General features: G+C 42.4%; 1 long non-coding RNA gene across 1 annotated transcript; it reads right to left on the reverse strand.

Annotated features, from left to right (window-relative positions):
- Positions 1-4,812: 4,812 nt before the first annotated feature.
- LOC138288553 (uncharacterized) lies at positions 4,813-52,096 on the reverse strand. Its single transcript, XR_011202453.1, has 4 exons — positions 51,887-52,096; positions 48,544-48,583; positions 47,714-47,772; positions 4,813-4,832 (listed from the first exon to the last, which is right to left on the reverse strand). It is a non-coding gene; the product is annotated as an uncharacterized lncRNA (long non-coding RNA).
- Positions 52,097-72,089: the final 19,993 nt, after the last annotated feature.

The raw sequence follows: 72,089 nt of genomic DNA on the forward strand, positions 1-72,089 counted from the left end.
ATCATGCACCATATTTGGACAATCCCGCTTCCAATGTCCCATGCCCCCGCACGCATGACATGGTGACATTCTCTTCACTATTTGCCCATCATTTTGAACGACAACATTATTCATGTCCAAACCGCGATTCACAAAACCTCGACCTCTACCTCTCGGCTGTACCTGAAACCCGCCGTTCATTTGCGGTTGCTGATGCATCATCTGCTGAACACCATTTCCCTGAATTCCAGCTTGTGCAGCTCTTATCTGCATCACCATCACTTTTTCTTTCAGCTTTTTCTGCTTTAACTCAATTTCATCACTACAGTATTTCGCATACTGCAATACCTCATCAATTGGTTTAGCTTGCCAACAAATCAAATGATTCTTAATCATCTGACCAACCTCTGGTCTCAACCCTTCAACAAATCTGAACACAAGATGATGTCTTTCGTCTCGATCGTCTCAGTACCACTGTAATGTTTGAATGCTTTTAACAATCTCTCATAATAGGCATGTATTGATTCCTTAACTTCTTGCGAAGTCCGGTCGATTTTCTGCCAATCGGTCACCTTCGGTGACACCTTTTGTTTAAAAAATTCAATGACTTTATGATAATATTTCATCACCTCTTCAGAAGGTGCTCCAGTCGCCTTATCCCTTGCCGGTTCCTTTGTGGGCCAATCTACCCCTCTCTTGCACTCAAGCCACAAATCCGGTGGAACAATAATCTCAAACAATGTATTTAAGTCTTCCCAAAGACATTTTGCAAGCTTCACAAATCTATCTGTCTGTTGATACCACTCGATCGGTTTTTCTCTCAACCTTGGGTAATCATTCGTAAAGGACAAAATATCTCCCCTGGACCAAGGCACATGGACTAAAACACCACCAGCCGTTTCTCTCATGGGCAGGATTTTTACTGAATCCAGATTGGGTGTAGTTATAGTTTCAATAGACCCTGGGCTATCCCTCTTCCCTTTGTCTCTTTTCTTTGCCCATCGGTTTTCCCACTTTTCTAATGCTCCCCAGATTTGCGCACTCTGCTGCAATTCTTTCAGGTGTGTCTTCATACCTGCGGATCTCATATGTTCAAAATCTTAAGTGTCAAAATCTAATCTGTAACTTCGTTTCAAATGTTTCGTGTTCCCAATGTCAATATTGTATTTGTCTGCCAAATTCGTTAATTTCTGGTGTATTTTCCCTACTTCTTTGGTAATCTTAGGGCATAAATATCTCAGTTCTGCCTCAGTGTAGGATTCCAACCTATTCACCCCCATTGTTCCTTCCACCAATTCAGCAGCTTCTGCTCCTAATCGTACTAGATTCAGGTACTCATCTTGTTTTTCCTTTTCGGGATAGGCTTCGGTTACTGTAGTCGCTGTAATCTTTTGTGATGTGCAAGTTTTCTCTAACCACTCATTTAACTGTTGTACTGTAAAACCTTGCAGTGAAATGTTCCCTGCATGTATCATTGGAGTATATGAGGTATTTGTACTCATAGTTTGGGGAGTCAGGACTCCCAACCCTGCTTGTCGCATTGCCTCAAGAGGTGCCCCTATTGGACTGAGGTCCATTAAGGGTCTTGATTGTTCGCAGACTTGTCCTGCCTGAGCCATTATTTGAGGAGTTCTACTAGGCCTTCCTCTTATCATTTCATTAGCCATAACTCCCTGTTCGCATGTCCCTGTTTTCTCCTGCGCATATAATGGTACTGGGGGACCAACAGTGATAGGTAGTGATATGGCGGCAGGTGTCTGATCTGATCCCAGACTTCTAGGAGCTGCAACACCATAAGTCTGCTCTAATAATCCTGGTGCAGGTTCTTTCAAAGGACCCGCTACTGGGTTATACCCCGGTATCAGTCGTGGTGGTTGTGACACTAACTGTGGGGTTGACTCAATCTCTATCAGCCTTGGCTTTGTATATGTCGGGTCTGGCGGCACCACCAAGTTCGTAGTAGTCTCGAGTACTGGAACATCGGGGTCAATTCTTTTTATCTGTGGTGGAGGTTGTAACTGTATCGGTACGTCTGGTGCAGTAGGTACACTGTCACCATTTTGTATCGAAGCTGTATTGCTAGTCTGTACCGTATCAGTAGCTCCCTTTTCCTGCGTCTGGTTCCCAGGATCCAAGCTAGTGCTCGGAACATCGTCGCTCACCGCATAGGGTGGTGGTCGATCATGCAGTAATCTATCCATAAACTCCTCATCCTCTGAATCATCCTCTTCTTCCCAAGCCCTTTTTTGTTCTTTTTCTTTGCCTGAGTCTTTGTTAGTTTTGCAAGAAGCTTTCTTTCCCTGTGTCTCTTCTCCCTGTGTTATCGCTGGAAACAGCTTTAACTCATCTACTATTCCCCGTTTCCACATCTTATTCTCGTTGTCCCACCTTGCTTCTGCATACGATTTTTCTGCCCTTGTCAACCTCCGGTGAAACCTTTCCTGCCTATGTTTAAGAGCCATCAGATCCCAGATCGCTAGAGCCTCGTATTGTGCCGGTCTCGGAGGTGGTTTCTGCGTACTTAACATCCACCTCAAATTTTCTAATACCTTTTGATTAAATGTCCTGTGTTCCGGAAACGCTAGACACCCTTCTTTTTCTGTCAATTTGTGCCATAGTTTTATCCATAAACAAGGTGCAACATCCTTTTCCTCCATAACTGTATAGGCTGGAGTACCCTCGGGTGGTGTAGGTTCCCCGTCGGTTGCAACAATGTACACATCTCCCCTTAAAGCGCTTTTGAATGCCTTAACAAAGTTCATTTTATTTTATATTTAATCAGAAAACGGATTAGTTCCCAGGACACTCTTCACCTGCCCTTTACTCACCTTATTGCCTCTCACGGACGGCAGCCAATCCGTGCGCGACCCCTCTTGACATCTGACCAATCCCATTGCGGCACCACTGACGTCACACCCATACACACTGCAGCTGACAAAGTCTTGCGGCTTGTCCACACCTTGCTAAATTCTTACAACTCATACAAACTAATGCGGTTTATTGCAGACAACACAAATCTGTCGATTTACTACAGGAACGGTAACACATTCGCTTCAGAACTTTACAGAGATTTCACTTGAAGCCTCGGCCGCTACTCTCTCCTTCTCAGATCCCACATGTGCAAGCAGAATTCGACCCGCAAATCCTACTCTCGACTTGTCAATGACTCCCTCTAGTGCACTTTAGAGTTTGTCAAATCTCCATCGAAGGTTTCATACATACGTTATGACTCAAACTTGACTTGTCAACCACGCCCGATTGACCTATTAAACCGCACAGATTACAACATAAACCAATTTAACATCATACTCCGGAGTCTTAGACCTCAATAGATCCGTATACCTTAACCAACCACGTGGATAATTTTGAACAATAAGCGCTGCATTTACATGAAGTACGCCGACTTCCCTACTCTCATACTGTGGAGTACGCCCACTCCTGCTAAACAACACTTAATTTTTGGCCTAAATACACACAATCTTCACAATCTCCTGCAAAATGCATAAGCTTTTAAGCAAGCGCAGGCCCTAATCACACATACTATGATGCCGAGAACATTCCCAACTCATCTAGACAGGCTCCGAGATCCCGGGGAAGCCCATGGTGAACCTAGCCACTCATCGTTTTGCCAAATTTCATTATCACAGAAAATAAAATTAAAAATGAAAACTCCGTCCTAGGGCCCCCAAGGGCCAAACCGTCGCTCTGCTACCAGAACTGCTAACGCGTCCGTCTATGTCAATTTATACACATCAGGACTCGTTTTAGGTCGATGAACCTTTTGACCCAGTGGTGAGTCTCCGTAAGACGAGATTACCAAGCATCAAATATATTTCACAAAACATTCAATGAACCTTCGGCGCATTCATTAGTTCTCAGACTCAAATAACCACACCTTGAAGGAAGATTTTGTGATTTTATTCCCTATTGATTACAATCTAATAATAAACGCGTTAATCTCAATACCAAGAAGCATAAGAGCATAATCACAACGTGGAAACTACTTTGAACATTCAACAATATCAGTTCAGCATAGCTACATGTCAGTCACGTCAGTTCCGTCCGTCAAATGAACACCTCATCTAACCTCAAATCAGCATTAGCATGTTGGGCTTCATGCAAAACAATTTAGAACATCAATTTGGAAGATATCTAACTAAGATACCTAATTTAACATACACAGCAGTTGGTACCTAGAAAGAAAAGGCAAATAGATTTTGTTAGCATCAATAATTACCCTCCTCGAGATAGGTCAGCATACAGGATCAGTCTTCGTCTTCAGGACATCAGTTAGTTCACCGTCAATCTAGCTAATTCAGAAGCAAGGGACACTCTCCTCTTAAGGAGAAAAGTGTAAAGGGCAATCTAGGGGATAGGATAATTTTCTAAGTCTCAAATCACCAAAAGGAGTGACAGAGTTTCTGGATGCAATCGATATCATTCCCTACCTAATGTGTCTTGTCTCTCGTGTCATGAGTTTTTATCCCCTTTTCCGTGATACATTCCCCCAAAATTCTATTGGTTAATAACTATACCCCACCGTTGGTAACCAATCATATTATACATTAAGTAATGCATTAGTCATTTCTTGATATTGAATCGCTTCCCAATTGGTCTTCATAATCAGCATTTTCGTAGGTGGTACGTCCGGGGTTACTTCACCATCTTGGCACACGTCTCAGGTTAAAAGTTCTCTTTCTCTCGTCTTGTTGTCCTTGTAAGTGTCCATTAATGTTTCAAGCACATAATCTTATACTAAAAGCTTCTAGCATGCGGATGGGAAAATTTCCTCATGTTACAAGCTAATACAGAGAGAACAATAGCTGGGTCATGGTTATTTGCAAGTCCGCACACTGGAGAAACAGAAAAAATACGGTTTTAAATGAGAGACACACAGCTAATTCGCGACTCATGCTAACTTAAGACATACGAGTTCTATTGAATACAATTTTGATCGTAATACTACATATAACTGAAGATTATTATTAATTTAGCATTAATGTTCATAAATGAGCAAATCTTATGCATTTATTAATACATTTTAATAGGGTTTTAGTCAAATGTAAGCGTTTCACGTCTATAATATCTAATATTAAAACTACGCTCTCTCACAAGCACAGCCCTCCACCCTTTCTAGGTCAGTAAATTGATGACTGTTAAGTTGCTAAATACCTGTTATTTACAGTGCTTGGGTGAAGTGTGGTTTCAATCACAGAGGGAAGGTCAGAAATCAAGTGAATGAGTGGGGCCCGCTTTTAATGTAATAGAAATAGTAGGAGTAGGTTTAAAAGGGAATTACAATTTCCTTGCCCTTGTATTACCCCCTCGGTTGTTGGCCTTGGTCCACTATATGGTGTTGGAACTCCTTGGTGACTTTCAATATCCTTGAAATGTACAATTGTGGGAACATAATTCTGTGTATATCATGGCACAATATAACCATTATTGCTAAAGTTACTTTGTTTTGTCCAATACGAAATCCAAAATTATGTTCTGCCATTACCTTTGTCACCAAATGTCAAAAGGAATACTGGAAATGAAATGTGGTTCCACATTTTAACTATAACCACATTTTTCAAGTATTTGATTTTATGCTTTAAAAAAGGTTTTTAGAGCCACCCCCGAGTTCCTGGTCAGACATTCATGGTTGACAATTTTTCTTAACCATTTCTTGCAGTTTCTGGAGAAGATTACAAAACATTTCAATTTCTCCACCAGCCATTACAATTATTTTTAGAAGCTGTACATTCTATCTGAACAGTAAGCATACCTTTTAGCTGTCATGACAAATACATAGTGTATTTTCTTGCTACAATATTTTGCATGAGAACATTCATGCAGAGCTTATCTTAATGAAATGTGTGCCTGGCATGAAGATATCGTTTAATTAGCTTCTAAAGTCGTCTCCTTCTGCCTTTCATCTCACTAAACCAACCTTTTCTCACTTTCTGCAACGGACCACGGACTAACCCTAGCTAGTCATTACTATGTGCATATGATCTGTTTCTTTCAGAACTTTCTATTTTGTTCACTGTGTTATATTTGCTTCTTAAGAAACACTTCTTTCCTGAATAGCTTATGCCTGCTCTTAACAAAATTAACAAAAAGGGTATTACAGAGCCTCTGCATACAAGTCACATTGCTCTGGCTATTCTGATCAGATCCAAAAGATGTCAAGCTTCTTCCTCAGAGGAAGGAGGGTTAGAAGAAAAGGAAAAAAATAAATATTTGTCCAGATGAAATGAAAAACCGATCGAAGCCCAGGACCCAGATATAATACAACCCTGTGCAGGAAGACTTTCAAAGAACAAGTCTAGGTTGGCAAAGAGGCCAATTCACAAACCATCTGGCTGAAGTGATAGGAAGTAAAACGGAGATGTCAAACATGTATTGTATACCTCCTCCAAAGATTGAAAGTTATAAGCTTCAAAGCTTTGAAAAACCAAGGAAGAGTCCAGACAGGGCCTATAGATATCACAAGAGTTATTTGGAAAGAAAGAACTTTTAAAAGCCTGTCATTCTCACCATCCATATTAGAAAGTGCCACCAGAAAGCATGCACAGCCTTTACTGCTGTCAATTGCAAAAAGTAAAATACAAAACATAATCAAACCCATCCCAGGCCCATCCTGAAGAAACTGTAAAACCATTACGGTTCACAATGACAAGTATCCAAATTGTGGGCCTAACGCTAGGGGAGAAAGACCGCCAGTAGTATAGAACTATCCAAAACAGTTGAAAGCCCTAACAGTTGAAAACTCCAACTTTCAGCCTCCAAAAGATAGGTGAAGTTGGTGATAGGATAGGAGAATAAGAAGAGGACTCAGCAGGATACAATGGTCCAATTGAAGGATCCATTTTTGGTGCACAGCCTGGTGCCTTGGAGTTGGAAACTGTGAGACCCCGATGGTAGCATTCATGATCACCTCTGCTCGCTTCTCTGCAAATTCGAGCCAGTATCGTAGCTGTGGTGGAAGGGAGGAAAATCCTGAAGTAGAAGATAAGGCCAGGGGAAACTAGAGGATCTACCTTCTGCAGACTGCCACCTTCAGAAACCCAGACAGGAAGCGAGACAACAGGTTATTCATGGAGGTTGCAAACAAATCCACCTGGGTAGCTCCATGTCCAAGACATGTCCTCATGAACACCAAGGTGCTCGAAGAAAGTCATGAGAAGAATGCAAAATTCTGCTCAGCTGATCTGCCAGTATACTGTCCATTCCCAAAATGTGAGGAGCTGATACTGTTTGAAAATATGAGTTCTGCCCAATAGCCAATATGTTATGGAACTGTTAACGCGTCCTTTTATGTTAATTTTTACACATTAGGACTCGTTTTAGGCCAATGAATCTTGTGACCCAGTGGAGAGACACCGTAGAACGAGATAACTGATCAATATGTCAAGCAATATATCAATAATGTCATCAATATTTACCACCACAATGCACTTTACTTTGGATAAAGACATTAATCCAATTGTCAGCGCAACCTTGACCTTTCAGCCATGAATAACCACACCTTTGATAGAATTTTATGAATTTTATTCCCTATTGATTACAATCTACGAGCAGAAGAGTTAATCTCAATACCAGGAAGCATAAGAGCATAGTCACAATATGGCAACTGTGATAAGATTTCATTAATGCAAGGATCACAAACATAAGAACATAGCACGGCGTGAACATAGATCAGAATACAGCAAATGCCATATACCTCTCAGTTCAGCATAGCGTAATGTCAGTCATTTGTCTATTTGCGTCAGTCTGAATGAACTTCTGTCCTGACCACAGATTAGCATCAGCATGTTGGGCTTCATGCAAAACAATTTAGAACACCAATTTGGAAAACATCTAACTATGGTCTCTATCAAAATGAGCAGTTGGTACCTAGAAAGAAAAAGCACACAGACAAATTACAAATTGCATTGTCATAATTACCCTCCAAGGATCAGATCAGCACACAGGATCAGTCTTCGTCTTCAGGACATTAGTCAAAACGCCATCAGTCTAAACTTTATCTAAAGGACAGGGAACACTTCCCTCATAAGGAGGAGAAGTGTAGAGGGGCAGTCTATGGGTGAGGATGGTTTTAATAAGTCACAAAGTCATCGAACAGAGTGACAGAGTTTCTGGATAAAATCAATAGCATTCCCTACCTAGTTCTCTCGACCCTTCTGTGACATGGGTTTTTATCCCTTTTTCATAATACCTTCCCCCAAAATTCTATTGGACATTTGCTATACCCCACTATCTTTGACCTATCAAATTATACATTAGGTAATCCTAATTGTCACCCCACATTTATTCACAACACTTTGATTGGTCTTCATAATTGACGTCTTCGGAGGTGGCACATCCGGAGGTTACTTCACAGCTTGGCACGCCTTCTCGGGTCATGAGTTCCTTTGTCCACGGTTTAAACGTACTTGTACATTACATTAATCTACATTTGTTTAAATTTTGTATACAAAACTTATACTAAAGCAGCAAGCATGCGGATGAGAACAGAATTGTATTGATACAATCATCTTCCAAGTTGAAGAAAAAGAACATTTGCAGGGTCATGGCCCTTTGCGAGTGAGCACACTGGAAAACAGAAAAAAACTTTTAATATGAGAGCCAGGCAGCTAAAACCCATAGCTCACACTAACTTAAGGCCTATAAGGTTTTCAATATAAATGTAATATCGTAATCGTTAATATAACTTGATTAACCATATCCTTAACAATTCTATTTATTAGTTCGCGTATACATTGGTTGCCACACACATTATAGTCATAATTCAAATGCACGTTTAAGCAAAATCACTATTATTGTCGTTTTCTATGCAACATCGTTAAGCATTGAAATGAGCATTTCATTTTAATATGTATTATTTAAACTACGCTCTCTCATTTTGATTGTAAAGCATATATCTTACTGGGACGAAATCCAGGCACTGGAAAGAAGGGCCTGGACTTGCTCTGACTGTGGCTTCTTGAAAGAGTCAAGTGTTAAACTTTTTTGTGAAATTCAAGGACTGAGCTGTTGGCTCTGATGAGTAGGGAGATGGTGTTCCAGGCTTTAGGAGCTAGGTATGAGAAAGTGCATATTCCAGCTCTGGCTCTTCATATGCAAGGGACGTGGACTAACAGGTGGCTGGCTGAATGGAAGTTTCTGGTTGGGGTATGAAAGCTGGTGTGGCTGTTGAGGTAAGTTGACTGGACGAACCTCTTTTAGTGTTTTTTTTATCGCTGAGAACATTCTTTTATTTTGCCTTTTAATCGTCTTCTCCAGTCTGCCGTCGGCTTCTACCATTTGAGACAGACTGGAGAAGACAATTAAAAGGCAAAATAAAGGAACGTATTCAGTGATAAAAAAACACTAAAGGAGGTTTGCCCAGTCAAAGAGGCTATAGGCTACCGATACCAGGAACTATATATAAAAGTGAAGAGACGTATTTTATGAATCGTTCATAAAGATACTTATGATAAAAATAATAGGTGTTTCCGGCTAGAAGAATTATTCAGTCCAGAGGATGACCCACCAATGATTTATGTCTTGATATAGGGTCGAAACGTTGACTACATTATATGTGGATTATGTATGAGCGACTTCAAGACACCTGGAATGAAGGGGTCTTATTGAAGTTTACTCTTTTTCTATATGTTTTTAACCACATTTGTATATATTGAATATAACACCTGGGCACGCATATCACTTTATCACTTTCACTGCGTCTTATAACATTGGGAGCACCTATTCTATAATGACGTTTTTATGATTAAAAGAGATATTTTTTCATTAGATTGAATAATAAACAGTGACAAAATTAATTTGGGGTAATCATATATATATATATTCTCTTAAAAGATGAAGGTGTTATTTTTTAGTATATTTTCTCAATTGCCATGGGTGTTTAGGCATATACCTCCCCCAAGTTGACCTAATTTGTGTTAATTAATATTGAAATTACCCAGGTCTAAGGGTTATATGGGTTTGCCTCATTTGTTATAATATATGTCTATAATACAGCCTGGGTGCAGAGCTAAAGGAATTCCCTCATTTGCGTGGGGTCACCCCACCATGCAAATGAGGGAACACCTTCTGGTGATAGCACAGTGCTGTATGTGCGCCATCGATATCTGTGTTACAGAAAGGACTACGCAAGTGTCTGTGGCCCTTTCTGTCATATTAAAGTGCCTAAGGGGCGGGAAAAGTGGGCGCACATGCCTGTTGCACCCCTAGGGCACATTCCATAAATTTAGCCCCCAGTGTCCCTTGCCTCATTATGCAAGAATTTTTTTTTTTTCGGGTTTAAAGAAGAGCTATACCTACAAATAAAAGATGTAGCAATGGGATGTATCTTCGCCCCAGAAGTTGCAAATCTGGATAAAAGGGAATGAAGGGAACATAGAAGTTAGCCTTTACACAACGCCAACTAACCGTAACACCCTTTTACACTTCTCCAGTGGACACTAAAAAACCCTGAAAGAAAACTTGCTGTATGGACAATTTCTCTGTATCTAGAACAAGTGTTCAAACAGAAATGATTACTTTGAGAATGCCAACACTTTAGTGAACATGTAAGTAACCAGAGGATAATCCACAAAATTAGTTAAGGCCACTTTAAAATGAGCTTGGCTTACACCTAGAGAGACACTGCTTGTCCCCAAAACACAAGATGATACGCCACTCACTTGCATTATCACCTATAACCCAAAAGTCAACAAAGTCAGGAACATAATAGAAAGAAATTCGAGGACGTTAGCCCCTTTAGAGATCCTGAAACCAATATTCTTGTTGAGAAAGGCTTGCACCTTACAAGATCGACTAGTTAAAGCTGCCCATCCAGGCGAGAGAAAGAAAGATTTCCAAGAGAGGTTAGAAGTGCTATCATTCACAGGACACTACAAATCTAATAATTGTACAGCCTGTCAGTTCACAAGAAATAATAAACCTATTAGTCTCAATGGCAATGTACTTCGCCAATTGATGTTCACCAACACGAAAATAGTGATATATTGTGTGAGGTGCCCATGCAGACTAGTGCACCTTGGCCAAACAATTCAGTATGTGAAAGCACACGTGTTACAACACAGATCATGAATCAGATGCTCAGTGCCAAGAACTCCCTTTGTAGATCACTACAACAATTTCAATCATACAGAAAACTACATCTTTTAGTCAGTGTTTTATGTTGTACAAAGAAACAACAGGTAAGGGCCCCTGGAGTCAATCCTAAATTGGACAGAAACTAAGATGATAGAGAAATTTGGGGAAGCCTCACATGGGCTTATCGACCTGAATGATATGTGTCCTTTAATTTAATTTAATTTAATTTAATTTAATTTAATTTAATTTAATGCGATAACATGAGCTAAAGGTGGAACAGAACGATGTAGGTACATTTTTATATGTAACCTAAACCAGTTTTACTATGTACTTGAAGGTACACATGTATGGTCAATCAGATACTTCAGTTTGTACGAGAACAATGTTTGTAGCCCTCTGTTATGTAATCTAATCTGGTTTTACTATGTATTTGTAGATTTACATGTATGGTCTATCTGATACTCCTTTTCTGATGTAGCTCATGACTGATATGTGTCCAGTTTCCTCAAGCCCTAATTGCGTATGTGCACATCATAGAAGGGCCAGAATCATTTGACCTGGTTCCAAAACATTCACATTGATTTATTGTCACCACCCTGATGCTCTGTATCATAACACACCAGTGCTTCTAATCTCATAGTTCAGTCAGTCTGATAGCCACAACTAAGACAGCCCCCACAGTCTCCAGCTTGAACCATTCTTTTGAGACATTCCAAGATGGCTGACAGTGTTGTATAGCTATTTTAGCCATATTTTAGGCACATTATTTTAGCAAATTAGACCTGGCACTGTGCACTTTAACCCAGTTACATTTTATTCAGCATTGCTTTATTTTTCTAGCAGCAGCCACATTTTGCGGTGCTGTTTTATTTTCTCTATCTCATTGTCCTTTCACCTAGGAAAGCATTACGTTCTTAAAAGGACATTTATTTCACTCTGTGCTTTCTCCAAGGCTACAGTCAGATATGGTTGTCTCCAACATTCACAGAAAAACACACACTCATACGTGGGGACCATTTCTTAGAATGTCAACAGTTTTATTATAAAAACACTCCTTTGTCCCAAACATGTTAGAGGAAGATTCCAGCCAGATGACCATGAATGTATGCTGATTGCCTCACTACAGCTGCTTGCTTAGACAGCTGAATCCCTGATCTACATGGGGACGGTGTCTCTCTAGACTGCAGGCTTCCTTATCCAGGTATTAGGGATGATGTTCCCCCATGGAGAAACCTGAAGGGTGGATTAGGTTTATTATGCTGTGCTCAAACACAGCATAGGTGGGAGAACCATATATCACTCTTAGTGGCAGTATGGTGGGAATCTTTTTGCGTTCCACTCTCCTCGTCACCTGCTTGCTTTTATTGTGTTTTGTCATCCTAATTATTGCAATACATGTATCTAAGATGCAGTTACTTCAATAAATCCTTATTGAACTATATTCTGCCTTTGTTGTCTTTGCCTGCATGAGACTTGGATAACTGAGAGAAAGGGATGAGATCTGATTGACCACGATTCACCTGAGGAGTCTTTCTCGTCATGCGCCCGGTTGCCACAATCATCCATGTTCTTGGACAGAGATAAGTCGCGGTTAGTTAGCCGGAAAACCCGCTTTAGGCTGAGAGGCATCATACGGTGTGAAATTGCACATAATACCCAAAATATCTGTGACGCTGCTACCCAAATCTAGTAGCCTCATTAGCATAATGAGAACTTACGCAACAACAATTTCCTCAATAAACCATGTGACCTGTATGGCACATTCTTAACTACGCCATGCTCGTGGGCATTCTACATCTGTTAGCGGCCGGAGACACGTCACAGTCGCTCCATTGAAGCTAATTGTAATGCTGCACATCACAGCAAGCCAGCTACTTTGAGACCAGTTTTAGCAGATATAGCTACTTGTCACCTCTGCAACCACGTAAGTCTATTTACTGCTGGTTCTTGTCTCATATGACACCCATTAGTACCTGTAACTGCTTACCATATAATACATTTGGCAGCCCTCAACCCTCCCTGGTACAGTTGGGTCTGGCATTTGCAGACTGAGCAATTTGTGGCTTTCATAGGTATCTTTGATTAATTATTGGAACTGCTGTGCACGTGAGTCTATGCACGCACTGAGTGGCACTTTTTATTTTTCCTTGATTCCACTTACATGCTGTCACAGGCTCAGTAAGGACACAGTCAGTGAGAGACTCTGTTCATCTTTTAAGAAACCATGAGGGTACCCTGCACACTCAGTCAGAACAGCACCGATAGCCATTTGGGCTATCAATTGGAAAGGTAATTCTTCTGGTTGTGCAGTCTTACACTTTTTGGTTTAATGACTGCTTTGTGCACTGACATGGACACAGGGTGGTTTTAGAGCATGGGGGAGCGCTAAACATTTTTTTATTAACACAGGCACCCTGGATAAGTGATAGCGACCCCAATGGCGCACACCATTAACAGTTGAACTCAATCACAATAATTTTCTTGTTAATGGTATAACCAGCTTGAGAGTGACTGAGTGAAATACTTTGATTTTGCTCTGCATGGACGACAGTGTTTTTATAATGTACATATAGGGGGTCATTCCGACCCTGGCGGTCCATGACCGCCAGGGCCGGGGACCGCGGAAGCACCGCCAACAGGCTGGCGGTGCTTCCTGGGCCATTCTGACCGCGGCGGTAAAGCCGCGGTCAGAAAAGGGCAACCGGCGGTTTCCCGCCGGTTTACCCCTGGCCCAGGGAATCCTCCATGGCGGCACTGCTTGCAGCACCGCCATGGGGATTCCGACCCCCTTCCCGCCATCCTGTTCCTGACGGTTTTTACCGCCAGGAACAGGATGGCGGGAACGGGTGTCGTGGGGCCCCTGGGGGCCCCTGCACTGCCCATGCCACTGGCATGGGTAGTGCAGGGGCCCCCTAACAGGGCCCCATAAAGATTTTCAGTGTCTGCTATGCAGACACTGAAAATCGCGACGGGTGCCACTGCACCCATCGCACCCCTTCAACTCCGCCGGCTCCATTCGGAGCCGGCTTCATTGTTGAAGGGGGTTTCCCGCTGGGCCGGCGGGCGGCCTTCTGGCGGTCGCCCACCGGCCCAGCGGGAAAGCCAGAATGGCCGCCGCGGTCTTTTGACCGCGGTGCGGTCATTTGGCAGTTCCCTCCAGGCGGGCGGCTCCCGCCGCCCGCCGGGGTCAGAATGACCCCCATAATCTGATCTAGAAGTACTTCCTTCTTCTGAAGTCCTGAGGAAGCCCAGATCAACAAGGGGCCGAAACACACCAACATTTTCCTTCAGAAGAGTCCTCTAATCTCTAATATCCTTAATAATGTTATGCACACACACCCAAGAGATCGAGGGCAGGATTGACTTGTGTGACACCATTTAAAGGACTACCTCCTATGTGAAATGCACAGAAAATAAGGAAGGCAGCCACATTGTTGTTTAAAACAACCAGAAGACAGAAGTAAAAATTGTTTGCATTCTAGGTTATATTTGGTGATTCTTCTTCTTGTCTTTTCCTTTCTATGTTTAATTTATACACATACACCAGGCATTAATGCTGAGAGTGAAGATTATTACACCACGACTAAGTGAATAAATCATGTACTTTAAAATTGTTTTTCAAATACCAGTGACTAGTTGAAGTACTCACTGACATACTAACCTATGTACGATCTTTTACCACCATATACTACATTTAAGTTTAGCTTCTTTCATGCCCAGGTATGGTTGGATCATTTGGGCACACTCGTATATGATGATACATGGTGTCAGCAATGAAGACATTCTTGTTGAGGTGATTGAACCTGAATCCTAAATGGGAGGAGTGAAGGAGGTTGTTGTTGTTTCCTGAACTTTAACTGAAGAAGGACGCAGAGAGATAGGTTGCTAGTTCTTCAGAGTTTTCAGATGTGCTGAGAGTTTCTTCAGAAGGGGGAGTAAAGTGGCATGTTTCCAAGCGTACAGGAAGATGACTTTGGTGAGGGAGTCATTGTGTACCTGAGGGAATGTGGCTCGGAGGGGGGTCCAGTCCTTTTGTGAAGATGAAATGTGGCAAATATCCAATGGGGATTTTGAGTGAATGGAGAGGCTCGATGTGTTGGAAGACGGCAAGGGAAGACTGGTCTGACTGGAGAGCAAACTTGTAAATAATGTTGATTTTGTCACTGAAGTAATGGGAGAGTTGGGTGAAGAGGTCATGTGAAGGGGTGATAGTCCTGGAGCCAATCATGGAAATGGTGATACAGAATGCCATGGAGGCTAGATATGATGGATCTGTTCCTGATGGATGGTTGACATGTGATCATGCCACAGTGTGTCAAAGAACTGCCTCATCCTGAAAACGCAGAGCAAACCAAAGAAGAGTACTAAGAATATCTGCAAGTTCCTTCCAGTTGGAGGAGTGTCTCTGTTTGGAGGGAAGCCCCATTCCTTACACTGACATAGGCCCTCATTAGGGTTTCAGTGGCAGTCGGGCCGCCCCCAGTGTAGCGATCTGATGCCCACATTATGAATGCAGACGTAGTGGCGCGGTCGGACCGACAGCACCACCACAGGACAGACTGGCGGTGCTGGCTGTCCTGGTGGTATTAATCCTGGCCTCGCTTCCCTCTGGATTATGACTCCCCTCTCCACCAGAAGTTCCATGGCGGTAGCACCATCATGAAATGGCTGGGGTAGATGGGGTGTAGAGGGCCCTTCAGGGGCCCCTGCACTGCCCATGCATTTGGCATGGGCAGTGCAGGGCCCCCCTGGCCAGCTCTATTGCAAAGTTCACAGTCTGCCTAGCAGACAGTGAACTTTGCGACGGGTGCTGGTGCACCCTACACACTGCAGTATTGCAGCCAGCTCTATTACGAGCTGGTGACACTGCTGTAGGCCGTTTCCCACTGTGCCCGCTGACCCGGCGGGAACCTCATAATGGGGCCAACGGGAAGGCAGCCGCATTGGCGGCAACCTACACGTTGGGACTTTGGAGGATGGGCTTTTCCATCCACGAAAGTCACAATCGACCCCATAGTGTCCAAGGTTGCACCCCAACCTTAACTGCTAGCATCTCTAGTAAACAGGAACAGTGTTGTAAGTGACAGAGGAACACCTTGCTTTAAGGTTTATGACTGTAACCACCACTGTAGAGCCTCCAGAATGCTTCTGGTTACTGGACTCAATAAATCAAACTCTCTGGAGGAGGGTTCTGAAAATTAAGCAAATACTGAGAGAGGGATCCCAGAGGTAGATGATCCCAAGGCACCGTGAAGATATAGGAGTCCTAAAGAATACGGAAGGGAGGCACAAGGGGTTATATTCATATGTGCCATTGTCCCAAACTGGCACTAATTCCAAGACCGGGATTTACCATGTCTCCGTGAACCAGGAATCAGTCCGTGGCCACAGCACATTTCTAGGTCAGCAAGGCAGATAAATGCAATCTCAAGGCTCAAAACTCATGAAGGAAGTCAGCCCTCACAAATGTCCTGAATCAGGCTTCATACAATTCTAGATCTTGGAGTCATGTGGGATTTCTGAAGGTTGAGAAGAAATCTATGAACGGAAAATAAATGACTCATCAAATCTGTCAATCATGTATCAGGGTAGGTTAGTGTAGGATCACAGCATTGTGCAGGACTGCTATTAAAAGTCGTGGGAAGTGGTAAAAAAAGGCTCAGAGATGCCATAAGGTGAAATCTGAAAACTCAAATCAGCCAGAGGAACCCCTTAACATACAATCACATAATCTCATAAATTATTAATGACACAGGTAAATTGGGATGTGAAGTTAAGCATCTTGCATATCAATGGATGTTAACCACTCCCCTTTTGGAATCAACAAAATGCTTTTATGCAATGTGTCTTATTTGAAGTGGTTTGTTTTGATGAAATGGTTCAGTACTTTTAGGTTGAGAATTAGTGAGTAATTGCCTCAACGCTTCAATACCAGAGGATCCAATGGATAGACCCCTTGCTTGATCTCTTTTGGGGAAAAACATGCATCACAAGTCTATTTTGAATAAATTGTACAATCCTCTGTAACAGAGCCATCAATCCAGAAGGAGCTCATGGTCATGGAGTAAGCACTGGGTCAGAATGTGGAGTAACAGAGGTGAAGTTCAGGGAATAACTGTGCCTGATTACTCCTCTCATCCCAGTGCCTGAAACAGTGTTTTCCCAGGCCTGATGGGTGAGAGCTAGCCAACCTCCATGAGCGCATGCCAAGGGATGTGCTCAGTATAGTCAGGAATGTTTGGAGGAGGCATCTGACTGACCATTCATATAACCTCAAAAAGAGGAAGACAGGAATTGGCCCATTGAGGCAGGGAGATAGAATTGCCACTGATAATGTCGTTAAGATATGTCCTGGGAAGGTTCAACAGTTTTAGGCTTAATGTTGCTGATCAGGAAATGCTTCTGATTGTTACAGGGCCTTTGCAAAAGATCATAAAGTTTAACTTCAATCGGAACAGAATCTCCCAATGGTAATTTCAACAGAGACACTTTCTGAGCTCCTTCAGTCTTCCAGTCTCATAGACATCTGTTAGCATGCTGCATCCTATAGAGAAAGCCATTGCTTGAGTCATTCATAGGTTACATCAGAAAGAAATGTGGCCTGAAGTTCCATGCTGGCCAAGAGAGCTGCACAATATTCATTGAATTGTGTTTGAAAGTCTGTAAAAAGGGATGGAACCGGTAGGTAATATTCTGGGAGGTCTATGTTCTTATGAGCGTACTCCAATTAGGACACTATGCTGGTTCTGCTTAGGAACAGGTGGTTGTTTTATTGTTCATAAGAGACTGTAAGGGAATTATTAAAAGTCTGTTCCTAGGAAAAGTTTATTTGTTTTTTTTTTATATCTCTACTCCTTGTTCCCTTTGAAGTTTCCCCTCTATTCTCTCCACAGGAAAGTTTCAGTTTTTGTCACGGAATACTCCACAAGGTCAAAGAGAGAGAGAAGGAGAAAAATAAGAAGCCTCTATCAGGTAAGTTTTTCTTGTTATCTATATGTTCTTTACTCTTTTGCCTTTCTTTCCCTCTTCTAGCTTTTTTAGTATTTTAACCTGTGTCACCCGTGCATTTAATGAATGTAGTTTACTTTCTGGTGGTGGGTTTAATACATGCGTCACTCCTTCCTTCTTTAACTAATGTTCTTTCTGCCTTTTATTTACATTTTGTTAGTTTTTTTCTTTAATTCAACTTAGTGCTCCCCATATGTAAGATCACAATTTCATAATGGTTTTCTTTTCGTGAGAGTGTGTTTGTTTAAGCAAAGAAACATACAAATGCCAACAGAAAAGAAATTCAACTGCTAGTGTTCGTTCACGCCATATGTGAGGTTAGTCCCAGTTTGTGCCATTATTTTAGGAAAAGTGTGACTCCTCCCCTGCTCCCTTTTCCTCCTGGCTCCTCTCCAGCCTTCCCTATTGTATTAGAAATTAAACTGCATAAGCGGTTCCATACCTGGGAGGGCCACGCCCCTCTAGAGATGTGGCTGGCTTCTCCACGCATCTCCTTCTCTCCGTCTGGGTGTGGCGCCTCTCTCTTTCCTCGCAATTGGTGTTCTGCGTCCTCTCCCGTTGGTCTGTTCTGCCCTCTTTCTGCGCCCCATCTGTCTCTTCTTCATCTTCTCGCTTGCTCTTATCCTGCTCGTCTTCCTGCTCCGTTCCATCTCCTACTTGCTCTCCGTCTCCTCCTTGGTCTCTTTTCTTCCTCTTTCTCCTCCTCTTTCTTTTCTCCTTGCCCTTCCCAAAACCTTTCCTCTCATATCAGGATGCTGGGATCCTCCCTGATGTCACCACGCTCCATTTAGATTCGAGGAAGGATACTCCTGCGAGTTCCCCCGGGGCACTCGAAGCCCATCTCCTGTCGCCGAGTCTCCTGTATCCTGCCACAAGGAAGTATGGTCAAATTCAGTCTAGCCTAACTTTTCTTAAGAGATGCTCCATGTGCTTGCCCCTGGGTCCAGTTACTGTAACTTCAGCAGTAAGCACATAAGCATTCTTTCAGGATACTCAAGGTGGGATCTAGGTTTAGAATGGAAGTACACTTAGCAAATTGGTTTAGAAAGAAATCTGAGCATGGTCACATTATCTGCATTCTTCTGTTAAATTGAAGGAGAACTTTAACCTCTTGGTTCACATTCAATCTGGGAAAAGGAGGTACCTAGAAGTGTTGAAGGATTCTTGGATTGGTACTGGAAACTTCAATTATTGGGCATGTAAACTTCAGTTACAAAGCAGAACCATATGCAGGAGAAGTAGCATCATCCACATGAATGTCCTACAGCAGATAAGCCTCTCTGGACCTTGACAGGGTCTCTTTCAGGGAAGCAATTGGAGCCTCATTTTAATTATCAAGAGCTGGTGGAGAAACGCTACGCTCAATTATCCTATGCTTGCAGCCCCACCATGATCATCATCTTTACATCTGTATGTATGTTTACATTTAGGGGAGTATTTACAGGTCTTCATGATTCTTCAAACACCAAAAGCACACTAAACCATTGAGGACAACCTTCAAGTACAGCACAGCTCAGGATTTCAGGAAGGTAATACACTGCCTGACTGGCTGCTGTTGAAATAAAAGAAGGCAACTTCACCCCAAACTACAAAACAGTTTTGAAATGAAAACAAACTAAGACTAAGAAGGGCTGGTAAGAACAACCTGTGTATATCACAGGCACAGAGCAAATCCTATTGCAATCTAGCCAAGGTTATGCATGAGCCATGCGTGCTAACAAAGCAGGCAGATTGTGCTTACGGTTGTTACTCTTTTTCAAGAGGAACTGGAAGGAGAGCAGATTCTTTCTTCATTTTACATAAGGAATCTGAACTCAATTTATCAATTTACTGATTTACACTAGTGGTGCGGTAGGTTGTGCCAACCAGCCATTACAAGCTTCCCTTTATGAATTCACTTACTTCATAATTATAGAATGGAAAGAAGAAGTAAGAATGGTAGTGGATAGGGGTGAGTTCCTCCCAGGACCCTCACTGGGTTTGAATGGCCAAGAGGGAGCAGGAAATGGAGCTGCAGAATGCAGCATGACAATCCCACCCACTTCCAGGTAAAACTGAAAATGAGGCAGTCACAGCCCATACTCATTGTACCCACTGAAACCATGCAATGGGAGCCCAAGAGGAGGGTGACAGCCTCTTTCATGTATAGCGGAGCCCTGATGAAGTCAAAGCGAAGATTGGTCGCATGACGAAACACGTGTTGGCTGGGCTAATTTGGATGACTCTGAAGAAAAGTTGCAATAAATACAAGAAAATTTGGTACTTATGAAACTCTGGATATGATCTTTATTCTGTACACGAGTGCCTTAGACATTTCTGACCTACATAGGAATATTTATGGGAGGCTTGCACTGGAGTTGCATCACTTTTAGTGACAAAACAGTGGCGCAAACCTTTCAACCACATCTAGGAGGCCATGCAAAGCCACTTTGCATAGCTTTCTATGGCCTCATAGATATGGAGTGGGGCAAGGCAGCCCACATTGCTGCTCTGCCTTACTCTGTACCAGGGAGGCATTCCATGGGTGTTGCTGTGGGAGTTCTCAGCCAGCACCCTTGGATTTTGATGCATCCCCAGGTTTACAAGCCATGTACACTTGGAGATGCATCAAAACCATACTCCTCCCTGGAGGAGGCGAAATTTCTTTATTTCTCCCTGTTTTACCTCGTTGTATGCGTGCTCCTTTCTGCAGCACACATAGCAAGAGGAAAATGCCTCTCAGGATTGTTTTTGTGCAGGGAGGTGTGCCTTCATGCACAAAAACAAGTCTTCCTACAGTGCAGACACCGTTGCACCATGGTGCAAGGATGCTTGAGTTAGTGCTAGGTGGCCTAAACGGTGACAGCGCTGTGGGACAGGACAGGAATGAATGTATTGCATAGATACAGCACATTCCTGCCCTTTCCCTTTGACACAGTGCTGCACAGCAAGGTGACCTGCTGCGATGCCCTGCGTCAAAAGCCCATAAATCTGGGCCACACTATACAAAAGGAACTCACTGAGGAAAAACAGATCTGTCCAGGTATCATTTTTGTACGACCACCTTGTAAAAATTATTGTGTGAGCACAGGGATATTTTTCATGACAACAAAATACTTTTCATGTATTCATAATTCAAGATGTGCTCAAAACTGACCACAAAGTGAAAATTGTGCAAACGTCAACTAGTGCATATGAACAAAATACACAGCACACGGAGCGAAAATGGGTATGGGCTACTAAGTGTTAGGATGCATTTTCACAAAGTTAATATGAATTATCCTCCCCAGATCTGTTGGTAGACATTTGTCTTTTTAAAAGGTTGAAGCACCAGTGACACAAATACAACGAGATCTTGGGACCCAAAACCTGATCTACCCCTCCACCTCCATATAGTTGTAAGACACCATGCATCAAAAATCCTTCTCTGTCACCAATCCACTCCGAGATTTCAAGAAAAAAAACAGATGTAGTTAGAAAGCTAAGGCCCATATTCCGATAGTTCCTGATAGTGTCTTTGTGAGTGCATCGTTTTCTGAAGAGCATTTCGAAAATGGTCTGTGCTGAGTGGTGCAGTTCAGACAACAGATGGCCTAAAACCCTTGTGTCCCGTGTGGCACTTGGGCTTTTGCAGTTTCCATTCGTTTTAATTTGCCAGAAGTGACATATTTGGCTTGTTGGACTGTTGCCTGGAAGAAGTTTGCTACACTGTGTCCAAGTTCAAGATTGTTTTTTTTTTTCTGTCAAGCAACTGTTTATAGGAACAGAAGCAACCACTTTTCAACCTGAAAAGCTTCCAAATAATTGTGTTTTTGCAATTCCAGCAGGAGAGGCCTTCATTCGGATGACAGATGGGGAACTGCTGCAAGATTATATTTTGTTTTCTTTATCATTTTTCCTTCCTGGCTAGAAACTTTGCAGTCTGTGTTTCTGGTACAGCAATAAACGATACAAAACAAAGGAAGGAATGTTTAATTTTTTTTTTTTTTTTTTTACTTCCTTGAGACTCGCCATGATTTCCTAAAAATTGAATGCTACTAACAAGCATACAATGTTTATTGTTTTACTCTTCTGCACTTATTGGGAGTTAAAGCACTTTTTAAAACAACTAGCATTTTCCTAACTCATGTTATAGGATGGAGTGGTGAAAGTCCCTTTCATACCTACAAATATTTGGACCCCACTATTAGTTCTAAGTTTCGGGATACGTAGGTGTGAATGTGCATGCTGCTGAGATTTATGAGTAAGTGCACTTCAAAAAAGCCTATTAGGCTTACACTGCAGAAAATGTCACATTCATAACTTCTTTTGTGCTACAAACAATCTGCAAAGTATGGTTAGGAAAGCTGTAATATTTCACAAATATATATTTTGATCGTTTTGCTCACTTAATATCTCAGCAGCTTCCAGGAGCTAAAAGGTTGTTGGGTTCTCCTAACAATTACACTGTTAAAAGGCATCGATAGTATCACACCTGGAATTACTGATACCTTGGGGGTAAGGTAATTGTTTATTGCAGTATTACTCCACTGATACAGGCTTTACTACAAGGAATGGGGAATAACTAAACACACCACCCCCCCCCAATAAGAGGTAAAATGTGCTTAGAGTAATGAACACATAAGAGTCCATATCGATGGATGAGTTTTCTTTGTTTTTTTTTTTAGTTTAAAAAAACGTTATTTACCAACATGTCCAATTATAATGAGTCATATGATAAAAGATATAACAGTATTCAAACATATTACATCATGAACATCATACTAAGAAAGAAAAAGCTTTTTTTAAGGGTTTTCTTTCACATGTGAAGGGGAAAGGGAAAGTAGGGCGATAAAACAAGGGAAAGGTATTGCAAATATACATCAATTATGTGTAAAGTCCTCACAGTCCATAACATTAAAGCATATAATATTGTAAAAAAAAATGAACAACAAATCAATATATATATTCATAGGCAATAATAAAGTAAAGGACAGAGAGGCAGCGATTTTTTAGAGGTTGGAAGTTTTCAGAGCAAGTTCTGGATGTAGGAGAGACATCATTAGCATTAGCTTGAAGGAAGGCTGTCAGTGGTAACAATAAAGAATCACTGTTATGCAAATATGCTCAGGAAGAGGCATAAGTAATGTGATGATGGTCCCACCAAGTTTTATATTAAATTTTAGACAAGCACTTCCAAATGATGGCTATTTGTTGAAAGGCTACTGCCAAAAATACCTCAATTAAGATGCTTTTAGGATAGTAGGGATAAAGGTCATTAGATAAAGACCTTAAAAAAATGTAAAGAATACTAAAAGGATGTGTCAGGAAAACTATTGCCAGTGTTGTTAAGTTCTTCCCTCATCAAAAACGATTCCTCTTTTCCTTGTACCCAGGTTGGTTGGAGCGGCGTCCTCACTCCTGGTGGCTCTTGCAGAGGCTGTTCTTAGAACTAGGTTCTTCAGGTTTAACTGACACTCAAGATGGTGGCCACAAATCTTTGTGAGGTCAGTGCTCTAGTATTTCTACCTTAGTCTCGTGCTGAAGCTTCCCTCCAGCTGTTTCTCTCTGGGAGCTCTGCACTTCAGCTGTCATCCTGAGGAGAATGAGCAGTGTTCCTGAGGCGCTTTGTTTCATAGAGAATTCTTCCAGTTTTGAGTAATATTTTTTTTTTCCTGTTATGGTGTGCACATCAGCTACCTTTTCCTTTCTGGAGAAGCTGAATTTCTTCCTTCTTCCAACAATTAGCTACTGGCTTTCTGAGGAGAATTCGTTTTGGCTTAACAGAACTTCAAGCAACTGCAGTAAGGAATCCTTTTGTATGATTTCTATAGTCACCAATATATATATATATATATATATATATATATATATATATATATATACGTACATATATATTCTAAAACTCTTCGCCTTGCAGACTTACCAGTCTTAGAGACAAACCTCAGTGCTCAGACTAATTCCTAGAGACTGTGATTGGGAAAACTGAACCTTGAGAAGGAGTTTTTGTTTCCTGTAAAATACATTAGTAGATTGTGTATTTGTGAACCTTTGAACTGTTCTCCAGAGAACCTTGGATTCCTCTCACTTCTGGAGAAAAGAAAATATTAAGTTAACATTGTTCTTTTAGAGAGAGGCTAGTCTCTCAAAAGATCCAGGTTAGGAAAATTATAGAATTGGGTGAATGTGAATGGCTGAACAGTTGAATGCGCAGTAGGAATGCACTTATCGATGCTCTTATTACCCAACTGCAGGTCTTTCCTTTAAAGAAATCCCAATAAGAAGAAAGGTGCAGGCTACAGAAGAACGCACTGAAAATCCTATCTTCAAGTGGGAAACACAGGCTGGAACTGGATCTGGAGGTGGTCTCTCTTTTTCTATTCCCGTTCCTCTTTCCCCCTAGCAGATGCAGGGTTCAGGTAATCAGTAAAGTCTGAGCATGTATCTGTTGGAGGGAGTTTAGTAAAAGGCATCTGCTCCTTTGGAAGTTTGATTTAATGGCTAATCTCCTGACAGGGTGAGAGAACAGAATTACTTTTGTAAGTTGGGCCTATACAGTATGCCAAAATGATAATGTGTTTGGGCACCAAAATAATATATGTATAATTTCACTATCACTATTAGCAAAATCACAATATCAACATTTGGTTGATTTATCTGTGGAGAACTTTGCACATGACATGAACCAATGTAAAGTCTGTAATAAAAAATACCATGTTTGAGTTGTAATACATCACCAATATATAATTTATAAATACAATGCTAAATCATCTTTCAAAATGAAATATTCCAGGTAATACTTAAGTCATATTACCAAATGAGTTCAGTCTTGCACTTGGTTTGTATGGGATTGGGGGTAAAAGACACATATAAGTTATGGAGGTTTTAGGGTAAAAAGTAAGAATTTTAGATAAATCTAAGTTGCAAGTCACGGAGAAGGAATTATCCTGTAAAGTGAAAAAAATACCTAGGATAACATTGATAAGCAGTGAAAAGTGAGCACGAAAATAAGGAGGACAAATAACTATATGTCTAAAGTGAGGAAAAGTAATGGGAGCATCCCCTTCAAATAGATGTAAAATCCTCATAATTACTCTATCCTTCCAAGATTTCCAAAAGATAGGTCTATTGTGTATTCTTATAAGGTTGTTATACCATATAGGCATGGGTAAGAACATAGAGTGAGGGAGAGTAGCAGGAAAATGTATTGACCAAAGCATCTAAAAAAAGGGGAGGAGAAGTAAAACAAGAGGAAGATAAGGATAATTAGATGTGGATAACCAAAGAGAAGCTTTTTATAATAGCGACTAAAATCTGGAAGTTTACTTCTCCCTCTAACTTAGATTTTGTGAGCAGGAAGAGAGTGACTCTAGCTTTTTTATTTCCCCATAAAAACATTGAGAATAAAGAATCAACCTTTTAAAAAAAGATTTGGTAATGTTCACTGGAATCATAGAATGAATGCAAAGTAGAAGCTAGAAAGCATCATTTCAATGGAGTCTAAACATCCCATCAATGCAAAAATAATGAATTCCATGATGAAATTACCTTTTTAATATGAGCAAAGCATTCTTCATTGTCAAAAGCAACATAATCGTGAACTGGATGTCTAAACCAGATGTATAAAAAAGTTATTTTAGAGGGCATCCATTGAAATTAAGAGATGTCAAAGGACTGTTTACTTGTAGTTTTATTTAAGGGAAGTATCTCAGTCTTATCAATATTAAATTTAGATCCTGAAACCTTGGAGAAAGAGATTCTTGCTGTAAGTAGTCCTGCAAGAGAGACTTCAGGATGTGAGAGAAAAAGAAGAACGTCATCAGCATATGCTGTCAATTTTAAATATTGGTCACCATATGTAAAACATGTTATGGATGGCTTCTGTCTAATATGAGACAGGAAGAGCTTAAGTTCTAAAACAAATAAAAGTGAGGAAGGAGAGACACACCTGGTGAACTCCCCTAAGAAGAGGAAAATATGATGAGGTTAATCCAATAACAAACACTGAAGTTTCAGGAGAATGGTACAGGAGTAAAATTAGGGGAATCATTTTAGGACCAACACCATGCCAAGATAATGATTGAGTAATAATTTCTCAATTTATATAATAAAAAGCCTTTTCAGCATCAATTGTTATTGCTGCTATTGGATATTTAAGGAGAGGAGCTCTACTGTAAACATTAGGAAATAACTCAGTGTTGTCATATGCTAATCTTCCTTTTATAAAACCTGTCTGTTCTTTACCAATAGGATGTGAGAGGAAGGCTTTGATGTGAGTTGCTAAGATGTTTGCAAATATTTTTTAATCTACATGTCATGAGAGATGGGTCTATACTTTTTACAATGAGCAGGATCCTTACCATCTTTATGCATAAGACAGATTGTGGCTTCTTGAAATGTTCCTGAAGTATTACCTACTGTGGTAAAAAATTGGAAACGTGGTAATATGTATGATAAAAAAATATTTGAAAAGAGGAGAAAGATCTCCACAGTGAACACATCTGGAACAGTCAACTTTCCTTTGCGGAAGAGCATAACAGCTTGTGAAATCTCCAACATGGATGTACCTGCTTCTAAAGAATTAAAATCGAGATGCATGGGAATAGGTGCAGGCATATGATGGAAATAGGATTCAATGTTGGAGGACTTCACTTGGGATTCAGGAGTAATTAACGTTCTGTAGACTGTGGCAAACTCCTGAAATATGTCCTTATCATTGAATAGTGTATTTCCATGTGAGCTAGCCAAGGAATCAATCTTAAAGCATTGCTTTTTGGCCTTAAGATAATTAGCTAACAATCTATCAGCTTTATTTCTGCCACCCTAGAAACAGGTACTACTTTTCAGCAATATTGAACAGGCCTCTTTAGTTGAAATTCCATTTAATTGCAGTTTGGATTTAAGGAGGTTTTGAAGATCATTATTTTTTTTTTAGGCATAGTATTTCTGTTCCAATGATTTTTTTGAATTCAATAAAGATTTATGTTCTTTAGCACAGGCTTCATTTTTCCTTGATACATATCCAATAATAAAACCACGAGCAGCAGCATTAACAATATCTCACAAAAGCGAAGGCAAAGTATCAGGAGAGTCACTGAGGAAAAAGAATTCAAAGTCAAAAGACACAAAAGATGAGGAAAACTGAGTGTCTTTTAATAAAGAGTAATTGAATTGCCAGCGACGTAAGTGAAGTTGAGGGGGAACCAAGTCCAAATCCGTGACTAACATAGCATGATCTGAAAGTAGGAAAGGGCTAGTGGTACTTGGATAATATTTTCAGATAAAGATTTGGAAATACAAATGTGTTCAAATTGAGTGAGGGAACCATGTGTGTTAGAATAAAAATTATGATCTCTTGAAGTGGGATTACAAAGCCTCCAAGAGTCAATTAAAGCACTTTGTGAAACAACAGAGTGAAATCGTTTAAGCATTTTGTGGGGGACAAACCTAATTGAAGAATGTCTGTCCAGAAATGTGTCCATAATTTGGTTATCACCTCCTAAAATAAAATAAGTATCATTATTGTAATAATTTTGGGTTAGGGCATAAACATTAAAAACCACATGGGAAAAGTGTTAATCAATAATTTGACAATAAACCATCTACCTTCAGTATCAGTTTCTTGTGCAAAAACCTTAAATTCTTACTACATAAATTTACAACACATTTTTTTAAATTATAGGTAGGAGACACCAATACTGAGCCTTCCCAACTGCATTTAAGTTTTAATGCTTCAGAGTCCGTAAGTTGAGTTTTTTGCAATAAAGCCAATTTTGAATTAGCTTTAGCTGAATGCGATAAGGCGCTCTGTTGGTTTATAGGGTTAATGAATCCTTTTATATTCAATAAGATTATCCTGAATTTGACATGCAAAAATAAGTATGAAGAACTCAGGAGGACAATCCACATTGTAAAATGATTTACAAAATACAGTTATAATAAAATAAAGAATGAACAACAGAATATATAGTGAAAAACAAATGGTATTAAAGATAAGGCCAGGAGAAAAAGAGTAAAAAAACAGGAAGCAAGGAAACATGAAATGAGTCAAGGGAAGACACTACATGTCAATAACTGATGGCTTAAAACACACATCTTGATATAAAACAAGGATACAACTTGGGGTGGTGACAATATAAAGGCAGAAAGCAAATTCTACAAGGGCCACATACCAATTCTGGAATTGTACAAATGAAGAATGGGGAAAAAACAAGAATTTGTGTAACGCTGTTAGGAGAAAGAAAAGAAAATGTGCATATAAACTTCACCAAGAAAAACATCATAGCAAGGTAAACAGGACTGAAATCCAATACAAATGTTATGAAAGTTGCTAGCGATTAGAGGGGCCAGCTGTGTCCATAGTATTAGTGCAGTCAGAGTTTATAACTATTCTGAGTGCAGATGGATCCTCAAATTTGTTAATTTTGTTTTGATAGGTGACCTTGAATTGAAATGGATGGAAGAGGCCATAGCGAGCCTCCAAAGTACGTAGCAAGGTCCGAAGGTTGAGAAATGATTACTGTCTAATACCTGTGGCATTCAAAACATCGTATGTGAGAAAAATCCTCTTGCCACACCACACAGCCTCTCTCAGATTTAGCTGTACTAGGTAATTTCAAAAATAAAATGATCACTCCTTGAGGTTTAGTAGCAGACGAGGAAAGATAGTGACCCCGTATTTGTGCCCACTGTATATTTAAGGTAGTGGAGGGAGGGCAACCCAGTAATTACAACACCAGAGATTCAAAAAATGAAACTGGATCCTCTCCCTCTACTTTTTCTGGAACACCATACAGATGCATATGGTGATGTCTATTTCTATTTTCTAAATCCTGAGTGTTTCTTTAATTAAAGAAATTATTTTTACCAATTCACAATTTTGTTAGTTTCATCCTTCAAATCACTAACACGATGTTCTACCTGAGAGATCCTTCACTCCATAATAGACCATTTTTCATCCAAACCTTGAATTCACTTGTTGTTTTCCTCAACAAATGGCCAAAGGGCCCTTTTTATCTCTAAGGAAATCTCCATTGAGATAGGAGAGGGTACTTTCTCAGGAGATGGAGGATCTTGTTGAAGTCTCATGTTAGTAGATGAAGTTGCATGTTTTACTGAGGTAGTGAATGAAGATAAGGAATGAGATGTAACAGCATGTGCCAAACATCAGAGTAAAAAGGTATTCTATAAGATGAGCACCAGAGGGCAAGTGTGGCCACAAGGCTTATTCAACTGAACTTTGGCGGGAAAATACAGTTTCTTCATTCTTCCTGCACAATAGCTGTGGAGAAGTTCTTTGAATAACTATATAGAAAGAACTTGACAGAAATGAGAAAAAAAAGCATCTAACTATTCCCCACAAGCTAAGTCAACAGTGAATATAATGGGCCCCTGTAAAATTATCTGAGAAAAGCCACTGACTGCATTGAGGAAGGAACCGAATGTGCCATTGATTCAAGAGAAGCAACGTTTCCTCCCAAATGAACACAAAAACACAGATGTAAGATCATGAATGAGTCAGCTGCATCTTAATGGACAAATAAAGATATGTCAGAGTGTCATATAGCAGCATAAAAAGACTCCCAACAGAGTAAAATGGGAAGCAGTTGCAGGGACTGCCACAAAAATATCACAGGAGACACAGAGCAATAACTACTGGTAGGAACATCCATTGAAATTATCAAAGTCCCAAAAGAAGCAGGTGGGTCTGTATTACTGAGGTGAAGGCATTCTCCTCAACGAGCGAGGGAAATCTAAAATGGCCCCTGCAATGCGATGCGTGGCATTTCTGATTGAAAAACATGAGAAGTAGTGTTGCTGAAGTACCTGCCCAGGGATTGCTCCTGTCTAGGCAACATCGGGGGAGCGATGGCATGCCTCCCCAGATGGAAATGCTGTAAAATTGCATTTAGGAGGAACTTTGTTCCAATCCAGAACCCTCCCATCAGGCGGCCATCTCAAGTGGTGCATAAGCCACAGTGTATGAGTTTTCTTGGGCTCTACAAATGGCCTGTTGTTGCTTACTTGAAACAAATAAGCCTTTGTCATTTGGCAGAAAGGTTCTATTATGAGGAAGCCATTGGGCACAAATCCAATATTTTTGCATCAAGATTCCCGAGGTAGTAATCTACCCCCAGCATTTTTTGATTCCAGGAATGTAATAAAGAAGGAATGTTGACTACTCTCTACAATTCATTCAACACTGAAGAAATAAAGGGAAGCTAATTTCTAATAACACACACTGCACAACACAATTGGGAGTTTGATTCCATCACTAGACAAACACATTCCTGCATCTTTGCCCAAACATTATGCGGACTGGGAGCGAATACCCCTTCTATCTGAGTAAGTTGCATGTTCATCAGGTTTTCTCTATTCTTGCTCGCTTGTGGGTGAACTTCAGTGAATCACAGTAGAAGACAACCAAGCTGACTAAAATCAGTGAAAAGTACTAGTGGTAACAGCCCATCAGGTTGCATCTCTGGTTGATTCAAGCACAAAACTATGTTCTGTTACATTTGCGGCCACTGCAATTTTATGATAAGACCCAGAGCTAACCCTATGAAACTTCCGTTTGTCGCTCCACAACAGCAGGATTAGAAGTAAGCATTTGGAACACCTGAAAATTCTAGAAGAATTCAATAAAGTCAGGACAAGCAGTCATCTTCCTTCCTCTGTCGCTGGTGCTCCCAAGATAAGTAGCTCTTTGGTCCCCTCTATTTCATTTCGGGGTGTGAATGCTTTAAACATTTGTTTTAATATGCTTGTCATGAGAGAATTTTATGAATTGGTGGGGGTTAGAAATATGTGATAAGTACTTCAGTATTTGATGTTGGACCAGGTGCAACATGACCTGTCTTTATCCAGCCATAAGAGGCCTGCTAGGGTTTAGAAAAGGTTCCTAGTGAGGTGCTGAATGTGTGACTTTGCACATGTGGGGGCCATTTTGAAGGTTTGGGGAAAGGGTATTGTGTTAAATAAGAGGAGCCATTTTGGAAGTTTGGGCACTTTAATATTATGGCTAAAGTGCCAATCCTCTGCTTAACTGATGTTGTCAGGGAAAGGTTTCTGTAGTTTGGCATGACACAAGGAAAGAGTGCAATTACCCTAGATGATAAAATTGAATGCCTTGGTTATTTATGCTGTGTTTAAATTAGCGGGGAACATTAACAATGCTGCAGAAAGGAAGTTGGAGGATCTTTGACTAAACCTAATGAGTCATGGCTTTTAGTAAAGAGAGACAGTTGAGAAAGGTGTGGTAAGGTTAGCCTAGAATGATGAAGCAGGTTTCAGTGATTCGGTAGGCAAGGTGCTGCGAAAAAGAAGTTTTAATGATGATTCTATGATTTTGGCTAAAAAGAGAAAGATTAATAACAAAAAAGACTGGGTGGCGGAGGCCTTGGAAGGAAGTCATGGTACTATTAGGGTCACTGTTGATGGGCAGAAAAGAGGCCATACAGTTGTTTATGTTAAAAGGACAGAGGAGAAATAAAGCCAAACCTCTCTTGATAGAGAAGATTCATTGAAGGATGCTGAAATCAAAATTTCCTACTCATCTGATTTTTACTTGGGCCCCCAGTTGGTTACTGTACCAGAATCAATTCATTGATTAGTTAATCAATCAAATAATCTTTATTCGGCCATAAACTGGCTATGAAAGATACAAACATACATACGTTCATAAAAACAACCTATACAATTCAATGATAAAACAGCACATCTAAAAACCCTATAAGGGCCATAACTAACAAATGATAAAATACAGGCATAAAAATACCTAAAAATCCAGAAGTTGCACCAATGCAGGGCACCTTTTAGAACTCCTCCCACAGCGTAACAGGTGCTGGTTCAGACAACATGGCGAGAAAATAAAAAGCTGGTCTGTATTGTCGAAACCCATGAGCTTTAAGAATAGGCAATAAATGACGTTGCCTGAAAGGATCATGATAGCTGCAAAAAAAGGTAAAATGCTCCAAAGTCTGCAGAGATAAGTTGTCACTGGGCATTCTAGAATACTTTATGGACCATACTGGTCTGTAGGGAAGCAAAGATAATTCCGAATTGAGACAACCCGAAACTTGGTTAGCAACGATCGCTCCCAAACATTTCTAACCAAGGAAAGGTACGGCTCAGGACCACCACAGACTTGGATGGCTAAGTATTCTCTCACTATCAGTCAGGCCAAGACACTGAGATCCCTCACATTGGAGGCATAGCTTATAAGTAACACTTTTATCTTACCCTCCCAACTTGGCCCAGCCTACGGGGAAAGGAAAATAAATCAGGCCTACCCAGGGCATCAGTGGTTCTCTTCACGTATCCGAGCCAAGGGATCTTTAGCTCATTATCACAGGTTAAACAATCTGCATTCACTTCCCAGTTTAGGGATGTGAGTAGGTTGCCCAAACTGCCAACCACAAGAGGAGCGGAGCAGATGTATTATGGTCTTCAACATATAGTAAACCCAGTTCTTTGTGGAGAAACAACAGCAAACCGTTAGGCGCAAGGCCTAGTAGTCTTCTGCAAAAGCAGGTTGCCTCCCTTTGGAGCCTGGAGCAGTCTCGATATCCCCATATGGCTTAACCATAGGTCATAACCGACAAATACTTGAGTCTGTCAACCTCCAACAGAGGCAGTATAGGTTTGCTCCCCACCATTGATGCCAGACCAAGCAAAACCCCTACAAATTGGTCAAAGCACAGGCAGCGGTTTGAAAGACATGTCAATCAAATGTTTTGAGAATTAAACCTATTACTAGATATGGAAACTCACTAATCCTCCTGACCTTTTGACCTTGATAGATATTGGCCTCGTTTTAGAGTTAACACCATATAATGTGTCTTAGCAATGTTGATTTCTAGGTCAAGGTTGTCCAAAAAAAGGACAAAAGCATCGAGAAGGCCCCTGAGACTATTCAGTGTGTGTGAAAGCAGGACTGCGTTGTCGGAATAAAGTAGTGCTGGAATAAAGGTCGGGTTTACCTTGGGTATGTCTACCCCCGTGATACTGAAAACAAACTTAACCATTAATATGTAAGAGAAATAAAATGGGGGCCAGGAGGCACCCCTGGCTAACTCCCTGAGACAGGCCGAAAGGGTCTGTGCATATCCGCTCTATTCCGTATCTTTCAGAGGCACTGACCTCGTTATGTAAGCCACAAAGGAAGTTCACCAAGGGTAGGGGTGATCCAATATTAATTAAGATGTTCCACAGCTTAGACTGATTTACATGGTCCAAGGCACTACTGAGGGCCATGAAGGACAGATAAGACAAGCCTTTCTTAGCAGTTACATATTTTCCAGCAATTGAGGAACAAATTTAAACACTGTTCTACAGTCCCCAAACCTTCCCTAAAGCCATACTATATGACGCATAGTGAGCCACTTTGTCCCACCCAGACCTCAATTCTATGAAAATAACACGTTCCACGATCTTTACCCCTGAATCCAGGAGTGAAATGAGCCTGTAGCAGCGAGGATCGTGCAGATTCTCTTTTTTAACAACAGGCACAATAGTGGCACTCCGACAAGAAGAAGGAATACCAGACCAGGCAGCAACGTTAAGGACATTGGTAATTATGAGCACCCACAGCTGAATGTTATCCTTGTAAAGGTGTAGAGGTACCCCATCTTGACCCAGTGTCTTATTTGACTGGCTGGAAGATATAGTTGCAGAGACCTCCTTCAAGCTGAAACTAACTTCCAGTGGGAACTATGAAGTGCCATCATGCCCTCTGTCATAGGACACCCCCATATGAGTAGAGCATTTCTTTGACATGATTTTGTGCTGTTGATAATTTCCCAAAAATCCTTAGACTCACTAGCTTTACATGTATGAACTAATCGTTCCCAGTGTGCCTCTTTAAGTACATTCTTCAGGTTTTTTTATTGCAAGTTATAAGTTGCCCTTGCCTCAGCTTTCTGTAGTAGATTCCTGTTCTTAGGAGTGAGGTCTTCCCGCAAGCTTCGATTTGCAGTTCTGCAATACTTATCAAACCACAGTTGTTTTGAGACCCCTTTGTCCTTGATTGGTCTCAGAAAACAATTTTTATGGCCTGGTTTGAGAAGAAAAGTGTCCGAAAGGTTAATTTGTGGGGGGTTAAAAGTTAACAAAAAGCTAAATTCGTCAGGATTGGACCCAACAAGAGTTCTCAACAGGGTGGGGATATGAGTAACTCTCCAGCTTAGCCTTAGGCCACTATTCTTCTGAGACAAACCAATTACACCTAAAGGGGCTGGTGGTTGGGTACAGTCTGATAACCTAACTATAAGCTCAAGTGGGTTATAGTCACTAAAAGGATTTTCAGTCACTCTTCCTGAAATGGCAAAGGATTCTATGTTCTTGGAGATGACAATGTAGTCAATAACTAAGCCTTTGCCCGTACTAAGAAATGTAGGGGGCTGTTTGTGGAGATCTCCCCAAATTTCCACTATGTTCAGTAACTCAATAGGTTATTAAGAAGCTTCAGGCCCCTGCGATCAGCCTGTGGATAGATTAAGTTATTGGCTGTCACAAATGAGTCATACAGTGTTGGATTTAAGCCCAGTTTAGCATTAAAATCACCACTTATAACCTCATAAAAGTAATTAAAAAGGCTTTAAAACTGAGAGCATTTTGAATAGTGCATCAGTTTGGCACTCCACGTCACAAACTGCACTGTGAAAGTTCACAGGAAAGAAATTAAACTTGTTAGTTAAAACGATCCACAAGATCTGTATCTCCCCATGCTTATATACAATTACGACAATTCTATAAAACATTGAAATTCTTATCATTATAATTAAACCACTCTGCACTCTCTGGCCCCATGAAGCAACAACAGAAACTGAGAAGCTTTCAAAGCCATCCCTCACAGTTTCATGTTTGGACCAAGACTCTTGTAACATAATAATATCAAATTTAGTGACAAAGTCCCACCAAGACGGGTTCTGCTGTTTGCCCCAGACACCAGTAATGTTCCAAAGGATCATCTTTGTCACTACCCTTTAAATAAGACGTGGTCTCTAAAGGAGGGACTAGCAGCAATAGAACTGACCCTTGATAGCTTAGATGTTTTCTTAAGTAGGATAAAATCTAAATCAAGTCAATCATTAGCATCTACTAGCAAAAAGAGGCCAAAAAATGCAAGGTCTAAGTGTGCTATATTAGACAACAACTAATCAGACACGGAGGGTTGATCAAAAGTAGAGGAAATTACACAGGGCATATATTTTGTGGACGATAAAATGTAAGATCATAAAATTCAGGAGCAATTTAAGGAAGTAAACTTGTTACACAAAGCCCCCAAGATAATTGATTTTTTTCAAGCTCTAACCAGTCAATGTGTGTAGGGTTCAATTAAGGGTGATTATGATATCCGAGAAGGAACAGATGTGTATCTGCTCTTGCCCTGAGACTACTTCCTCAAGCGGCCTCTGATGTTGTGGGCAATGAGATTAATGGAACTTCAGAGGAGACTTCCATCTATGTTCCTCTATTGCCATCAATTGTGATTCTGAAAGAACCAACAACCTCAAAGGTGACTAATGGAGAATGACTTTCCTGATACGGGATGAGGCACAGCATAGCTGGTAGAGCAGTTATACCAAGGGAAAGCAATGGCTATGACATGGGGAGCCCACGCTGCTGCCGAATCCTTGAGGATGTTGGGGAAACTTCCTTGGGACAGAAAATCAACCAAATAGATCAAATGTTGCAAGTGCAAAATCAGGGCGCGGATATACAAAGAACAGTGGGTTCAAATAATATGTGGGCCGCAATCATGAATTCAATGCAAGCAACAGTTATGGCTCTCAAGCATCAGGCAAACAATGGACATCCAGGTGGAAATTCTTAATACCTTGGCAGTCTTTATTTCTGGAATTGATGATAAACTAGAATAATTAAACTCCTTGATCACAATAGTTCAAACAAATCATTTCAACATATGCTCATGTAAAGAGGTAGTTAATCGACTGGCGCAGCTCCCCGCAATTATGGAAATAGTTTTGGGGAAAGTTAAAGCAGGCTTCGCTACAGGGGGTGCTCAAATCATGCCACCTTAAGTTACTTTCCTGGTTGGGAGCATTGACAGTATTCAGTCATACAAATAGGAGGAAGGAGTGGGCAGAAAAGAGTCCCACTCGATTGCAGCTGAGGAGGAGGAGACAGAATTATTGCTGGGCAAAAAAGCACAGCCAGCACATGGAGGGAGACAGCACAGAGCCCTCCTCAAGAAGGAGTCAGAAACAAGCAAGGAAGGTTAGAAATAATGGCGGCCCAAGATGTGAAAGTCCAATATAAACACCCTCAACCACAGTACATTAAGATAAAGGGGATGGAATGGAGGTGCCAGCCACAACTCTTCCGGTCCTAAGCCCATGATTAAAGAGCTAGATGTTGGGCCAGCCCTATAAGCAGGGCATCCACTGCTAGATAAGGAGGTTATTATTGACTCTATCAAACAGGCCCCAATGACTTCAGGCGATCCTTAATTGGCAGAAGGGGCCCCTTGGCAAAATAAAGTTGCTCATACAGAAGGCTGAAGGAAGAAGCAACGCAAACCATAGCAACCTTAGATCAGTCTCCACCATGGACAGGTGTGCAGCTATCTACACTGGCATAGGGGGACTTACGTGTCAGGAAAGCCATCAGGCTAGAAATTACAAGGAAGAAGCACACCAAACCTTAGTCTCACTAAATCACGATCCTGTGGAGACATGGTCATATGGATCAAGGAAACTTGTTATTATGGATCCCTGAGTTTAAATCAAGGGGTCACAGGATGTTTCAAATCGGTCAAGCATTTTAAAACTAATTAAGGCTCTTCCAGGCTTAGATCATGTAGTTTCGGAGGATATCCATGCCATTAGAGTTATACCAGCAAGAAGGAGGCAGCTCTTGGATCCCACCCTTGCTACCTTTTTCCACTATAAATCTTCCTGCCCAGACTCTTAAGAGGAAAAAGGCTGAAAGCTTGGGATGTGGAAGTGATAGCCTGCCAGGGAGATAAATATCCATATCCATTTGTAGCGCAACAACAAATGGACACTACTGTGTGTGTTTTCAGAGGAACAACTGGAACATATTCCACTATAGGCCCTAACACAGGTGTCTTAGGTCAGTCAAACATCACAATTCAGTTAAGTAGAAAAGAGCGACAGCCTGAGCAGTGAAGAATTAGAATAAAAGATTAATCTCAAAACAGATGGAATTGGTTACTCTCAGCTCTATCCCAGGCAGCAGTTCCTAAAGATTGAAAAGTAGCCCAGCATACAGCCCCTAATCAGGACTGCCTAATCTTCTGTTCTTGGAACATAGAGGACTTGCAGACAAAAATTGAAGATCTGGCAGTTGTAGAATATGTAGGCTCCTTTGATATAATTACGATTCAGGAGACCTGGGCTCAAGTCAATATTCCTCTCATCGGATGAATGAAACTCAGGAAGTCGGACGAAAAACAACGGCCCCTTTGGAAGAGCAATCGGTGGATTGTTGATCTATATTAATACTAATTTATCAGCAGAGATCACAGAATTGCACACAGATGAGCCTTGTTGTCTGGCTTTGCGTATGCATGAACCACCCACCCTTGTTAATGTGTACGTTAACTCCAAGAGGAAGCCCATAACTGTAGACAAGCTTGCCTAATATAAGTCTCTTTTAAAGAATTAATATCACCCATCATATTAGTTGGTTTCAGGTGATTTTAGCCTTAATCTATTTCACTGTCTGAATGAGGAGCATGCAGAAGTGGTTAGGCCCCTCCCCGAACAAAAGATACAAGATAACAATCGAGATGATGAAACTAGAGAAAAGCGTATCAGGGAGTGTGAGCTAGTTGGCCTATTGTCCTTGAATGTTCGGGCGCTAGGAGACACCCCTCCCGCATGGACAAGGTCATCGGGCACGTTGGTTACTTTTTTAGGCTACACAATGGTGAACTTGCCACTATACAATTATGTGCAGGATTTTTAAATATTTAATCACCAAGAGAGTGATCACCATTTACAAGTAACTATGATACAAACTCCCCTGTGTAAGCATGAGGTGGTAACAGTTTTGCAAGGAGATATTGGCAATGAAAATGTAAAATGCTTAAAGTGGACCGCAAGTACAACCAAAGATAAGGCAGAGGAAGCTTTGGCCATCCTTGAGAATAAGGTAGCAGAAGGTACTGACCTGATAACCTGGGATATATTCACAGGGGAAATTACAAATAAATACCCTTATGGTGGAGAGATAGGGGGCACACTCCATGAGTGTTGAAAAAGGGCAATCTTGCCACAATCTATATGTTTGAGAAGAGCTCATGTAAGCAAACTGCTCAAACAATTATGACAGGCTCCAGATGATAAGAATGTATTAAAGAGTCTGTGTAGCAAGAGAAGATTGCTAAAAATAGAAATTTGGGCATATAAAAAACCTAAATAGGAAGTGTTGTGGACTCAGCTGCTGCATGCCTCAATGTCAAATGAGTCAAAACAATTCTGGAAACGTATTAAAAACATCAAAAAAGTTCCCAGGGCAGCCCACAGCCCGAATATATGCGCACGTGACTGGGTAGAATATCTGAAGACGCACTTTAAAAATAAGCGCATACAATGCAACTGCTAAGGAAAGATCTGAGAGGGATAGTGGGGTAAATTACTTGTTGACCCAGTTAGAATATACCCCTGAGGAAATATCAAAGGTCATTAAAAAAGTCTCAGCCAGACTGTACTCAAGGCCCCAATGGGATATCACAAGCACTGTTTAAGCACTCAACCCAGAGATGGGCAACCTTTTTGGCAGCAATGTTTAAATCTGCTTTAGAAAAAAGGTATTATTCCTGGAAGCGCCCTGTGGCATCATCACCAAGCAACTATTGCTTAATCTAGCTTAGGGATGCTGATCTTAAATATTTTTCCACGTTAATACTTAGTGATCTGGAAGCGTGGGTTTCAGATACTCGTAGGCTCCCATTTAATCAAACTGGATTTACAAAGAGCCAAGGTACATGAACAAATCTTCTGGCAAGAGGACTGACCATTGGCAGGGCCAAAGTGACAGGCACTCTCCTTTATTTGTGCTTTGTTGATTTCAAGGCAAAGTTTGACTGTGTACCACATGTTAGATTACGAGCAAAAGTGCAGCGGTGGAGAATCCCATCTAATATCTTATATGCCACTATTCTTTTATACTCGGACATGTGTGTTGAGATCACAGTTGCAGATGGAACCCATCTATCCCACACAGCACTCACATTACACCATAGCACACCTGCAGGAGCTCCACAGGCTACCAATAAACAAAGGAGAACAATTTAAACTCCTCACCCGCACCTTCAAGGCACCACATAACACTGGCCCGGCATACTTCAACAATCACATCTGCTTTCACATACATTTTAGACACCTCCACTCAATTGGACTCCTAAAACTGGATCTGGCATTCAAACCTGCTACATCACACCTAAAGCATGGAGCGACCTGCCGCTAACCCAAGAACCTTTTCCTCACTTTTTAAATTCTGCAAAAATCGCAAGGGCAAGATTCTCAAGTAGTCCCACTAGTCCTAGGTTTGTCTAGACTCACGCCTACTCAGCTTCGGTATTTCCTCTTGGGTAATAGTGCACTCTACAAGTCTGCATAAAAAAACAAAACTCAAACTGCATACCAAAAGGAAAACATTTGAATTGTGAAATAGCCCTGCCTTCTTCAATCACCTTATCCAAAAAGGCCAAACATTTCTTACCAAGTTAGCCAGTGTTTCAAGATTTCACTGGATTCAGGCCAGTGAATAAAATGCCAACCTCATTCTTCCAATCAAATAAGACTGTTGCGCCGCGGGCCGCTGCGGCGCCTCCCGGCCGAACCGTGTCAAAGGTCGCGGAGCCCGAAAGCCCTTTTCTCCGGCCGCGCGCCGTTGTTAGGACTCGGCGAGGCATGAGGCCCAGGATTGGGTCTCGGTCCTCGCCGCGCATGCCGCGCGATGCGGACATTGTTGTGGGGTGTCTGGGTCCTCCCCACTAGCATTACTTACCTGCCACATGCCTTCAGGGCCTTCCTCTTCCTCCTGCATGGTTTTGAGGCATTCCTTCTCCTTCCCAGCATGCTGTGCACTTCCCTTCTTCCCTGCATGCATCTGTTCCTTTTGTACAAGGGCATATTTTCTATCTCTAGCTATAGTTCCTTCCCAAGCCAAGATGGTGGTGTTACTTCTTCCTGTTTATCACTTCCTGTCTAGGGGTATATAAGGGGAATAATTTCTTCTTCTCATTGCATTGCAACACTTCAGTGGTGGTGGTCACGCTCCGGCTGGTCTTCGTTTGGACGCCAATCGTTCTTGTTCTGTCTTCAGTCTTCCGGATTTCCAGGATCCTGAGTTCTAATCCTTGTGTCCTCCTTCTTTTTCAGGGAGTTCCTGTTGGAGGTTTTTTCCCCCTTGGGGTTTTTCCTCTGGGACTCCTTCTGGAGGGCACGGACTGTGGTGGCTTACTATTGTCAACAGCACTGTGGCTACCGGAAGGGGTCGCCCCTACCTCGGTCAGAGCAGGACTTGCAGGAACCGGGTCCGCTCACCATCCCTCTCCAGTACCGACTGAAAGCCCAGGGTGAATCGTGACAGATTACAACGCCCAAAACTTCAGTCGCTGACCAAACCCATGGAGAATACCCTGATGAGTACGGAACCAACAAGTCAAACCTTGCTCCTGACTATCCAACAACAGGCCCAAGAACTCCAACAGCTACGAAATGAAAATACGGCTTTCGACAAGCCTTAGCCTCTAGAGCCACTGATGTTCCTACTGTCTCTGCAACCACACCTCACTTCTCTGGGGATCCTAACAAATTGCGAGAGTTCCTAGATGCCTTGGCAGTCTATTTCACATTCCGTCCTTCACAGTTCATGCAAGACAAGACTAAGGTTGGATATTTGATCAGCGCTCTATCTGTCCCAGCCTTGGCCTGGGCAACCCCTTTGGTGACAGGCAATGATCCCAGCCTGTCTAATTATTCAAACTTTGTTGCTGCCTTTAAACAAATGTTTGAACGTCCTGGACTTGAGTCTTCAGCAGAAGAAGCTCTATGCGATATTCAACAAGGAAGTCTACAATACATCACACGATTCAAACAGTTGGCAGCTGAAACATCTTGGGTAGAGCGTACTTTGGTGACCCTGTTTCGCAGGGGTCTTAGGGATGACATCAAAGATGAACTAGTGCACTCTGCCAGAGTGGAGAACCTCAAGGGTTTCATGGATCTGACCCTTGAGAAAGAATATCGTCTAAATGAGCGAAGGGTGGAGAAGAAAAAAAGTCGTATACCATCACACTCAATGACCTCCAGCGCCCTTCCTCATCGCTCCGAGGAGACTCATTCTGAACCTAAAGGTACTACTGTTGAAGAGCCTATGCAAATTGACATGGCACGAGGGCCATTATCAACTAGTGAGTGGGAAAACAGGCACCGAAAAGGACTTTGCTTTACTGTGGTGCTGCTGGTCATCTACTTCGTACCTGTTCCGTCCGTCCAGCCAAGCCCTCGGGAAACGCCAGCTCCCGTCCTCTGTGAGAAGGGTGAGGACGGGATATTCCAAGATACCTTCTATCTGTTCTTCAAGGGAAGAAATAACTGCTCTTTTCCTCTTACCCTTCACATTACACTTAACAGATGGCCGTGAAGAAAGAGCACTGGCCTTGCTGGATTGTGGAGCCAGTGGTATCTATCTAGACGAAAACTGGGCCATGGAACAACAGATTCTGCAAATACCCAAGGAAGTACCAGAGCAAGTCCACACTGTGGATGGTTCACTCCTAGCCTCAGGACCTGTACGGCATACCACTCCCACCTTATGTTTGCATCAAGAAAATATTTCCTTCGACTTAATATCCTCACCGCATCACGTAATGATTCTGGGGATTCCATGGCTGACTCGGCATAATCCCTACATTAATTGGGAAACCAGAACCATTTCTCTTTCCTCCCACTTTTGCCAACACCATTGTTATTTAGCAGGAACCTATTGGTCCCCGAAGAGTCTCTTATTAACAGCACCTAAGGTGGGATGTTCCATCAACGTCCTACAAGGAGTACGCAGACATTATCTAGAATATGCTGATGTATTCCAGAACCCAGAAAGGCCAGAACTGCCACCCCATAGAGAATACGATTGTTCCATTCCCTTGGAATCAGATGCCGTGGTTCCTTTTGTGCAAATGTATTCTCTAACCGAGTCTGAGAAAAAGATCCTCAAGGAATATCTAGAGGAAAATGTACAAAGTTTTTTGATTGCCCCTTCCGCTTCACCTGCAGGGGCTCCTCTCTTTTTCGTACCAAAGAAGATGAAAGACTTACATCCTTGCATAGACTTTCGAGGATTAAATAAGATTACTACTAAGGATCGCTACCCTCTGCTTCTTATTAAGGACATCTTAGAAGCCATCAGAGGGGCTAAGAAATTCACCAAGTTAGATCTTAGAGGAGCATACCATCTTTTAAGGATAAAAGAAGGTGATGAATGGAAGACGGCCTTCAGGACACCTTTCGGCCATTATGAATATTGGGTGATGCCTTTTGGACTAACCAATGCTCCCTCCATCTTTCAAAGATTCATGGATGCTATTTTTTCTGATCTTCTACACCAGACAGTGGTCGTCTATCTGAATGACATTCTAATATTCTCTGTTCACCCAGAACAACACACTAAACATGTACTCCAAGTATTGGAAAGGCTTAGACAACATCATCTATTCTGCAAGCCAGAAAAATGCGAATTTGACCAAACTGAGGTAAAATACTTGGGGTATTGCATTAACCAAGTAGGTGTTACCATGGATTCAGACAAGATTCAAGCCATTCTGGATTGGTCATCCCCCTCTTCCAAGAAGGAAACTCAGGGGATCATTCCGACCCTGGCGGTAAATACCGCCAGGGCCGGGGACCACGGGAGCACCGCCAACAGGCTGGTGGTGCTCCCTAGGGCATTCTGACCGCGGCGGTTCGGCCACGGTCAGAAGAGGAAAACCGGTGGTCTCCCGCCGGTTTTCCGCTGCCCTGGGAATCCCCCATGGCGGCGCAGCTTGCTGCGCCGCCATGGGGGATTCCGACCCCCTCACCGCCATCCTGTTCCTGGCGGTTCCGCCCGCCAGGAACAGGATTGCGGTGAGGGGTGTCGTGGGGCCCCTGGGGGCCCCTGCAGTGCCCATGCCAATGGCATGGGCACTGCAGGGGCCCCCGTAAGAGGGCCCCACTTTGTATTTCAGTGTCCGCATTGCAGACACTGAAATACGCGACGGGTGCCACTGCACCCGTCGCACACCCTCCACTCCGCCGGCTCCATTCGGAGCCGGCCTCCTCATGGAGGGTTGTTTCCCACTGGGCTGGCGGGCGGCCTTTTGGCGGTCGCCCGCCAGCCCAGTGGGAAACCCAGAATGACCGCTGCGGTCCTTTGACCGCGGTACGGTCTTCTGGCAGTTCCCTCCAGGCGGGCGGCTCCCGCCGCCCGCCGGGGTCAGAATGACCCCCTCAGTGTTTTTTGGGATTGGACAATTTTTATCGACAGTTTATAGCTGACTTTGCCCAGAGAACCAGTTATATTACACAAACCCTTAAGAAAGAAAATCTAAGTAAAGGTTTTTGTTGGACCCAAGACGCCGAATTTGCCTTTCAAGAGTTAAAGAAGGCCTTAATTCAAGCTCCCATTCTACGGCATCCAGACACCACCAAACAGTTCATCGTCATCACGGACGCCTCAGAAAGAGCAATCGGGGCTGCTTTGCTACAAAAACAAGATGATGATGTGCTAGAGCACCCTGTATTCTATCTCTCACACATACTATCTGACTCCGAACGTAACTATTCAGTGTTAGAACGAGAACTACTTGCCTTCAAGACAGCTTGCACGGAATGGAGACACTTTCTTATGGGATCGAAAGAACCTTTTGCGGCACGGACAGATCACCGTAATTTACAGTGTTTGAGAAACTTTCAGTGCCAAAATAGTCGGCAGGGTCGATGAGCTTCTTTTTTTAGTCAATATGATTTTTACATCACGTATATCCCTGGTTCTCAGAATATTTTGGCAGATGCCCTATCCCGTCGCTACCCGGAGTGTAGCGATTCTCCTGTGCAAAACCTACTTGAAAATAATAAGATCATTGGCCTAGTGCAAACATTCCTAGACAAGGTTAAGACTGAATATTCCAACCTTGAAACAACTGAAATGAACAATTTACGACCGCAGCTTCATAAAGCCCAGGAATACTATTATCACAAAAAAGCTTTGTTTTTACTTACTAAGATAGTCCAAACAGAAGCCCTACGTATGTGCCACGACTCTCCCATCGCAGGTCATCGAGGAATGAAGGCTACCCAAAAGCTCCTGCTTCGCTCTTTTTGGTGGCCCACAATCAAAGCAGATACTGAGGACTATGTGACTTCTTGTCCCATCTGTGCATAAGCCAAGACACCTTGCAATAAACCAGTAGGAGTACTCCGTCTGTTACCTGTTCCACCAGGTCCGTGGCACACTATATCCACTGATTTTATGTGCTCTTTACCTCCTTCGGTTGGGAATCGGGTAATAATAGTAACGATTGATTCCTTAACTAAAATGGCACATTTCACGGCATTAAGGAAACTACCTACGGCTAAGGAACTAAGTAAAATCTTTATTCAGGAGATCTTTCGGCTTCATGGCCTGCCACAAGTCATTATCTCAGATCGGGGTCCCCAATACATCTCCTGATTTTGGAGACAATTTTGTAAGACACTAAGAATAGAGGTGGCCTTATCATCTGGTTTCCATCCCCAAACGAATGGACAGACAGAATGGCTGAATCAAGGCCTTGAACAATATTTACGTAGTTTTTGTAATGCTACGCAGAGTAATTGGTCTACGTACCTACCACTTGCAGAATTCTCATGCAACAATTCAGTACACAGTGCTTTGAAAGTCTCCCTTTCTATTGTTCTTATGGATTCCATCCAAAGGCCTTTCCTATTTCTCTGAAGGAAACCTCCAATCTTCCTGCCATTACCTCATATGTCAGGCAACTACGGGGTATCCAACGTGTCATACATTCAAATCTTTTAGCCACTAAAACACGCATGAAAAGAATGGCTGATAAGAAATGTTGTGAGGCCCCGCGTTATCAGATCCACGATAAGGTCTGGCTTTCCTCTAAATTCTTACCTCTCGGACTAACCCAAAATAAACTTAAACCTCGATATTATGGTCCATTCCTGATTCTTCAGAAAATCAATCCTGTGTCTGTTCGTCTTCGCTTGCCTCTGACTTGGAAAATACATCCTGTATTCCATGTATCACAACTTAAACCCTACATCCCTGATCCTTTTCGTAGACAATTCACCTGTCCTCCTCCTCAATTGATTGATAACATTCCTGAATATGAGGTCCAGGAAATCTGTGACTCTCGGGTCTTCCGTGGTCGTCTCCAATACCTCATTCATTGGAAGGTATACCCTATGAGTGAATGCTCCTGGGAAAACGCACCTTCGGTTCATGCCCCTCTTTTGATCCGTTGTTTTTTCCGTCTTTTCCCTCACAAACCTGGGGCCTCGGGGGGGGGACCTACTGTTGTGCCGCGGGCTGCTGCGGCGCCTCCCGGCCGAACCGCAGGGGAAGCCACGGCATCTCCCGGCCGGGCCGCGGGGGAAGCCGCGGCCCCTGTCAAAGGTCACGGAGCCCGTGGCGGCCCTTTTCTCCGTTGTTGTGGGGTGTCTGGGTCCTCCCCCCTAGCATTACTTACCTGCCACACCCCTTCAGGGCCTTCCTCTACCTCCTGCATGGCTTTGAGGCATGCCTTCTCCTTCTCAGCATGCAGTGAACTTCCCTTCTTCCCTGCATGCATCTGTTGCTTTTGTACAAGGGCATATTTTCTATCTTTAGCTATAGTTCCTTCCCAAGCCAAGATGGTGGTGTTACTTCTTCCTGTTTATCACTTCCTGTCTAGGGGTATATAAGGGGAATCATTTCTTCTTCTCATTGCGTTGCAACACTTCAGCGGTGGTGGTCAAGCTCCAGCTGGTCTTCATTTGGACACCAGTCTTTCTTGTTCTGTCTTCAGTCTTCCAGATTTCCAGGATCCTGAGTTCTAATCCTTGTGTCCTCCTTCTGTTTCAGGGAGTTCCTGTTGGAGGTTTTTTCCCCCCTTGGGGTTTTTCCTCTGGGACTCCTTCTGGAGGGCACGGACTGTGGTGGCTTACTATTGTCAACAGCACCGTGGCTACCGGAAGGGGTCGCCCCTACCTCGGTCAGAGCAGGACTTGCAGGCACCGGGGCCACACACCATCCCTCTCCAGTACCGACGGTAAGCCCAGGGTGAATCGTGACAAAGACCCGTAATGGACTGCTGAATCTAAAGTGACTGTGTGGTGGGAAAAGTGGAAGGGAGGGAGATAGAGAAAAACACAAAGTAAGCATCTCATCCCTCTGACCTGAGAGGCATTGACATCTGGAAGGTGTGTGACAAAGAACCTTGGTCTGCAATAAGCAGACTGGTAACTCCTGTAATCCTATAAAACAAGTTATCATTGATCTAAATATACTTTTTGTAAAACAGGTAACAATGTCTTGTGTTTTTATCAGTAGAAAGGCTTATGAGGGTATGGAAGTGGAGAGGCTATGATTAGCCACCTGATAGCCCCCAATCAGTTCAGGAATGAAATACGAATGTCCACCTCCAATACTAGAGATAGGGTGTGCCAGTATAACATTGAGTGTTACAAGATGGAGTAAACAGTCTAGAATGGCGGCAAGCAAAGCTCAAACTGTGGAAGGAGAGTTTAACCTGACCTCCCCTAATGGGCAGAGGGACCCAAAACAAAAATGGTGCAGGGAATCCAATGGTGCAAACTACTTAGGAATATAGAACCCACCAACAGTGTGATACGGTGACTGGTGCTTAAATCTTCCCAGCTCTTACTGATATAGTAGTGTCCAGAACATTCTTTTCAGAATGTTCTGGCGCTTTCCATTCTGCGCAAGGATTGCTGATGTGTGTAATTATGAAACTCCACTATACTTTCCCTATTTTGGGGCCATTGAGGCATCTGCCACAGTCTCCAAATCTGGCCCAGAGCAAGCTTATATTGCAGCGTCTGAGAAATTCGGTTGCATCCCTGTGATACCATCTGCAATCCCTAAAGACCACAAACTTCCGAATTCCTGATGCAGTGCCCGCTTCCTTACCCAATTTTTCTTGTCTCCTTGCCATCATTCTCTAAGTGTCCTTCATGCATAACTATAAAAGACACCTTCCATGGTACAACTGAGAATGGTGTCCCTCACATTTTGTACTTGATATTCCTGGGGCAGGAATGAGCCTTTTGTCTATCCTTTACCTTCTAATCACAACATCACTTTCATTGGATATGAATTTTGCAGTTCTGATACATCAGACCACCTTTTGCATGGAATTCCCCAGACATTTTACCTTCACTACTATTTTTTACTGAATCTGTTTTGTTGGTATTAGGACTCTTCCACTATTTAGCAGCTGTAAAGAGTTATTCATGAGTTAGGTCTGTGACTCCTCCTAAGAACACATAGAAATCAATATCTATCACAGTGCCGCTAATATGCAAGAAAGCCATCCAGGTCTGTCATCAGTGGGTACCATCAAGAGTTTAGGGAACAGGTTGTAAAGTATATCTTTATGTGCATGTAAAGGGGACCCTGTTCTGCTCCTTACCTTATAAACTTGAAGATAGCTTCCCATTTCCATCCTCCATGTACCATGAACACCAGCACCTGAAAGGAAAGAGGGACAAAAGCTATTAGAAGAAAGAGGGCAGACAGGGACCATTGAACACCAGACACTGACTTCTCATTTCAGGTGGAGGGATTTGGGGTCATGCCACTGGAAAAAGAGTCAGATTGGCTGTTCAGTGCACCACGGACTTCCAGGTTCCGGTCCAGAATAATGCACACCAAGGGAGAGCAGGGGTAGCGGCACCGCAGAGAGAATGTGGGAGAGGAGAAGGAGGACGCCCCGAACAGCCACGATGAGGAGACATAGAGGTCCGGTGAACACAGGGAGACAGATGAGGCCTAGGAGACCTGCTTTGAACAGTGGTGGATGCTGCCAGATGAGAAGCAGCAGTCAGCCACAGCTCTGGAGAGTTGTGGCTGATATGGTGAGTTAGCAGGGACAGTCAATCATGACAGTGGGATGGAAAAGAGTGTAATTATTCACTGAAGGAAATCCTTTTTTAAATTGTATTTTATTTTTGTGCTTTAAACAAGGGCCACATCAATGTATTCTTGGCACTTAGGATGTATTTTTGGCACTTGAAGAAAAGGCGATCAGGGTACCCACCCAGGGAACTAAACATACCAATATGACCCCCTTTATAGCCTCCTGACCTCATTCCTTACAGGCATTTTAGTTATGTTGGTTTGTGGTGTTGGTTAAGCAGGGAGGGTTCTCTCTCTCTCTCAACACTTTCTACAAACAGGTGCTTTGGTGATGTTGAAACTACGATATTAAGAAACACACTACTTACTGCATTATTTGTATACCTTTTTTAGGGTGCTGGTGGTGGCAGCCATCATCTGAGCCCTGAAAGAAAAAGAAAAACAATCCATCACTATACCTGTCAATTAATCAAGAGAACAAAACAAGTGGACTCACTGACCTCCAATTCAAGACTCTTTGGTTTTTTTTCTGTTTATCGCACAATAAACAGTCAAAATTTGCAAATTCACCAAGCCTCCGAAGCCCTATTTCCACCCTTCCCTCTCACAGTATAGCTGCTTACAAATGTATGGAATATGGTTTGAGTTGTGGTTTGTCTCATTTTGTTAATTGCCTTTTTCTTCCTTTGAAATTACATATTAACTGGCAAGAGACATGCCATCTCTCCACCATCATCGATGACTTTATATATTTGCAAATGAAGAATTTACTCACTTAACTTCTTGTCTATCTGTTAGACTGCGACAACTGTAAGTTCTTCCTAACCTAATGTCTCAATCATTATGGAGAAAGAGAGATTTATATTGCTCCTGAATCTAGTACACTAATAAAATTGTTCAGTATTGATAGAATTTTACCCCTTGTTCCTTGGCCCAGCTAATTCCAACCCACAATCTACCTCCTTTCCACTACAACAACTGGCACCCTACCCCCGAATCCCACTACCCAGATTTCTATAACATACCCTTCAACTTTTGACTCTCTTCTCCCCTGCTACCTTGAGGTGGTCCGCATCCTTGCACAGTGTATTACTCCACACACACACAAATATATATATTGATGCCTTCCTTTGTAAGTTTGCCCTGTCCACAGCAAATATGACTGAACTATGCCTAAACATAAGACCTCTGTTTTTCAATAGAACTCATTTATAGTCACCTGTCATGTAGTTTTGATGCACTATTATAAATGTGCCTATATTAAAGGAGACAGCTGGTATGTTGCAATGCATCTCAAATTCACAGCTGTCGCCATCAAACAAACAAATATTCTACAATGCCTGTTGCTAATGATTGCTAGACCTGGAGAACTGGGCAAAGAAGACCTTTTTCTCTGAATTGGATGCCTGTTTTAAGGTGCTATATTGAGCATCCTCAGCCAATTGCAATAGCAGATTCATCTGATTAGTGTAAGATGCATTGATCCTCCAGTTGTATCTTTGCATGTATCATTGCATTTCACAGATATTTTAAGAGGGGATTGATTCTATGATGGTCATACTAAGAGTAGAACTACTCATTGACGAAGACAATGGTTAAAGCTTTTTTGATATCTTTATTCAATGGGAAGGTAGGCATGTTAGGGAACTATCTTACAGAACACATGGGGAGTTCTAGGAACAAGGACATCTGAGCCTATTGTTTTGCCTATTGATTAGATCATTCATGTTTCCGTTTCCCCAATGATGAATGAATGGCCTAAAATGCTGTTCTCACTCTTCTAATTACTTCATTCCAAATTATGAAGGGCAAAATATTCTTTCCTTCAAAGAGAAACAATAAAAGTCTGATGTTTAGTTAATTTTTTTGTTTTTCTTTCTTTCTTACTACTTTTATTTTGTCACTCATTCTATCGCTCATTCTCTCTTCCGTTTTCATAACATGCCCGTTTGTCACTGTCACTTTGCAGGGTCAAATGAATAAATATAAGTTTCTCTCTTGGGTGAAAAGCGGGATGTATTAAGTTACAATGTCTCCTAATGCACAAGCTTTCTTAAAAGAATGTAAACAAATGTGACGTTTTGAAAAAGGCACTTCTGCATCCTGCCTCTGGAGCAGGAAACGTTTCCCACTGCTGTGAAGGATCACATGTTTACTGCTTATCAGGCGTCCCAGCATCTCCATCCCCCAGGCAAATGCAAACTCCAGAGCTGCCCCAGCACAGTTCCAGTCCGGGGTGTGCCCTGCCCATTCTTTGTCCCCTTTCAGGAGAACTGGCTCCCCTGAATGGAGGCAGAGGAAGGATAAAAGTTGTCCAATCAAAACAATGACAAACTATGATCCAGGGGAGGGACAAACACAAGAAGAGGAAAAAAGCCACTGTATAAGAAGCTACCGCTCTCTCATCGCCATCACTTTCCCTCTACCTCTCTCCCTCTGTCTTCCATGGCACAACATTTTTCTTCTTTCTGGCATGCCCTACCCATATATCACAACAATCTTCCACTGGAAAAATTTGACTCCATTATTAACCTTGTGGGCTGCTTTGAGTTTGTGCTAGAGAATGAATGGCTACTACCTTGCTGATCTCGAAACCAAAACCAATGAAGGTAGCATTTTCATAATTGTGACTTCAAATCCGACTTTACCATTAAAGGGGGTTTTAAATTACAATTCTCTAAAATCGATATTGCTATCTACACCAGATTGAAAGTTTTCACTTATTAATTGTAGTAAGGTAACCCAATGTTATTGTATGGGAGAGGTAGGTCTTGTAGTAGTGAAAACAAGTTTAAGAGATTTCCACTACCAGGAAATGTAAAAGTGAAAAGTACATGTCCAAACTTTTAAATGGGCTATTTAGGGCCTATCCTAGGGGCAACTTCTTTTCAGACTCCTACCGGTTCGCAGGGGTGAAATGGACGCAATGAAGGCTCCCTACTGCCCTGCAGGACAAGCAGACCAGAAGGTTAAAAATCATCCTGTCTTGCCAGTATGAAGGGACAACAACAGATACACACCGGGCTGCCACTCGCTCCTTCCGAGCTGTCTTTGCCTTTTCTCAGCTTTTGCAAGATAATAACAAGCATTTTAGTACTGCATCCTTTTTGTAATAGAAAGGATCACTATGACACAAGTACTACGTAGATTTACCTAATATCCTTTCTCCCTTTTCTGATAGGTTTAATGCGGTGCTCAGAGTCTGTGTACTGGATCAATAATGAAAAAGTCACAATGTCAATTCTAATAGCAGACATGCACATACGTTGATACTAACGAGTGTTGTTAATGTTATTAACACACACCTAAACACATTCAACATGTGGAGCAACACTGCTTCCAAAGAAGTCCCAGTGACACTTAAACAAATATATCTCAGTCATATGAATAAAGTTATGCGTACTAAATAGTGTTCCTTATATGCACTTTTATATACAGGTTCATGCAGAGTCCATGAGAAAATAACAGTTATGCATACTCAATAATGCTTCTTGTATTCACTTACAAATGCAAGCTCAATATGCATAGTTCTGATACCTCCCAGACTAATACATTTTAGTGTGTCACAGTTGGGTATAATCCCCAGTTTTTTCCACTACTGACTTTCCCCTTCTTGTATTTTACAGGTAATAGTAGAATCAAAAGAAAAGCTATACCCAGCAGTGGCGACAATCCCAATTAGATAAGTATTTACAATAGTTTACAGAAAGTGCTACAAGAGCTTTACCAATCCATATAGGTCACCATCTTTCTTAATATGTTCCATTTCTTCTCTTTAGCAAGACATGTCATTCAGGTGAAGGAACTGAAGCTGAGGAACTGCCACGACCTGGACGAGCCCAACACCAACACATTCAGGGAAGAAGAATGCAAGAACGACTGAACGGGAGCTTAGCACGGGAAACAGGCGCAACTCAGAGACGCGGACATCTGTGCCAGCAAGCAGGATGCAGGTAAGTAACTGTAGGCACGAGAACTTCCTGAACGATAAGCAGTCGTTCATGGTGCAGCGCAAAGCCTTAAAGGCTATGGGCTCCACCTGCTGAAAAATAGTGTATACCGCGTGCCCGAAGAGCGGTGTATGCAGCGCACTGCCACTTGAAATGCCAGTTTAAACTGCCCACAGAGGTTGCAATGACAATTCCACCATGCTTTAGAGAGGGAGCACACACGTTAGCACTTATTTGCAGTGGTAAAGTGTACAGAGTCCTAAGACCAACGAGGTCAGCAAAAAATTGAGAAGTAGGCAAAACGTCCTAAGGCTGACAGGTCTAACAAATATTTTCCAAAATAGGAAAGAATAAAAGGACAGATGTGCTTCTATTCTGGCTTCCAAAGCAATTTATAATTTGGTACCAGTCTTTTTGTGATTACATTTGTTTTTGCTTACCAATTTATGCACTAATAACTTGGTCTGAAAGATAAGGAATGAATTGCAGTCTGAACTACCTAATTTGATATTAATTAGGCTGGTTGTACAAAGACTAACTCCAATTGATCAGAATCACACAGACGGTGACCTGTAATGATCAGCAGATCATCATGTAAGTGGCTGATTTTAAATAAAGTAAACTTTTTTTTCAAAGCAGCCTGATTTACGTAAAGTAAATTGTGCTGCTTATTTTTTTTTTTTTTTTTAAATAAGTTTTTCCTAAAACATTTACCCAACCAAATTCACAACATTGAAAGGGTTAAAAAAAGACTCTTCCGTTCTACGAATACGTTGCCACTGCAACTTGGGAGTTGGAAACTTGTCAGTGGTTTTAAACTGAATTTTCAGTCACAAAACAGTGATACGTATTGTTCTGATTCACAATTTTGAAGTTAATGCCCACAACACCCAACTGCCAAACTGTAAATCGGTAACCATTTGGAAACTTATGTTACGAGTCATAATCGTTTAGTGACTATTAACATGGGGTTGTACATATGAAAGGTTGCTAGCCAGTGTGTTTGCAACAGGGTTGCAATAAGGTGGTACCTCTGGCCCGAAATATTAAAAGTGACAGTGGACCTTGGTCCGTAAAGAGGCTGCATGCTTTTCATAGTTGGTTAGAATATGAGAAAACAAACTGTTTTAATCCGCTAGTGTTGTAATCTATACTTTGCATCGACCTTAGATGACAAGTAAAAATCTTTCTGTTTATCAAAAACATATTTTAACGGTAAAAACAGAGACTAACAACGACTTGCATTTATAATTGATGCATTTTAAACAGAACTGTTTGCCTCCTCATGTTTGTGAGTACTGTGCATTATTGCCATTCACAGTGACCTCCATTAAAGGCCGACGGAGGGACCAGTTTGGAAGATTACAAATTGCATTTATGATAGCAATATTGTGAGTAGACATTGCTTGCAAACTAAAGGTGTTTTTCTGTTTTTCTTTCTGTCTTTCTTTCTTAGAGTAGATAGATCTCCTCGCTCCTCAAACAAATTCAAATGATGGTTAATTTCTTTTCAATTATGCATTTTCAGGAAGGATTTCCTTCTTATGTACATCCTTGTGAGAAACATTGTTGCCACTGCCACTAAATTATCGAGGTATGAATACAGTAATGGAAGTATTTATGTCGCAAACAGTATTTGATTGACCATTAGCAGTGGACTCAGGCTACCGTATCCCGCTTGGGTATGGGAGGTGCATTAATATACATACATGACACGAGCTCTTGAGCAGTTGGGCAATTTCCTGGTGTACTGGCACATTAGATATAATAAAATGTAAAGGTATTCTTGGGGTGACAAGTCCTCCATGACTTTAGGCCGATTTGCAACACATCATCCCATTAATTTCAGTGGCTACCAGGGCAGGTTGTGTTTAAGTCATTAAAAAAAAAAAATAGAGCATGTGACTGCTCTTTCTCAGTCCAGGCCGCATTCTAAAAAATTTGGGGCCTTATTTATAGGTCGCTAGAGCCACAGGAGCGTCACTTTTTGTGACGCTCCTGTGGCGCTAACACAGCACTGTATTTACAAGGTAGCGTTAAGCTACTTTTTGTGGCATAATGCCACCTTGTAAATACGGCCCCTTCCCATGCAGCACTGTGCATGGAAGGGGTTGCACATGGGTGTTGCTGTGGGTGTGCCACAGCAACACCCATTGCATTTTGGCGATGCCTCAGATTTATGAAATTTCATAAACCTGAGGCAGCGTCAAAATCTAACACCACCTTTGTGCTTTTTCTATGCGTGCTGCATTCTGCTGCACGCATAGAAAAAGCAAAATGCCAGAAATGATTGTTTATGTGCATGAAAGTGCCCCTTCCTTCACGTAAACAATCATTTGAAAATTACGCTTTAGCACTTCTGTGTGTGATGAATTGTGCAACACACACAGAAGTGCCAAAGCAACATTACTGATTGTTTATGCAGGAAGGGACACCTTCCCACATGTAAACAATCACACCCTTCAACACAAACATCCTTGCACGATGGTGCAAAGATGCCTGCGTTTGTGCTGTCAGCTAAATTTAATGCCAGCGCAGGGGGAAATGCAGGAGTGTGCCATATTCCCTTAAATACGGCACATCTCTGTGTTTCTAAAGTGATGCGGCGCTGCCAATTTTGGCGCAGCATCGTGCTGCACCACTTTTCTTTAAATCTGGCCCTCGATGCCTGTCTTGTGCCTGCTCAACCTCAACATCTGACTTTCCAGTGGCAGCTGGAAAACTAACTCATCTCCCACTGACTGATTTTGTTAAACTCTACCAAATTAACTGGCAGATTTAGCTAGAATGCCATTCTGTATCGAGCATCACAATTATACTGATAGGCAATGGAGCTGTTTACAAAATCAATCAATATATAAGAGGTGATTACAGCTTAAGAGCACTAGTGATTGTATTTTTCATACAAAACCACCCTCTAATATAAATGTGGGCAAATTGTGATGCATACATAGGCACTCATTTTCGATGGAAAATTTCATTTCGAACCAATCTTCTGATTCCAAGAGCTCCCTTCCAAATATGTCTGATGTTCTGCTATAGGTCACAGATTAAACAATAGTACTGTAATTGTAATGTATTTATATAGCGCTTAGTACCCCTGGTAAGGCATGCTACTCTGGAACCAAAAGTTTAGAGTATAATATTTAGTATACATGAGGATTTGTTGTGTGTTCATTGGTCACTTTGTCACAAACCTCTTGAGATATGGAATTGATTTCTTCTGTGAATTCTGGGTTATGAAATTCTGAGAGTATGTTACAGAAAATTCTGATTGGCATATTTTACATAGTGTACTTCACTGGAAAAGTAGTATTTTTAGCTTTTTTGATGATCGCCTTGGAGATTTTGTTGAGTATGTGTAGGTGAGTTTTGTCTTGAGGGTGGTTTATTTTTTTAGCCATGTATTCAGAAGCTTACCAATGTGTTTTTTAAATCTTTTTTTAAATCTGCATTGATCCTAAAGGTTCATTTTTTATTTGGTTATGTCTAGATGTTTTAGGTTGAATTACGAGGTCAAAATTTCATGGACCCATTTGTAGAGTCATTGTACTGAATTTATTGTGCACAGATCTGTGTTGAAGGTAACCTTGTTTTCTAGTTTGTTCAAATGTAGGTTGTTCCAAGACCTGTATGTGGTAGGGGATCAGATATGTTTAGCTGGGGTGAGTTGTGGATTTGTGTTTTAGAAGACAACCAGGTAATGGCCATGTGACAAGAGTAATCCTTTGGAATGTTACTAGGTCAGGGTTGTCGAAAATGACATCTACAGTGTGTGGGTTTGGGAATGAGTTGTTGTGGGCTGTGTGAGTCTAGGTTATTGAGAATGGTTCTGGGCTGTGGCATAATGGGTTTGTCAAACCATATGTTGAGGTCACCAAGGATGCATAGCTTGAATATACAGTACTAAAGGTCGAAATGCTGTCTAGCAACATGTCTGAGAATGATTCATTGCTAGGTGGTGGCCTGTAAAGATGTAGAAAGTTACATTAAATGATTTGAGTAGAGCTGTATTTAACAAAGACAACCTCACAACATTGTAAAGAAACATCCTAATTTGGCTCAACTAGCTGTAAATCAGCCTTGATCCTGCTCCAATGGGGACAGTACATTCCATATGTTCACCCATTGTCGCTGAAGTAACTAGATGATGTGTCAGTATCCACACAGCTGCTCTTTAGCTATTGGGCGCTAGAGGGCTCCTAAACTAGAGGGGAAACAGTAGACACAAAGCAACAAGCTAAGATGCAATTTTTCACCTAAAACCGATATCTATGCAGTATATTGTACAATTCACAAAAGAAATAGGCTAACAAATTCAGAAGACAAACCGAAGATCTATACTTTAATTTGTTGTGTGAATATAAATAGTTCTGTGCCATGCTGAGGGCATTTATAACTTTATGTGAGATGCCACAATAATATGAATGTGATTTTATATTGCATTTTTGTATATTTTGACAGGTTTGAACATTGAGTATAGCACATGAGGTTAAATGTCAAATCTAAGCAATGGTGAACTAATTAGAAAGTCCTCTTGGGGAAATTTTAATTACATTGGCAAAATTCCAGTATTTTGCATTCTGTGATCTTGTGTAATGTTTTTGGGCCAGAGAAACTTGGGTCCTTCCCAAAATATCTCACTGAGAAGCATTTTCTGCTCAAACCAATTAGTGTCCTGCATGACTTTTATGTGCAGCATTACTTTGTGGGAAGATATTTTTGTAAGATGCCGCCACTACATTTCATGTTGAAAGTGTAATTACACAAATTTCACAAGAAAAAAAAGAATATGAATTTGCACACTCTCAGGACAAACAGCCTAGTTCTAAAAATAAATGAACAAACACAATTGCCTTTAAAATCAAGGATAACAAAATACTTGAGCAAAAAAAACTAAGCTTCATTAGGAGCAATTGAGACAGTGTACCTAGTGTCACGTGGAGATCTTTTGTATTAATTTTGTATTAATGTAACTTAAAGGCACATTACTTATCATTGGTTGGCTTTATCATCACTTTAATTTCTTTGCTTCCTATTGGTCAGGGCGCGCCGGTTTCACTTTCTCTTCATGTGTTTGTCCCTTCGTTGCAGCATGGACCAATTGCTGAATAATCCCTATATTATTGTCCGTTTGCTACTTGCACTCAGACTGGAGTACTTTTTTCCTGTTACTTCCTCATCATCATTTTTCCTTGTTGCTTCCAACTTCCCACCAAGTCATTATGGTCCGTTCTCTCTGCCCCAGCTTGTTGCCCCATTCTTCCTGCCCAGTTGCTTGTTGCTCTGTCCCTCCTGCAGCTCCAATCTGTTGCTTGTTTTAAACAAATCATGCTCCCGCATCTGAAGCAGGCACCCCGCCGCTGTAATCTGACAAACAGCAGTAAATTAGCTACTTCAAATTCATAAAAAATAGAGATTTCAACACCCAGTAGCCCGTGGAAGTCTGTATGACCTTCCTCTCAATGGCAAAGCAGTTGCTGTAACAGCATCTCTGTCAATGCCACCACATAATTTTTCTCAAAACAAGATCATGGATGATGTAAAAGGTCCTTTGCCTAGACGTCCAGCTGTTGCAGTGGGAGAGGAGCTGCAATTGCTGCCTCAAAGTTCACAGGTCCCACGCTGTAACCTCTTTCTCCATACACATTCTTGCAGCTGTTCCACTCACTCTCCTTAACATGATGCAATCTGCTTCAGTTGCTATAGGAAGGCGTGCCTGGGTTGGGCTTTGGTTAGATTTAGTGCAACCTAGTAACTAATTAGTACTACCAGGGGTAAAATATATCTGTATCTTTTAGGCACAGCCACACAAGTCCAAGCTGGTTTTGAGGATGCGTTGGCTTACATACACATCAAATCACTTTTTGGGACACTAGCAGTGACCAAAAGACAATCAGGTCCAGCAGATGATCTGCTCTATTTAATTGTACAGGCGAAGTCTTCTAGTATATCTCAGACAATTTATTTAATTATAGAGCTTGAAAGGCATATCTGCAAAAAAGCCTTTTTCAGAAGATAATATTTAATCTGCTTTTTAGATTCATGGCACTTCCTTTGTTGGATGTCACAGGGAAGCGTGCAATAGAGGGTTGGACTGGGGTAGAAAAGGTAAGTTTTGTAGCTCTCAAGGTTCACTAGCCCATTGTTTGACGTGGCCCTCCCTGCAGGTTTACCTTCAAAGGTTTCGCTGTTTACCCTCCACTTTCTTTTGCTGAATTCATTTTGTTGGCCTTAAGACTCTCAGCATTTTACCAGGCCCAACTAGTGCTAAAGTGCTTGTGCTCTCAGCCTTAAACATGGTAAATGTGGTTTTACCTGAGTGGCATGTTTAATTTACTTATAGGTCTCTTGTAGAGTGATATACCATACACCCAGGGCCAGGTAAATTAAATAGGCCTGCAGCACATATTGTGCCACCCACTTAAGTAGCCCCTTAAAACATGTCCAAGACCTGCCATTGCAAATGGAAGGCCTTTCTAACCTGTCAATTTGACTTGGCAATATAACACACTTGCCATCCCTTAAACTCCCCTTACATATAATTAACACCTAAAGAAAGCCCTAGGTAGCCCATGAGCAGGGTGTATTGCATTGATAAGGTTGGACATGTACATTTAAGTTTTACAATTTGTTTTGCACTCCGGTGGGGTCTACTTGTCCAATAGGATAACAATGGGTTACCTGATTCCATTTAGTAAGTGCTAACTTTTGACTGGGACAGATAAGCGTTCATGTTCAGTATCTAGGAAATTGTAATGAAAAACCCTCTTTAGTGGTAAGACCGAATTTTAAATTACAATTTTGAAGATCACACTTTCAGAAAGTGGGCATTTTCCTGCCATTATCCCTTAGTGTCTGAATCTTGTCTTAGTCACAATACTTGTTGTAACTGGTAGTTAGACTTTGTGAATTCCTCTCAGACTGTCACACGATAGAGGGTTTAGGTACACCTGAATGGGCCTCCTGCTGGCAGGAATGTGGGGGGGCGGAGCTGGGCATAGCCCCACTTGCAACTAAACAGTCTGTGCTGTGCCTTCACGCAAAGGGCTTGTCATCCCCACGTTGTCTCTGCACAGCTAGCAGCCAGGGTGGGGAAGTCAGGAATTTCCAAGTGCTCCAAAGAGAAACCTCTAAAAACCTTCTCCCAACTTCAAAGGAGGCACCAAATATAACAAGCATTGGTAATCCCAATTGGTCTCTGCAATGTCACAGCTATTGGTTTTGTCAATGGTAATGTCTTTTGGCCCTCTGCCTAGAGCACCCCTTTTGTAGCTGAAACTAAATCACTGGACAAAACACTGCACCATCAAAGGATTTATATATGTGAGAAGGAAGGAGGAGAAAGGTGGAGAGAGAACATTGAAGAAGTGCGAGACGGAAAGGGTAGAAAAGAGCGATGGGGTGAGAAGAGAGAATGAAGCCAGGGAGGAGTTGTAGTGGAGGGCAGGAGGGACACTAGGGGTTCACAGGATCTTGGAATGCATGCAGGACACACTTTAAGTGTCCTTGTGCAAAAGCCACATGGGAAGCTATCCGGTTGGACGTTAAAGAGGGGATTCTTATGAGAGTGAGGGATGCTGAGATTCTTTTGTTTCCATTGTGGGGTTAGAGGGCGTGGTTTGTCAGGAGCACATGGTTGCAGGGTCATCAGGATGATGCACAAATGATGAGTTAAGGTACTACTGGAATGAAGGTATCCTGTTAGTTCAGTAGATGCAAAGGACCCGAGAAGATATCAATGAAAAATAACATGTGCATACTACAGCACAGTAGCAAAACAAAGATTAAATATACTTCCTATTAATAGGACGAACATTAGGCATGCTTTAAAGTGATAAAAAGAAGTGCTTGTCATCCCAAGGTGAATACACAGGGCGAGTAACCTTCAAACTTCATGCAATATAAACTCTTGGAACAGATTGAATTCCTTTAGATTGGGGTGCGGTGTCAAACTCGCAGACAGCTTGGAGGGGGGGTGCACTGGCAGGTCCGGCCGTGTAATAAAATAGGCCTGAGCATACACAATAGGTGTGAGTGGCACGCATTTTGTGCTGTTGTGTTTCCATTAGGGTGCAAGGGGACCATCCTGCTTGTCCAGCACATGTCACTGGCCGTCCTTTGAGACAGGCCTCAGGGTGATTGCTGCAGGTTCTAAGTCACTGTATGTGCGAGGCCTGGGCCAGGCTCAGTGGTATATCAATGTGCGGGGGTAGGCGATATGGTAAGGGCGCCTTGAGCAGCCACTGCTGTCCCTCTAGAAGAAGCCCCTGTGATGTTAGTAGGTGTTTTCTGCGCCTGACGTAATCAACAACTAGTTATAAAATAAAAAATGCAAAGAACTCAGGCCAGAAAAGCAACCATGTGAAAAACAAATACTAGAATCTGTCAGTTAGACGCCACAGCTCAGAATACAAGGGCACAAGTCAATTAGCCCATCAGGAGACAGACATCGCAGTTTGAATGGAGAAGGAGGCAGGCACAACCACTTCCATGCATAAGGAGGTGGCATCAGCCAGTGCAGCACACAAGGATGAGCCGTACATGCTGTGTGAGCGATGCCGGGCGAGGCTGGTGCTGTCAGGGAAGGTGCAAGGAATACCTGTCCTTAAAGCCTCCCTGTCTGCGGCATCGTGGTGTACTGAACATATATGCCCAGTGCGGCTACCAGCTCACAGCTCCACCACTTCCTCTCACCTATCATTCAGCTGGTTCTCGATCCCCAGTAACGGGTGCACCACAAAAATGAATGGACCTCATCTCATGGTGTCACAAGGAGCATCAGTAAATATGCAAAAGTGTGAGCCTTTCACCTTTATAGAACATATAAGCTGCAATAGCGTAGTAAGGCTCCTATCAGCCCTTGTGGAAGCAAGGGAAATGGTCCCTTTCACTGTTTTCAACACACCAGTGTTCCTAAGGTGGGGTGGACCTGTCACCCATTTAAAAAAGAAAAAAATAGTCCTGAAATTTATGACAAATGGCCTCTATGTAAGGTTAAAAAGTAGTTGGGCGGTGCACTTGGGGAGGGCTGAGCACTGGAAGAGGCATGACGTATGCATGCCCTTCATGAATGGGGATGGTAAAAAATGGAGCAACAATGGCGGCAGCAAATAAGGAGGCTGCGGGCGGACTGAAGCCCGCAATGTTGATTACATCATTCTCGTTTTGAGACGCGCATGCACGTCTAGAGCCGAGACCTAAAAATGGGCCATTTAGTTCACTTTCTGTGGAAGGACTCTCAGAGGACTCTCCGTTGCTGTTGCTGCTGTATATTCAACATGATTGCTTTTCTGAGCCTCGAAGGACTGATTTTCTGCAAGTAGCATGCCTTGAACCCTCAGAGGCCAGCCTTAAAGTTTGAGCCGTACATCCTCACTTGAAACCAGAACTAACAGAGTGATTCCAAGAGCTAGTTTGTTGGCCTCCTGTCCAGAGGCTCAGGGACAAAAAAGGCTTCCACCATCTTGAACCTGTACCTGAACCCAGCCCAAGTGAGTTCTGAACCCCCAAGTGCTATCCCACCAGTCCTGGACCCATGGTTGTGATGCTAAAGATGGCCAGGTAGGCACAGTCCAGAACTTGGCACTTGATAAGACTTTTCTGAGAACTGAAGAAAGACTGGGATCCACTTGCTCACCAATCTGCCCAAGGAGCAGCACCAGTCAGCCTGAATTTGTGTCCTCAGCAACATATCCTGTTCAACAGTCTTTCGCTAAAGGGGTATCCAACCTCCTGGAACTGTTTTCAGCTTCAGCCCCCTGCCTCATCCCGCCTGAGATTTTTGACCTCTAAAAAAGGGACTAGTCTGAACTTAGAAATCTTCTCTGTGACTTTCTCCAGCAGTTCACTAACAACGACGGTCCCTTCTCAGATATCGCCTGTAGCCTTTCCCCCCTGATCTTTATCTTCTCAGCACATTTTTGTTGAGAATTTTTTTAAGTCCAAAGGTAAGCACCAACCGGGCCCAATCCATATCTTGTATCTGTCGTCAGCTCCATCTCAGTCAGACATATTTTTCAACTTTTACCTGGTCTCACACAACGAGTTATCTGCAGTGGGCGCTTTGATCTTTTAGGCCGTAGTTTGTACTAAAAACTTTAAAAAAATCATAACTATGGTTCTACCGATTGGATTTCTGTCATTTTGGTGTCAAATAATGTATGACATTTTCTCTACTCCTATAAATTGATATGGGTTTTTTCTTTTGTTGGTTTCTCACTTTAGAACTGTTTGTATATTGCATTTATACTTTACACTTAAGTTAAGCCTGATTGCTTTTTGCTAAGCTACCCAGGATTAATCACAGGTTAATTTAGTGACTTTGTGAGGTTCATCCTACTATAGATTGTGGCTGTTGCTTGACCAGGGCTCACACCCAATCAACCAACAACCTAACTTAGCACACCCTTCTATGAGTAAATTATCTTGACAAGACTTTTGCTTTGAATTTTGAAACGTGCTGTTCTGTTAATCCCATGGTAAAATCTGGGCTACACATCCCAGAATGCAAACTAAATTGTTTCTGTTTTTTTGTTGCTTGCCCCGTCCCTCCAACCCCTCCCGCCAGAAAAATAAAAGCACTGGCATCTTCTGGAATTTAAGCACAATTGCTAGAACCTGTAGAAAGTTATAATGTTCTGGGGTGGTATGAAGCTCACTTCTTTATTTGAAAGAAGCACTTATTTGTTTCAATGTATGATGTACTGTGAATGATTTGAACCTTTTTTTGTGTGACTGGCAGCCACTGGAAGGGATACATCAATCAATTGTTTTAGAAGAATCAGAGTTCATACAACAACATACTTGAGAGTCTATAATCAATTTAGGAGATATTATGTCTGACAAAATATGCCCCCTTGGCATAATGTTGTCAGTAGTAGACTAATGTCATTGCTGCTTCCACTTGGTGTTGAAAATGGATAAAAATGTCTTAAGAAACTAAAGATAAAATCCACGGGCCAAATTTATGAAAGGTTTTGCATCACCCTTTACCACGCAAGGGGATGCAGGGTGACGCAGAACCTAAAATGAGATTTACCATGCCATTCAAGATCACCTTGTGTGGCCCTGCGGGGCTTGCTAAATCTAGAGTATCACAAGTAAGCACAAATAGCTGCCTTGCGCCACTCTGTGGCAGGGAGGTGTGCCATGGGTGGAGCGTTGGTGGTCCCAAGCATCCATCGATGGATTCTGACACATTCCCAGATTTGCCAAAACCGGTAGACCTGAGAATGATAAAAAATGTCTTTATTTCCCCTTGTTGCATTCTGCAGCGCACTTAGAAAGCGGAAAATGCCTCTGAGGATTGTTTTTGTGCAGGAAAGGTGCCTTCCTGCACAAAAACAATCCTGCCCACAATGCAGGCAGCCTTGCACTGTGCACTAGTCAGCACATTGTGTGCTAGTGCAGGAAGAGAGCAGGAATGTGCCACATAATGTTAAATACTGCGCATTCCTGCCCTCTCCCTTTCAAGCAGCACAGCGAAGTAGCTTGTTGCGTTGTACTGCAGGAAAATTAAGTAAATCTGCCCACAAACTTCAACAGCATTTATCAGCTTGAGACCCAAGGTCACAGCCATTTTAAGGGCCATGAAATGTTAAAAAGAAGAAGCAATGTATGTTAGAAATGGGGTTTCTGGTTGGCTCTAGGAAGAACTACAGAAGAAGAAGGACTGCCCTGCTGGACCCCTGACCTGCACTTGGACACTGCACTCTGGCGGACTGCACCAGCTGCACACTTGGGCTTCACCACAAGAAGGACTTTGCCTGGTGTCAACTGGTTCAAGGAGGGATTCCCTGTTTGCTACAGGTAAAAACGTGCTAACCAGAGTCCCTTGCACCAACTCCTGAAGAAAACAACCAGCTTACCACTGTCCAGTAGCCAAAAAGGAGTTTGCACCAGGTGCATTCTGGGAGTTGTAGTCCTCACCCTCAAGGAGCATCTCAGAGCTTCTGGAACCTTGGGGTGATCTGTGGACCTCAAAAGAACCTTAAAAGAACATCTGGAAAAAGATCCAGAATTTTGAGAAGTTTGGAGAACTTTTGGAAAAAAGCTCCACAGAGGGACCGACCTGCCGCGGCAACTCTGGCTGGCTTGCCTTAACCGCGACCCGGCCTGAATTTCAGGTTTGTCCCGCAAAGAAAATCTCCAAAAAAGTGACTAAATCCGAATGTAGGAAGCTGACCAGGACCTCCCAGGCAGTGTATCCTAAGAGGGCTCCAGGGACGTCGGTTCAAGATTCAGGTTTGCCCCGTCGAAGGATTTTCACCTGGAAAAAACAAGTGTCCGAAGATAAAAATCTCCCCCGAGGGCTCCCGTGACACGGATCCGGGGAAGAGATCCAGGAGGTCGGATTGGACTGGCAGATTCGTCCCGCTGAAGAAAATCTCCAGAAAAACGACTAAGGCCCAAGGTTAACTTTGACCAATGTTGTAGCCGAGCCGGGCTCCATCGCGGTCGACCTTAAACTTTGACTTTGCCCCAGTCGAGGTGCGACCAGATGACCAGATTTTTTTTCTTTTTTTCTATGCACTAGAAATCATTCATTCTTTAGAAATTCATATCTCCGGTTCCCCTTATCTGATTTTATTTGTTTTGGTGTAATTTTAAAGATAAAAATATTCCCTATTTTAATAATTTGATTTCGGATTTGTAAACTGTTTCCTGTGTTTTATTTAATTACTGTTTTGTGATACTTGAATGCTTCATGCTTTGTCTCCTAAGTTAAGCCTTGTCGCTCGTTGCCATGCTACCAAGGGTTGACCTGGGTTTAATTTACTGAGACCTAACTGGACCTAAGTGGAGGTTAGTGGCCTATTGCTAAGTGTAGGTACTTCCCTGCCCTTACCAATAACCCATTTTCCAACAATGTAATATTAATAATGGCCAAAAAATAAATCACACATCATTTCATTAAAAACACTTTCCCATCAAAATATTATGCCATGAGGCTAATTTGCTGCTGAAAGAAATACTGAACAATGAGAAGTGACAACACTTAGTGCAACAATTTGAATTATTGTGCATTGCCCAGCACTCTATTAGAAACAATGCAAGTCACATTACTGTATATATGAGGTACAAAACTACCCATCAACCCAAGAAGGACAGGTTATTCAACCACATTTGTGTGTGTGTCAGCCAGTGGCCAACGCACGCACACCCTCCCCGGTGAGGGCCACGACCACTGGCCGATACCAGGGAGGAATGTTTTATGTAAAAACCCCTGGGAGACACTTTTGTGTCTCTCCAGCCCCCACTCACCCATGGCATGCTGACGTCACACTTGATTTCCCCATTAGATCAGGAAGCAGCAGGTAAGGCCGCTTTCCACTCCAGTGGGGAAAACAGCCCAAAAGAGCCTCCCCAGCTTTCAGGGATGCCTCGGTTGAAAGGGAGACTCTCTGCTTTCAAGCAAGACCTTCCTGAAAGGGTTTCCGGCCATGGATCGTGGCCACGCTGTGATCCACTGCCAGGAAACACCACTAGGTATAAATATTATATATATATATATATAAATAGGTATATATACAGAGATCACTTTTGTCAATTCACTTATGGTAGTGTTGCGATGATTACTGTTGCACACAGAAAGTTTTGGGGTGATCAGTCAAGCGGGGGCAGAGAAAAAGGGGGGTCAAAAAAGTTGCATTTCCTATGTTAATTCAATAGGACCTTTAGACACGTTTACAGTCCAAACCACTGGATGGAATTACCAAATTTGTCAGAAAGCTAGCTTTTGGTATGCAGATTGTGCTTTTCTTTATTTGGTGCGAATCCGTTCAGTAGTTTTTGAGAAATATAGGGAAATTCAAATTTGTATATCTCTGGCCACGAAGTATTCACGAACAAAGATGAACTCTTGCAGGGAAATGCACAGCTCAGATTGGCTGCCGACACTTCAAACCAGGAAGTGTTGGCAGCCATCTTGGGACTCGACTTGAGCCGAGTCCCAGAAAAAAAGTAATAAAAAAGAAGTTAGGGTAGGGACACCCTGACCCCTTAGAACTGGTGGGGTCCCAGAGGGACACCCCCAGAGCAAAACAGCATTTTTTAAAATATTTATTTGCCCACGAATTCCTGATATTTGCGAAAAAGAAAAAAAGAACAAGCTCAGGCTCCTGTGCTTGTTTTCTATAGGTAGCAGGGTTGGCCTGGGTGCCTTAAACATTTTGTGTGTGGGGGCCCTCCCAGACCCCTAAAACCCGAGGGACAACCCCTCCCTGGAGTGGCCCGCACCCCCCCGCTGCCCTGGGGATCGCCACCTCCCGAGGGCTTTCATTGTTATGTATTTGGGGGGGCCCGTGGTCCCCTCGCTGCCCTATGGAGTGCCACCTCCCTAGGGTTGAGTTAATTATAATCTGCTGGCCCGGGGACCTTGGCCGCCAGGGACGATAAATGTGATTAATGTGGGGGGCTCTGTGGCCCCCGTGTCATGAGGACCACTACCCCGAAGGGCAAAAAGTAATTTATTTGTGGGGTCTGCGAGCCCCGCTGCTGCCCTGGGGACCACCACCCCCGGGGCAAATATTTAAAAAATAGAAAAGGGGTCCCTGTGGGACCACTGCGCCCCAAGGACCACCATCCCCCGGGGCTATTCTCATTGGAGGGGGGCAACGCAGACCCCCTCATGGAGCCTCTGATGGTCATTTGGGCTGGCTCCTGCTACGTTCCAGAGTGCCAACCCTGGGACATAGCTGTTTGCTGTTGCTTGGCTGCAGCTCTGCAGCCAAGCCAAGCCACAGCAAACACTTCAAGTTTTGACAGCGGGACCTGTAAAACAGGTCCCTCTGCCAAAATCCAAAGATTTTTGTCAGAGCAGCTCCGTGCTTGCTGATGCAATGGCTTCTCCCACAGTGCCAGGTAGCCCGTAAATGGCTTTTTATTTTATTTTTAAAAATAATAATAAATACATAAATAAGGAGGGACCAGATAGCCCACAAAGTGCAGATTTTTTTTTTACAAAAAGCATAGCTCAGAGTGAAGGTTGCAGACTTTCATACTGAGCTTTAGGGGTTTGAGTCCAGCTGGACTAATTTCTATTTTTTTAAAACTATATTTAAAAAAAACAAAAACATATTTTATTTCAAAATTGAGGCAAATACCTCATTCTAGTATATCAGACATCAAAGCCTAAAAAACTAACTCTCTCTTCCTCTCTCTTTTTTTCACTCTCTCTTTCAATCAATTCTCCCACTCAGACACTTACGCACCCACTCACAGAACTACTCACTCATGCATCCACTCATAGACCCACTCAGACACTCAAGCACCCACTCATAGAGCCAGTCATACTCTCATGAACTCACTCGGAGCCCCAGTGAGACCCTCACGCACCCACTCAGACCACCTCAGACAGTTACGCACCCATCACACACCCACTCAGACCATCACACACCCACTCACAGACACACTGACACCCTGATACACCCACACACAAACCCGCACACAAACTGGCACACCTACTAAAACACTAATGTATGCACTCTCACACCCAGACAGACACTCTGACAGCCACTATTACCCCAGATACAACCTCTCACACCTTTTCCCACACCCAGAGAGGCCGCAGCCAACTTCCACCGGGCATGCACAAAGGGCTGTGCACAGCAATGGTTTGGGTGGCTAGCGGGTTGGCCGCAGGGATGGGCTGCTTTTATGTAGCAATACAATTGTCAAGATAACTCTTGTCATTATGTTCCTGCTAACGAAAGAGATCAGACTTTTGCCTAGTGGAAATTTTGACATCATAAAGTAGAGCAGAAGGTTTGCATGCCTGCTGCAAAGAACAGATCTGTATTTTATGTAAATAGCTGAGTAGATTAATAAAGCCAGCCATTACCTGCACTTCAAAACAGATGAAATGTAGGTACGAGGTGGGCTAATGAGAGATGAAGGGCACTTTTGATGAGTGGTAGTGAGGGAATCGGAGGGGCAGGTCATGGGAGGGGGAGCCCCAAAAATGATTGTCACACTCAGCGCCACCAGCACTAAAGGCTGTGATGATGGGTATATGTCAAGGTGAAGTAGTAGCGTGTCTATTTTGTTATTTTCAGTGTCTTCAGAGAATCTACTGATTGAGGGAAGAAGCGAAGGAAAGGTGACTGACATTTACTGTTGCACACATCACACATGCACACCCACCAGCATTTTTGTGACCATATCTGCATTCTCCCTTAGGCTAGTGCTTTAGAGGGACAGGGATCAGAGACTGAGGCAGCAGATACTGAGACAGCATCTGAGGGAAAGGACTATGGAGCAGAATCTAAGAGTGATTTTTCAGTCAGTTGAGTCCCATCCAACGACTTCCTCTTCCAGTGATTCTGAGGGAGACGATGAGGATAGTTGTACTGTCCCTTCGTAAGCAGAGTCTGTTCCGTGGGACAAAAGCAGGTTAGCTCAACTCAGAGAGCAGGTGTTTGCAGCAGCAAGCACCTACAGAATGCTCTCTTGGCAGCCCCCCATTTTGGTTCGGCACCAAATTCCACCTTTTACTGGTGACGCTGGATGTAATGTCGATATAGCCAGCTTTTTGCCATTGTTGGCTTCCTTCTGAAAATTGTGCAGCAAGCAAGTTTGCATGCTGAATAATTTCTGAGGGAGTATAGAGGCACTCTAGGACCCTGTTCTAGGGCACACCAGTGGACTCCCACTTCAGTGGCAGAGTTGAAGATCCTTTTGGGCCTTATGCTCAAAACAAGGTAAGTGTAGAAACCCACCATGTAGTCCTACTGGAGGACTTGCACGATTTGGGTAACCCCATCTTCGCAACAGATATGAGCAGAGATTGTTTTTTTGCATTTCAATGACAATTCTGCTGGATTGTCCCATGACCATCCCTGATGTGTAAGTGTTCACTACAATTTATGATGAGAGCACTTCCCTCATCACGGTTTAGGGTCAGTTGGCCGAAGTCCGCAAGCCAACTTGTATACTTGATTACAATAAGTGCATGGGTGGAGTGGACAAGAACGACTAGGTTCTTCAACCATACATTGCGAGTTGTAAAACTTGTGCTTGGTACAAGAAACTGTTTACCTACCAGATCCAGAGGGCAACATACAATGCGTATGTTGATTATCGTCAGACAACCAGAAGAAGACTCATGTCTTTCCTTGACTTTCAGTTGTCTGTGATCGAAAGCCTCACTGCTGCTACAGAAGCAGCATCCTCCACTTCATATGTTCTGAGGATGTGGCAAGGCTGCAGGAATGACACTTTGCTGATCGCATTCCTAAAACACACAAAAAGGATTGATCCTGTTGTTGATATAAAGTGTGCTCAAAGCAGGGAAAGAGACAAGAGAGTCATGTTTACCGTCCCCAGTGCCCATCTCAGTTAGCCCTGTGAGGTGGAGCTGCCATTGGGTAAACTTTTCAATGCCTGTGTGTCGGAAATGGTGCACTGTGCATAGATACCTAACATCCATGGGCCACTATTTTGTTTAGCAAGCAGCCACAGGATTTTTGTTCATTTACTTCAGGAAATCATGGACTTCCTTTATTCACCGTCAGAACGTGGTAGGTGTTCTGTTCGATGATTTACGTTACCGTGATTATAGTCCAAAAACTGCAAATACTAGTGGACAGAACATATGCCATGCTGTCAAGGAGTACCCTTTGTGGCAAAATGTTAAAGGCGTGACAGAATTTTGAAGTGCTTGTTAGGAAAATTATGTATGCTATATAAGGACCGCCCTGATTGCCAACGAGAACCAGACTATGGGGGTTATTCTAACTTTGGAGGAGTGTTAATCCGTCCCAAAAGTGACGGTAAAGTGACGGATATACCACCAGCCGTATTACGAGTTCCATAGGATATAATGGACTCGTAATACGGCTGGTGGTAAATCCGTCACTTTTCCGTCACTTTTGGGACGGATTAACACCTCCTCCAAAGTTAGAATAACCCCCTAAGTGTAATAAGTCAAACAAATAAACTGTGGACATATTGACCAACATTTCTACTTGTTTGAAATTGTGCAAACTGAATTTGTAGCTTCAATTTCAAATCAAAAGTAGAAATGTTGGTGAATGAGTCCCATGGGATATTTGTTTGGATTTTTAGAGACCTTAGGTAGAATTCACCATAATGTTTGCTTTAGCTTTGATGGTAGATATGCTCGCTCAGTTCAGTTAATTTAGCATAGTAAGTGCGCTGATGGTACATGTTTTCTTGAGTTTCAAGTAGCTAGGTATGGAAGGCATTGGCATAGGTTTACTTGCCAATTATACAGGATTAAGTAGGGACTGTGGGGCCGGATGTACAAAGCTTTTTTCTTGTCACAAATGATTCTGCGAATTCTGCGAGTTTGTGACAAGAAAAAAAGCATTTTGCGATGCACAGACCCAGTTTTGCGATTTAGTAATCTATTTACTGAATCACAAAAAGGGTTTGCGAGTTGCAATTAGGAAGGGGCATTCCTTTCCTAATTGCGAGTCGCAGTGCAATGTATGATTGTTTTGTGACCATGAATGAGGTCACAAGACAATCGCAGTTAGCACCAATTTCAAATTGGTGTTAACCCATTCGCAAACGGGAAGGGGGCCCCATGGGACCCATTCCCCTTTGTGAATGGATGCAAAAATGAAAAGAAAACTTTTCTTTTTTTTAAAATGCATCTCGTTTTCTTCTAAGGAAAATGGGCTGCATTTAAAGAAAACACTGCTTTATTTAAAAACAGTCACAGACATGGTGGTCTGCTGTCCCAGCAGGCCACCATCCCTGTGAGTGCGGCCATTCCCAATGGGGTCGCAAATTGCAACCTACCTCAGGAATATTTATAAGGTAGATAATTTGCGAACCACATTGGGAATTGCAAACAGTGTTGTTGACATCAGGTTTTGCAACTCGCAGTTTGCTAGTCATAGAACCTGATATTTGTTCATGTGGTCCCTGGTGAGGACAGAGACATGAACGGGTAAGAAAAGTGTACGGTAGGTGTGCTTTCCCAGGGTATTGCGCAGGTAGAAAGCAGATAGCAAAGGTAGCACAGATCATATCATCTCCACCTATGGATTCTAATCCATTGGTGCCCCTCTCAAACTGAATCACTATGTCACATACGGGTCAGGATTTGACCTGCTTGCCATGTTCATCCTCCGTCACAACTTAGAAGATGTTCGATTCGCTGTATGATAAGTGCATTACAGTCACAGCACTGCACATAACGGTGACTGGGAAATATGCTACGTTCTCATGGACTACCCTGTGTGGAAAATACTACCCTTCTTCATAGTTTATGATATTCTCTTTAGGGAACTTTGTGAAAATTCCACAGCATGTCTGCCTTAGTTTGAAAGGTAGATGTGCTCACTCAGTTTGATGAATAGGCCTCATAGGGCATTTTCGGACATCCCTAGCTTGGATCCACAAACTGGATGGAGTTGGATTTAGCACAGGGAGTGCACTAAAGGTGCATGAAAGACACGTCTTCCTGAGCCTCATGTGGCTGTCATGGGAGCCAATAGTAAAGGTTTCTTATGTATGTGTTTGGTAATTTTCAGGAAGAGGAGGTGGTTACTTGACAGGTGGTAAATTGTAGTCAAACTTATTCTGTCTTGTGGCATATGAATGTGATGGGCCTTTGCCTGGCAGCGGTAAGTTGATGTGAGTGCAATGATCAGTTGGATTGGGCCCATGGCCGGTGGTATGAAAGTGGTATGTGTTGGGCAAGAATGGCATGTGAATGGACCATAAAGCAGTTGGTGCTGTGAAGAGGCTTCATTGCTCACCTATAGGAGACTTGGTTTCAATATTCAGACACTTTCATAAGTATTTATGCTTTGAAACCAGAATATCTAGAGGTGCTAGTAGTGGATTAACTTCACCATACTAGTGTACCAAGGAAGTCTAAGGGTGCAAGACTCGTGTCGCTCTTACCAGTTTTTCTTCATCCAAAATCCCCTGCAAATCACAGACTTTGCTTTAAAAAACAAATTTTCCTTTTATCTACATGGGGGAAAGTCCTGGAATCTG

Source organism: Pleurodeles waltl, chromosome 4_1 (assembly GCF_031143425.1).
Source record: "Pleurodeles waltl isolate 20211129_DDA chromosome 4_1, aPleWal1.hap1.20221129, whole genome shotgun sequence".
NCBI classification, from domain to species: Eukaryota; Metazoa; Chordata; class Amphibia; order Caudata; family Salamandridae; genus Pleurodeles; species Pleurodeles waltl.